Source organism: Papio anubis, chromosome 10 (assembly GCF_008728515.1).
Source record: "Papio anubis isolate 15944 chromosome 10, Panubis1.0, whole genome shotgun sequence".
Taxonomy (NCBI): Eukaryota; Metazoa; Chordata; class Mammalia; order Primates; family Cercopithecidae; genus Papio; species Papio anubis.
The window spans coordinates 115,176,051-115,242,473 of NC_044985.1; the positions used below are offsets into that span (position 1 = coordinate 115,176,051).

The 66,423-nt window shown below is 47.0% G+C and overlaps 1 protein-coding gene and 3 non-coding genes across 4 annotated transcripts; all 4 read right to left on the bottom strand.

Annotated features, from left to right (window-relative positions):
- Positions 1–43,558: 43,558 nt before the first annotated feature.
- On the bottom strand, positions 43,559–53,821 carry NCL (nucleolin). The gene is made up of 14 exons (XM_009183298.2): positions 53,558–53,821; positions 52,585–52,701; positions 50,914–51,394; positions 50,056–50,250; positions 49,868–49,954; positions 49,540–49,681; positions 48,367–48,491; positions 47,614–47,737; positions 46,997–47,154; positions 45,800–45,923; positions 45,435–45,568; positions 44,819–44,945; positions 44,213–44,436; positions 43,559–44,064 (listed from the first exon to the last, which is right to left on the bottom strand). Exons 1-14 carry the CDS (start codon positions 53,573–53,575, stop codon positions 43,988–43,990), a joined length of 2,133 nt encoding a protein of 710 aa, XP_009181562.2. The 5' UTR covers positions 53,576–53,821; the 3' UTR covers positions 43,559–43,987.
- Positions 44,609–44,745, bottom strand: LOC116269287. Its single transcript, XR_004176766.1, has one exon. It is a non-coding gene; the product is annotated as a small nucleolar RNA SNORA75 (small nucleolar RNA).
- Positions 45,244–45,323, bottom strand: LOC116269293. Its single transcript, XR_004176772.1, has one exon. It is a non-coding gene; the product is annotated as a small nucleolar RNA SNORD20 (small nucleolar RNA).
- LOC116269292 lies at positions 49,761–49,830 on the bottom strand. The gene has a single exon (XR_004176771.1). It is a non-coding gene; the product is annotated as a small nucleolar RNA SNORD82 (small nucleolar RNA).
- Positions 53,822–66,423: the final 12,602 nt, after the last annotated feature.

The window sequence follows — 66,423 nt, forward strand, 5'->3', positions numbered from 1 at the left end:
AGCTGCCCCCAGGAGAAGAGTCACTCGGGCAGCAGTGTGAGCAAGCCAGCCAGCAGCTCCCTGCCTGTACCCAGCTCAGGGGAATCCCAGGGCGCTCAGATACCCAGGAAGGAAAAGGGGACAGTGCTGCTGCTGTTTCTCCCTCAGCCCAGGTCTTCCCACAGTTCCCTCTTGGCCAGCTGGCTGCATAATTTGCAGAGCCCAGTACAAAATGAAATGACAGGACCCTGGTTCTAAAAAGGTATTAAGAATTTTAAAGGCCAGGCTCATGCCTGTAATCGCAACACTTTGGGAGGCTGAGGTGGGAGGATGGCTTGAGCCCAGGAATTTGGGACCAGCCTGGGCAGCATAGTGAGACCCCTGCCTCTATGAAAAAAATTATTATTGTTATTATTTTTGAGATGGAGTCTCACTCTGTCGCCCAGGATGGAGTGCAGTGGTGTGAGCTCAGCTCACTACAAACTCCACCTCCCGGGTTCACACCATTCTCCTGCCTCAGCCTCCCGAGTAGCTGGGACTACAGGCACCCGCCACCATGCCTGGCTAATTTTTCTGTACAAAAAAATTTAAAATGACCTCAGAGTCATGGCATACACCTGTCTGGGGCCAAAGTTGCCAGATATTGCCTTGAGAAACTGAGGTGGGAGGATCCCTTGAGCTCAGGAGGTCAAAGCTACAGTGAGCTGTGATCGCATCACTGCACTCCAGCCTGGGTGACAGAGCGAGACACTGTCTCAAAAAAAAAAAAAAAAAAAAAAAAAGAATTTAAGATTGCCACAGCAGAGCATTGAGCATTAAACCAAGTGCTAGAAGCTTCTGAGGGAGGCCTGCGACCGTGATGCCAGCCCTGTTTGTCCCTCCTCACCCTCAGAAGCCAGGTCCTGCTCTGGGCTGTAGAGAAGGGATTGGGGCTCACAGTTCAGCATGGGAAAGGGCAGCCCAGGGACACCCAGAAAACGGAGATGGACGGGTCACAGGATCCAGGCCCAGGTGGAGGCCCAGAGGCGGTTATGGGTTCAGCTGCCCCGAAGGATCAGGCAGAGGGAACCATGTATACCAAGGGCTGCTGGGAGCAGAGTGGATGCATTCTGCAGCAGAAAGGAGCTCCTCTTGGGGCTGGACCTGCGGTGAGAGAAGGGATGGGAGGCTGGGAGGCAGGCAGGATAGGTTCTCAGGTCTTCTAGGTTCAGGAGTACTTTAACTTTATCCTGAGCACAGAGGGACAAGGAGCAGGGGTTCCTGGCAGCCTGAGGGAGCAGAGGGCAGTTTTGAGGCACCTCCACCCCTCCCTCTGGCTCACTCTGGCCCATTGTAAATCAGGCATTTAGTCTTGTTTCCTGGTAATAACAACTGACATTTTATGGAGCACATTTCATATGCCTGGCACCCTGGTAAACAGTTAACGTGTAGTCAATATGATTTTAACTCAGGGTACAAATACAGTTACTTTTTAATTTTTCTCATTGATTGCTCAAATCCCTCATGGATCATTATTGGCAGAAAAATCCAATATCACCCTCTTGGAACCCACTCTCAAATTGTCCAAGAACCTCGTAGGTTTCCCTCCTCCAAAGAGAGGGTTCTGTGGAAAGTCTGAGCAATCATCTCCAGTTGTTCCCTCTCTCTCCACACAGTGGCGCTGTGGAACAGCGGGCCTGCACAGTCCTGTGGCTTCTGAGGCTTGGCTACCTTCACTGCACAGGCTGTGGTGGGGACTATGCTTCCAAAACAAAGTTACCCTTCTCTCAATCACCCTCACAAGCTCAACGACCTTTCCCCAAAGAGCAGCAGCATGCCGGGGTGCTGGGTCCTGTGGCTCCCAGTCAGCTACACAGTCTGTGGGGGAATCCCACAGACTCACTCAGGTTCTCTCTGGCCTGGTGAAGCAACTTTTTAGACAGTAGATTTTAGTTAAGTTAGTCCCTTAACTCTTTCCTCCTCAAAGGCCCTGGCTTTGCAAAGTGGTTCCCTCCTCCCCTGCAACCGGCTCTGCATTCCAAGGGGCCTTGAAAAGGGGCAGCTTTTGTCAGGCCTCAAAAAGTCCAGTTCCACTCTTCCCCCAGGGTAATGGGTGCCTACTCAGCTACATTTACATAACTAAAGGAGACCACTCAAAGAATCCTACTCTTAACAAAGAAAGCCTGTTCCTAGGTGACTTATTCTGTGCACCTAAACTGAGAAGGAGCAGGGGGAAGCTTCTGGAATCCTGTTATACACCATGTAAACCAGTAAAATGGAGGGCCCTAAGAGAAGGATCCCACAGCTATTGTGTGACAGGCACAATTTGAACTCTCTGCCCTGCACACCTAACCCCCATACCCTACTGTCTCCCAAGAGCCTCCAGCCTCCCCTCCTTTTTACTTAGTAGTAACTTAGTCATAAATCTGTTTGTTGTTTCTGTCTAAAAGGAGGAAAATGTTATGTCCAATGAGCGATTGAATTTGTGGTGTTTGGGGGAGCCCAGAGTTATTAGGGCTGTAAGAAATAAATGTTTCCAGATAGTTATTTAAGCTATTGTGAAGAAAAACTTTTTTGTTCCGATGAAACACTATACATTATCTAAAGCACAGCCGGACCTGTCTGCTTCCAGCCCCATTCACGGTCTTTGAGCTATTTTGCACCTCTTTTTAAGTTGCAGGTACTGAGGGCTTTGCAAACTGTCTTGTCAGGTGAAGTTTCCATTGACTTCTCTTCCACACACACCCCCCCACACCCCCACGGTGGAAAAACCAGTTTGCCTCTGTTTGCAATTCAATTCCTTCACTCCATATAAATTTGTGCTTTTTGATGTCTCCTTTGAACCAGTTATAACATCTGCCTTGCCCTTCTTATGAGTAAAATAAATCTTTAACACATGCTCATTTTTTATTTCTGAACAAGGGTCATGAATTTATCTTTTTCTGAAAATTGCCTTTTACCAATTGCCTTTACGTGAAAATGAACACAGATACGTTATCGAACAGAATGCAATTTTTGCTTGTATTTCTAAAACAAAACTTGAATCTTGTAATACATTGTATACTCGCTATAGACCCTTCCAAAGTGAGCCAAAGCTTAGAGCTCAATCCTTTTAGAGGCTTTTGCCCCCCGGGGATTTGAGAAAATATCTAGTCCAGATCGCAACCAGACAGAATGAATCCGAACGAGTGAGTGGATGGGGCGGGAGCCCAGGCACTTTTTAAATCGCTCCCAGGTAACTCTGGCGAGCACCCGGGTTGGGAACTACTGGCCCGGGCTGGGATTGACTGACCTTGCCGTGCAGCCTGTGACCTATCACCAATCACCTTGGCTTTGTTTTTCCTCGGTGCGACCGAATCCCACAGGAATGCACGGAATCCTTGCCTTCACCCCTGGCGAAGCTTACCCCCTCGGGCTCCGACTGCCCCCCGCGGCTCCTCGTCGCCGGGCAGCCAGGAGCTGCCGGGTAGGCGCGGGCGTCCCGGGGCGCTGTGCGACCCAGAGCCCCTCGCGGAACCCGCCTGAGCTGTGCAGGGGACAACGCGTTCGGCCGTCGAGGGTGGGGTGAGCCCTGTGTGTGTGGTGGGGGTGGCATCCGCTGGATCCCGGGGGCCTGCGGAGGAGGTGGGGATCTCGGCGCCACCCGGTGCGCGACCCGAGCGAGGGCATCTCCTCTCGGGACTAGCCGGCGGGGTTGGGCGAGGCGTGGGGTACAAGGCGGCCTAGACACCCCCCAGTGCCGGCTGCAGGGCCGCGGGTCGGGACGGGACCCCGCGGGGAGCAAGGGGCTGGCCGGGCTGGAGGGCTGGGTGAGTCCCGGCCCTGGCAATCCCAGGAGAGGGGAGGGAGCGCCCCCAACTGACCGCCGGGGGCATAGTAACGCTGAGGTGGATGGGGTTGTGTGAAATTTGGAACTCCATTACTTGTACCCCAAGGCATCCTTTTTATGCGGATTTATGCTGGAAAGCGCCACACCAAGCTGTTAACAGGAATTGCTTGCTGGCACTGAGATTCCAGGGGCTGATCGTTCCTTTCCCTGGCTCATCTGTGTAAGGAAGACTTTCCTCCATGAGCCCTTTTTTTTTTTTTTTTTTTGAGAGACAGAGTCTCGCTCTGTCGCCCAGGCTGGAGCGCAGTGGCCGGATCTCGGCTCACTGCAAACTCCGCCTCCCGGGTTTACGCCATTCTCCTGCCTCAGGAGACTCTGTCTCAAAAAAAAAAAAGAAAAAACCTAAACACTCAGAAAAAAAGAAAAATGTTGGCAGTACAAAGAGATATTGCCAGAAACACAAATACAGTGAGTCTTTAACATACTATTTAACAACCTAGAAGAGATTTAACTTACCAAAATCAAAGACATCGGCCCAGGCAGGTGGCTCACGCCTGTAATCCCAGCACTTTGGGAAGCCAAGGTGGGTGGATCACTTAAGGCCAGGAGTTCAAGACAAACCTGACCAATATGGTGAAACCCCATCTCTACTGAAAATACAAAAGTTATCCGGGTGTGGTGGCATGCACCTGTAATCCCAGCTACTTGGGAAGCTAAGGCAGAAGAATCTCTTGAACTCAGGAGGCAGAGGTTGCAGTGAGCCGAGATTCCACCACTGCACTCAGGCGTGGCCTGGACAACAGAGCAAGACTCCATCTCAAAAAATAAAAATAAATCAAAGACATCAAAGACCCAAACAATACCATGAGTAGTTTGAATCAAAGATCTGTATCAAATTCTGTACCACACACAGCTTGTATCTTCTTTTCACATATGAAACCTTTACCATGTATGTGTATTCGAAGGAAAGACAACATCAAGTATCCCCAAGGCAGAAATTAAACAGGCCAAACGCTATGTCCACAATATACGATAAATCATAAAATACCCACAAAAGTAAACCAAACAAGAACAATGACAAAAATCCTAGCCTGTTTCTTAAATAACTGTTGAGTCAAAGAGAAAGTAAAAACTATCATGGTTCATTGTTTTGAAATCGGGAACACCACATAATTTTAATGTCAGTTTACATCATTTTGACTTCAAGGGGTGTTACATGTCAGGCCTTGGGCTTAAGGCTGTAGCTGCTGAACATTGCCCAACTTAACAACTTTAAATGCATTTATTATTGTAAAAAATAAAATAAAAACAAGTGAACTAATGTTTCAACTCAACATTGCAGGAAAATAACTTTATTTTTATTTACTTTTTTGAAACAAGGTCTCACTCTTCACCCAGGCTGGAGTGCGGTGGTGCCATCTTGGCTCACTGCAACCTCTGCCTTCCAGGTTCAAGCGATCCTCCCACCTCAGCCTCCCAAATAGCTGGGACTATAGGCATGCCCTCCAGGCGCAGCTAATTTTTGTATTTTCGGTAGAGATAGGGTTTCTTGATGTTGCCCAGGCTGGTCTCAATCTCCTGGGCTCAATTCATCCATCCACCTCAGCCTCCCAAAGTTCTGAGACTACAGGCACGAGCCAGCATGCTGGGCCAGAAAATAACTTTATTTATTTATTTATTTTTTTGAGATGGAGTCTTGCTCTGTCGCGCAGGCTGGAGTGCAGTGGTATGATCTTGGCTCACTGCAACGTCCTCCACCTCCTGGGTTCAAGTGATTCTCCTGTCTCAGCCTCCTGAGTAGCTGGGATTACAGGCACCCGCCACCACACCCAGCTAATTTTTGTATTTTTAGTAGAGACGGGGTTTCGCCATGTTGGCCAGGCTGGTCTCAAACTCCTGACCTCAGGTAATCTGCCCTCCTCAGCCTCCCAAAGTGCTGGGATTACAGGCGTGAGCCACCACACCCAGGCCAGAAAAGAACTTTAAAACAGACTAAAACAAAACCAGAAAAAGGAAATAATGAAGACATAAGAGAGATGTGAGTCAAATTTAATGAATTTGAAAGCAGTAGATAAATAAATCCAAGTCAATTATTTTTTAAAAAGCATTAAAAGAGCTAAACCTATGCCAAATTCAATGATAGACAAATGTAATTAACAAGTTAATTAAATGCAGTTTAAAGTGTGAAAGTATAAGAATTATTCATATATGAATAGATTTTTAATTTTTTATTTTTAAAATTAATTTTTTTTTTACAGACAGAGTTCTGCTCTGTCAACCAGGCTGGAGGGCAGTGGAGTGATCATAGCACACTGCAGCCTTGACCTCCTGGGCTCAAGTGATCCTCTTGCCTTAGCCTCCTGAGGAGCTAGGACTACAGGCACCTGATACCACACCCTGCCATGAGTAGATTTTAAATCTTATTGAAACGTATGAAACCTGGGCAACATGGAAAAACCCCATCTCTACCAAAAATACAAAGATCATCTGGGCCTGGAGGGCACGCCTATAGTCCCAGCTACTTGGGAGGCTGAGGTGGGAGGATCGCTTGAGCCTGGAAGGCAGAGGTTGCAGTGAGCCAAGATGGCGCCACCACACTCCAGCCTGAGTGACAGAGTGAGACCCTGTTTCAAAAAACTAAATAAATAAAAATAAAGTTATTTTCCTGCAATGTTGAGTTGAAACATTAACTCACTTGTTTTTATTATTATTTTTTTTTTACAATAATGAACGTATTTAAAGTTGTTAAGTCCATGGACAGCAGAGCTACAAGAGCACTCTAACGTGGCCTCTGGGGCCCCAGGAGCCGCAGGCACCCTGCCTGGACACTGTCGTGGGGCCCGAACGAAGTTCACTGCTGCCGGTGCCCAAAAGCGCTCGCTCCAGCTCCTGCACCTGCTCACCTGTGTGCTCCCTTTCATGAGGGGTGGAATGCGGTGGATCTGAGAGAGTGGAGTCTGATCCCGCCCGCACTGAAACAGCTGGCCGGTTCCAGCACTCGGGCACTCCAGTTCTCGCCTCGTTTGCTCCTGTGCTCCCTCCCACGAGGAGTTGAGAGCAGTGGGCTGAGTAAATGAGGCACCCCTGTCACAAGTCCTGAGAAGGGGTCGAGGAAATACCCTGCTTCACTATTGATCAGTGGTCTCCCTGTCAGGGGCAGATCCGGCCTTCTCTTCTCAAATTATCCTGGGTGATAATACCCATGGGGTTTGTCTCCTGGGTGATTCCCTCCACGGCTGGGCCTCACCCACTGCCTTCTCATGCAGACGTGAGTCTGCATGCAGGTTACTATTGCTCACCCACCACCGGTGCCTCTGACCCTTCTAGGACCACCTGGGTTCCCTGTGGGTAGCCCGGGGGCATTGCTGACCAACTGTGGACCAGAAGGCTCCCTTAGGGCACCTGCTGCATGGTGGGACTAACTGTGGCTGCCCCCCAAGACCTGTGGGGTCAGGCCTTTACCTCTGATGTTGGGGTTGGGACCTTGCAGCGGAGTCACAGAGAGAAGCTTCGTGTTCCCTCCACCCTAGGATCCTCCACCAAGGTAAGTAACTTGGCACAGAGGAAACCAGATGCACAAAAATTAAAAGGATAAACCATAACTCAACTGAAATGCCCAAGGGTTGAAATTGCCAAAGGCCGTGCAAAATTCAAGGAAAATAAAGATTACGAAAGTGAAATAATAAAGGAATGAGATAGCCAGGAAAAGATAAACCAACTTAAATAGGAAAGCCAGGAGGAGCCAGGTAACTCAGAATGGTAGGTGTGCTGGATTGAACAATGTGTGTCTAAAGTCACACGTAAACACAACAATTTCCACCTATGTGCTTTAAAATTAAAAAACAAGAAGTAGCTGGGCACAGTGGCTCACACCTGTAATCCCAGCACTTTGGGAGGCCCAGGTGGGAGGATGGTTTGAACCTGGGGGTTCAAGACCAGCCTGGGAGACCCATCGCTACAAAAAATTTAAAAGATTAGCCCTGCGTGGTGGTACACACCTGTGGTTCCAGCTATCAGGGAAGCTGAGGCAGGAGGATCACTTGAGCCCAGGAAGTCAAGGCTGCAGTGAGCCATGTTTGCACCACTGCACTCCAGCCTGGACGGCAGAGTAAGATCCTATCTCAAAAAGGAAAAAAGAAAAACCAAAAGGACCTCCATAAAACAAGAAGTAGCAGGCAGTTGGGTGTGGTGGCTCGCCCTGTAATCCCAGCACTTTGGGAGGCTCCCTTGATTCCAGGAGTTCCAGACAAGCCTGGGCAACATCGTGAGACCCTATCTCTACAAAAAATTCAAAAATTAGCCAGCGCAGTGGTGCATCCCTGTAGCCCTAGCTACTCAGCAGGCTGAGGCAGAAGGATCGCTTGAATCCAGGAGTTCAAAGTTACAGGGAGCTATAATCGTGCCACTGCACTCCAGCCTGAGCAATAGAGCAAGACCTTGTCTCAAAAAAAAAAAAAAAAAAAGTAGCAGACGAAGAGCATGAGCTCATAAAGGGTCGTCTGGACTGAAATCTGGGGGTGAAGGAGAGGGCAGGGCCCCAGCACCCCAGCAGCCTGGACACACTCCTACGCCAGGTACAGCACCTTTTTCAGGGGATGAATGGGGAACTTGTCTTCCTCTGCATTCCTTGACCAGCCTGAGTGCCAGCCTCACATCACTGGCGCTGGAAGAAAAGCAGTGGCCTACAGAGACCCCAGTCCCAAACTGGCTCTCGTTCTTGCTCCAGACAGAACTTTTGAAGCCTCTGGTGTTGCTGGAAGTGCTTGTTTCTTGGCCCCGCTCCTCTCACTCTGGGGACTAGGAGGGCAGATGCTGTTATCCAGGTTGACAGGGACTGCTTTCTCCTTCGCTCAGGGCTCTGTCCTCACAACCTTTCCGGGCCTTCTCAGAGTCTGTGGGCCACCCCTTTGGCCACCCGCACTGCTGAGAGTCACGGGGCAGAAAATGCAGAGTCTCTGCATTCCGTTTGAAGTTGTTTGGTGTTCCATCTGAACAAACCATGGTGTATTTAACCAGCCCCTGTGGATGGACAGTGCTTGTTAATGTAATCCTTGTTAATCCTTGTTAATGTAACATCACTCCCGTCCCCTTGTACATCTCTGTGCATTTCCAGAGCCCCTTTCCAGTATGTCCTAGGCTGAAGTCTGCCCATGAAGGAGGCAGAAGCCACTGGTCTCCAGCAGCTGCTATGTATGGGTAGGCAGCAAAATTCACACCCTGGAGAAGGGGTCACCATGAAATCCCTGGGCTCCAGCCAAGCTGGGCCCCCACCATGTGCCCAGAAACCCTTTTCCGTGCGCAGAGGTGCCCTCCAGCTTCCATGCTACCTCTTTGGTTAGGTTTGTTTGTTTCTCTTTTTTTGGTCTTTGCTTTTTAACTATTTTACTTTTTGAATGTGTACATGCACATTAATATGGTTTGGCTGTGCCCCTACCCAAATCTCATCTTGAATTGTAGCTCCCACAATTCCCACGTGTTGTGGGAGAGACCCAGTGGGAGGTAATTGAATCATGGGGGTGGGCCTTTCCCATTCTGTTCTTGTGATAGTGAATAAGTCTCACACAATCTGATGGGTTTATAAAGGGGAGTTTCCCTGCACAAGCTTTCTTGTGTTGTCTACCGCCATGTGAGATGTGCCCTTTGCCTTCCACCATGATTGTGAGGCCTCCCCAGCCACGTGGAACTGTAAGTCCATTAAACCTCTCTCTTGTGTAAATTGCCCAGTCTCAGGTACGTCTTTATCAGCAGTGTGAAAACAGACTAATACATCGTATGAAATTACAAAAGAGAACATAGTGAAGGCAAGTTTTTCTTTCCCCCAACTCCCCGCCCCACCAGCCACCATCGTGCCATCTGCTGCCACCTGTCTTTCTGGATGCTCCACAGGCTCGTCCATGGGCATGCGAGCACAGATGGAGCCGTGGCCTTCTTTTTATATTTTACACAAAATGAAGCATGCCAGGCTTGATGCATTTTGCTTTTTCACTTAAAAGTGACTCTGAAAGACCCTTCTGCACCTGCACACGTGGAGCTTCTGCATTCCCTTTGAAGCTGCTTGGTGTTCCGTCTGAACCAACCATGGTGTATTTAACCAGCCCCTGTGGTTGGACAGTACTAGATCAATCCTCGTTAATGTAACATCACTCCCGTCCCCTTCTACGTTTCCCTGCATTTCCAGAGCCCCTTTCCAGTATGTCCTAGGCTGAATTCTGTCCATGAAGGAAGCAGAAGCCATTGCTCTCCAGCAGCTGCTCTGGGTAGGCAGCAAAACCCATGGCAGACTCCTTTCGTCGGCTTCTGGTCATCACCCTGCATGACCCCCACTGCAGTGCTATAAGCAGCTGAGATCTGGCCAGGCATGGTGGCTCACACCTGTAATCCCAGCACTTTGGGAGGCCGAGGCTGGTGGATCACTTGAGGTCAGGAGTTCGAGACCAGCCTGAGATCCTTGGTGACAGCTTCCGGCAGCTCCAGGTGTCCCCCTGGGCATCATGTGCTTTGGCCCTGCCAGCACCGAGGATCACTAGTGATGACTTCCTGCCATCTCCTAACTTCTAGAACTTTCCTGGCCTTTCCTCTCCCAGCCCTTCCAATGCTTCTCTTTGTACTCGAAATACCTAGAGTCGGCTTCTGTCTTCTTGATTGAATCCTGACTGCTACAAACAATACCTTTGCATATCCTTGCACATGCCAGGAACACATGCCAGTCTATCTGTAGTACAAATTGCTAGAAGTCAAATTTCCAGCTCAGTTTCAAGGTTGATGGTGTATTAGTTTGCTAGGGCTGCCATAACAGAGAACCACAGACTGGGTGGCTTAAACAACAGAAAATTTATTTCCTCACAGTCTGAGGCTGAAATCTGAGATTAAGATGTTGGCAGAGTTAGTTTCGCTCTATGCGTGTATGTGTCCAAATTTCGTCTTCTTATATAAACGTCTGTCATATTGGATTAGGACCCCACCCTAACAGTCTCATTTTTACTTAATTCCCTCTTAAAGACCCTGTCTCCAAATACAGTCACATTCTGAGGTACTGGAGGTTAGCGCTTCAGCTTGTGAATTTTGGGGAGACGCAACTCAGTCCATAACAGATAACTAGCTATTCCCAACTCACCCTCCCTGGAAATTGTCCCAAACAGCAGGTACATGAAATGTGTCAGCAAACCTGGTGATCATCACCAATCTAATAGGTAAGAAAATGCACACAGTGTTGTTTTAATTTGCATTTCTCCTACTCTTAGTGACGTTAACATCTTTTCATGTGTTTGAGTCATTCATATTTCCTTTCTTGAAAAAGATTTGTTCAAAACGATTCTCCAGGTGACCTTAAACCACCCTGGTTCTCTCATCTTTCTTGCTTGTAGTTCTGAAAAATAACTGTAGAATGCGCTAGAAATGCAACATCTTGAGATAAGAGGGAGATGGCCAGAATTGCTCAGGCTCTGTTCCAGTTCACCCTTAGAAACAGGGTGTCTTGGCCAGGCGCAGTGGCTCACGCCTGTAATCCCAGCACTTTGGGAGGCCAAAGCAGGCAGATAACCTGAGGTCAGGAGTTCGAGACCAGCCTGGCCAACATGGTGAAAACCTGTCTCTACCAAAAATACAAAAAATTAGCCAGGCATGGGGGTGGGCACCTGTAATCCCAGCTACTCAGGAGGCTGAGGCAGGAGAATTGCTTAAACCTGGGAGGCAGAGGTTGCGGTGAGCCAAGATCGCACCACTACACTCCAGCCTGGGCAACAAGAGTGAGACTCCGTCTCAAAAAAAAAAGAAAAGAAAGAAAGAAACAGGGTGTCCTTCAACACTGCAGCTCAGCCACTTACAGAGCATAAAGCTCAGAGCAGGCTGCTTCTCAGGGTTCAGCCACGGTGCAGGTGGGACGCATGCAGTCAAATTCCATCAGCCCAGCTGGTCTGAGCCTGGGGAACTGGCTCTGAATGAATCCTAGGCCTCTGTTGCCCTTGCTGCCGATCTGTGATAAACCCTTATCATGTAACTGGGTGCATGTGAGTGTGCTCCATCTCACCAGATGCAGACACGTTGGTAAGCAGTGCACGGTGAGCCTGCTTCACGGTTGGTTCATATCCTTTGTCTATTTTTCTATTGGTTTATTTGTCTTTGTCTTCTTTTCTATTTGCTACACCTACTAAAATGGGATTGACTTTTTCTTATTGATTTGTAGGAGGGCTTCATTAAAGACGTTTATCTGATACGCATTGAAAATATTTTTCCATTTGTCGTCTATCTTTTGACTTTGTTCATAATTTTTCTAGGATACAGTGATATTTTAATGTAAAATTTCCATCTTTTCCTTAATGGCTTCTAGGTACTATGTCATTTTTCTGAGAAAGTTCTCTCCTACCCAAAGAGCACTGAAAATTAAAAAATTAAAAATAAGCCTGGACGCAATGGCTCACACCTGTAATCCCAGCACTTTGGGAGGCTAAGACAGGTGGGTCACGAGGTCAGGAGTTTGAGACCAGCCTGGCCAACATGGTGAAACCCTGTCTCTACTAAAAATACAAAAATTAGCCAGGCCTGGTGGTGCACACCTGTAATCCCAGCTCCTAGGGAGCCTGAGGCAGGAGAATTGCTTGATCCTGGGAGGCGGAGGTTGCAGTGAGCCAAGATCATGCCATTGCACTCCAGCTCTGGGCAACAGAGCAAGAGTCTGTCTCGGAAAATAAATAAATAAATAAATAAATAAAAATTAAATTAAAAAAGCTCTTTCCAACTTTGAGTTATAAATTTTCCATATTTTCTTCTAGTGCTCTCATATTTCACTTTTTATGTTAACATATTTGATCCACCTGAAATTTATTTATTTATTTATGTTTTGAGACAGAGTCTCGCTCTGTCACCCAGGCTGGAGTGCAGTGGTGCCATCTCGGCTCACTGCAACCTTCGCCTCCCAGGTTCAAGCGATTTTCCTGCCTCGGCCTCCTAAGTAGCTGGGATTACAGGCACGTGGCCACCACGCCCAGCTAATTTTTGTATTTTCAGTAGAGATGGGGTTTCACCATGCTGGCCAGGCTGGTCTCAAAGTCCTGACCTTATGTGATCCACCCCCCAAAGTGCTGGGATTGCAGGCCTGAGCCACCACGCCTAGCTCCATGGCCTTTCAAATGGGCTCAAGTCTTTCACATGTTGAAAACAAACAAAAATGAGAAACTCCTTCAACCCCATGAACCTCTTCAGCTGTGAACGCTCATCCCACAGCCACATTCCCTGAGAGAATTGTAGTCTCTGCATTCTCTGCAGTCCTGTTCCCCAGTTACTCTTCAAGGCCCTGCACCCCACTCATCTAGAGTCAGAAGGAGTGAAGAGCTCTTGGTTTTGCTTGGTGTCTGGTCTGTCCTCCCAGCTCTGAACGACCACATCCTCCGCCAACATCAAGCAGGACTTCAGCTGGACAGGATTTGGCTCATGACAGCCGTTTTCCCATGGTTCCCAGAAGGGGAGCCAAAGTGTAGGAGGTCTCAGAGGTGGCAGCCTTCAGTCTCCTGCAAGAGGGAGTGAGAGGAGCCACTGGTCTTCTCTTCTGCAAGTGACCAGTCAGGAGTCCGAGTCCCCCTACAGATGCTGCACAAAGCGACAGAGCTTGCTCCAAAAGCCTGAACATCACTGGGGTCTGGGGCTGTAAGCGGGGACCGAGGGGCTCATGAGAGGGCAGCGTGTCTTCCTGCCCATCCTCAAGCCAGGCCCTAGAGCCAGCCACCTGCCTCAGCAATTTCCCCATTGCCAGTTCCAGGCCAGGTGAGACTTGTAAGATCACTCACAAAGCAGGATGTTCAGTCAGAGCTGAGGGGCACCAGCTTGAGGGGCAGGAGGCTAAAGTCAGGAGTTGTGTACTAAGGAATTCACACCCTCCCTCTCCCCAGAGAGATCTGGCCATTGTCCCTTTGTCCTGGCTCCTGGAAGACCACACCTGATGGTTTACCCTAACCCCTAATGAGGTCACTCATGACGGGCCCCTTAGGGCAAGAGATGTCAGAGCAACCCCCAGAGCGAGGAAACAAGCTAGAGACCCAGTTCAGCTTCACAGGTGATGATTCCATCGCTCCTGCCCACAGAGGGAAACTGCAATACAAACTCTGACATTAAAGCCCAGGGAAGCTTCCGTAGTTGGAGGTACTCTGTGAATTGTCACACATCACAGCAAGGAGGAGGTGATGCCACACACGTGGCCACCAGCTCCTCATCAGCACCCTCCCTGGACTCTGCCCTGTGTCTCTTCCTTTGGGTGGTTCTAGTTAGCATCATTTCCCGATCATAAACATGGGGGCCATGGTGCTGTGCTTAAGGAAGCACCAGCAACTGGAGGTGAACCCAGACAGGAAGAATCCAGCCCCAGCCTTGTCCTGCCGTCTGAGGAGGACACCAGGAAGTCCTCACCTCCCAGGACCTGAAGCAGAAGGGCGCTTGGTATGGTGACATGGGCGGGATGGTGCCACGGGGATGACCAGCCCACCTTTGTGATCAACCTAAGTAGATTAATTTCATTTTCTGGGAGGGTATAGTGGATAGAGGGCACAGATAGGCAGCCCAAGTATCACCCCAGATCCAAAAACTCAGGGGTTCTGTTTGCTTTTTTAAATAAAAAGAGATGGGGGTAAGTTTGTTCAGACGTGAGGAGCACTTAAAATCACAGGTAGAATAATTGGAGAACAGAATTGTCTGAGTTTAGTACAAGGAGAGGGAGGGGCCTCAGAGCCACTGGGGCCAAATCCCGGCTGGCCGTTGCAAACACGCTTCCTCAACACCTGTAGGCAGCCATGGTTTTTTTGGATGGATCTAGCTTGGGACAACCACAGCTTGAAGAAGAACTAGGGGTACAGTGTCTTCAGCTGGGGAGCAGAGCCCACAGGCCTGCTGAGCCCCCAGCCTCCAGTTCCCCGGCCAGGCCTTCCAGTTTCACTGCTTCCTCAGAGCCTGTGGGAACACTGCTGCCTCCAGCCTTTGCATTATCCTCTGTTAACCTGCAGGTGGTCTTAAGCTGGGGTCCCCGAATGCCCACAGGGTCCACAGAGAGCATTCAGGGGACTCATATGCTTGGATGGGAATAAATCGACATCTTTGTTTTCACCAACCCTTAACTTTTCTTCAAAATGTGTTAAGGTAGGCAAAAACCACAATAGTATTAGCAGTTCTGTGACGTTGTCACTATATCAGAGTGCAACCAGAGGAACACAGCCAGCAGGAGGTGCGGCCCATGCTCCTGATTCGTGGTGGTTGTGTTCTATAAAATCACCACAAACCCTGGATTAGCAAATATTGAAACTTTGCTCCTAGAAGTACAGGGTTAGGTTCCTGTGAGGGTCTGGTCACAATATTTTCTTTTTTCTTTCTTTTTTTTTGAGACCAAGTCTCACTCTATTGCCCAGGCTGGAGTGCAGTGGTGCGTGGTGCCTTCTCAGCTCACTGCAACCTCCACTGCCTGGATTCAAGTGATTCTTGTGCCTCAGCCTCCCAAGTAGCTGAGATTACAGGTGTGTGCCACCATGCCAGGCTAATTTTTTTTTTATTTTTAGTGGAGATGGGGTTTCACCATGTTGACCAGGCTGGTCTCCAACTCCTGGCCTCAAGTGATCTGCTCACCTCGGCCTCCCAAAGTGCTGGGATTACAGGCATGAGCCGCCGTGCCCGGCCTAGTCACAATATTTTCATCAGTTGACCAACACATAACCTTTTCTCATGTTTGTTCTGTTTAAAGGCACCTAAGTTAATATGCAGTTGATTCATTAATTTTTTTTTTTTTTTTTTAGATGCAGTTTTACTCTTGTTGCCCAGGTTGGAGTACAATGACACAATCTCAGCTCACTGCAACCTCTGCCTCCCAGGTTCAAGCCATTCTCCTGCCTCAGCCTACCGAGTAGCTGGGATTACTCGTGCCACCATGCCCAGCTAAGTTTTTGTAGTTTTTAGTAGAGATGGGGTTTCACCATGTTGGCCAGGCTGGTCTAAATCCTCACCTCAGGTGATCCTCCCACCTCGGCCTCCTAAAATGCTAGAATTACAGGCGTGAGTCACCACGCCCAGCCTGATTCATTAATATTGAACTCACGGCACCATAGCTCACACCTGAATGAAGCTTCTCTAGCACACGGATTTTCTCCCCATAGCACATCACAGCTTTCTTGCTCTCAGGAGCACCAGAAAGCTCATCAGCAGTTCACTTGGGGGCCACATGAAACAGGAAAACCAGCAACAAAAAGCACAAAATACAAAATAAGTAGCACTAAATAGACCACCAAAAGGACACGTGTTTACAGTGTGAGAACTGAAACAAGAAGGCAGGCTCGGCCAGGCATAGTGGCTCACATCTGTAACCCCAGCACTTTGGGAGGCCAAGGCAGGTGGATCACGAGGTCAGGAGTTCCAAACCAGCCTGGCCAAGATGGTGAAACTTGGTCTCTACTAAAAATACAAAAATTAGCTGGGCGTGGTGGCATATGCCTATAATCCCAGCTACTCAGGAGGCTGAGGCAGGAGAATCGCTTGAGCCAGGGAGGCGGAGGTTGCAGTGAGTCGAGATCCCGCCATTGCACTCTAGCCTGAGCAACAGAGCGAGACTCCATCTCAAAAAAAAAAAAAAAAAAAAAAAAGAATGGCATGGACACACATGGAGTAGTTTTAAGGAGCGGAGAGTTTAACAGGCAAGAAGGAAGGGAGAGGACAGAAGGAAAAAGCTCCCCCATATAGAGACAGAGGGAGGGGAGCTCCAAAGTCCAAAGAGGGAAGCCCAAGTGCGGTGGATACCAGCCGGGTATATGTAGAGGCTGGAGGAGGCAGTGTTTGATTTGCATAGGACTCAGGGGATTGGTTTGACCAGGCGTGTCATTCACGCAGCCCGTGAAAAAGCTGGCCCTCCCACCCTAGCCTTTTAGTATGCAAATGCAGGGTGCCATGCTGTTCTACACACATGGGGATATGTGGGGGTACCCATGTTGCCAGGAACATGTGGGGCAAGGGCAAGAAGGTCACAGGAATCGCCATGTTTGGGTGGACCCAGTTTCTAATGGCCTTCATTTGCACATCAAAGGTTGCCGGCCTGGATCTAAGAGCTGCTTTAAAAACGAAAACTTCCCAGGGACCCCTTTTCCTCTCTTATCTGCCTGCAATAATTTCTTAACAACTCCTACAACACTGTCATACCACATTACAGTTGTAGAAATGAAGAAAGAGACATATGATAAATATGTATTATCCAGTTTCATTTTTGGCAATGAACATGACAGTCCACAAAAGTCACCATATTTTTTATGCTGAAAAATTATTGTGAATGGAAGAATGAAACCAGCAAAACAAAAAGGATCCCTTCTGAAGATGCATTTAAAGATGCAGGGGTTTTTTGTGTAAGGAAAGCTCAATTCAAAAAGAGCTGGGGCCAGGTGTGGGGGCTCATGCCTGTAATCACAACATTCTGGGGTGCCAAGGTGGGAGGATCGCTTGAGGCCAGGAGTTCAAGACCAACCTGGGCAACATAGCAAGACCTTATCTCTTTAAAAGAGAGAGAGAGCTGGAGGACTTTATTTTTGTCAAACGCGTCCATGTGAAGTGCCCACCAGACAGGCTTTGTGTGAGCAATAAAGCTTTTTAATCACCGGGGTGCAGGCAGACTGAGTCCAGAAAAGGAGTCAGCGAAGGGAGATAGGAGAGGGGCAGCTTTATAGGGTTTGGGTAGGCAGTGGAAAGTTACAGTTAAAGGTGGTTATCTATTGTTAGCAGGGGAGGGGGTCACAAGGTGCATGGTGGAGAGATCATGGGACTCATTGTCCAGGAGAAGAATGTCACGGGGTCGATTGATCAGTTGGGGCAGGACAGGAACAAGTCATAATGGTAGAATGTCATAAGGTGGGTTAATTAGTTAAGGCAGGAACTGGCTATTTCACTTCTTTGTGGTTTTTCGTCTGCTCCAGACTTCCTGGCTCCCGCAGGCCATCTGGACGTATATGTACAGGTCACAGCAGTTATAATGGCTAAGTGTCAGGCCTCTGATAAGCCATCATATCCCATGTGACCTGCACGTGTACATCCAGATGGTCTGAAGCAACTAAGATCCACAAAAGATGACATTCCACCATTGTGATCTGTTCCTGCCCCACCCTAACTGATCAATTGACCCTATGACAATACACCCTCCCCACCCTTGCAATAATGTACTTTGTGATATTCCCCCACCCTTAATAAGGTACTTTGTGATATTCTCTCGCACTTGAGAATGTACTTTGTGAGATCCACTCTCTGCCCACAAAAAAACTGCTCCTAACTCCACCACCTATCCCAAACCTATAAAAACTAATGATAATCCCATCACTCTTTACTGACTCCTTTTTCAGACTCAGTCCGCCTGCACCCAGGTGAAATAAACAGCCTTGGTGCTCACACAAAGCCTGTTGGTGGACTCTCTTCACATGGCCACACGTGACATTTGGTGCCGAAATCCAGGACAGGGAGACTTCTTCGGCAGACCAGTCCCCTGTCCTCACCCTCACTCCGTGAGGAGATCCACTTCCACCTCAGGTCCTCAGACCAACCGGCCCAAGGAACATGTTATTAATTTTAAATTGGGTAAGCAGCCTCTTTTTACTCTCTTCTCCAACCTCTCTCACTATCACTCAACATCCTTCTCCTTTCAATTTTGGCAACACCCTTCAATCTCTCCCTTCCCTTAATTTTAGTTCCTTTCCCTTTCTGGTAGAAACAGAGGAGATGCATTTTATCTGTGAACCCAAAACTCTGGCTCTGGTCACGGACTCAGGAAGACAGTCTTCCCTTGGTGTTTAATCATTGCGGGGATGCCTGCCTGATTATTCACCCACATTTCAGAGATGTCTGATCACCTCGGGGATGCCTGCCTTGATCCTTCACCTTGGTGGCAAGCACCACCTCCCCAGGGTGGCAAGTACCCCCCACCCCTTCTCTCCGTGTCTCTACCCTCTCTTTTCTCTGGGTTTGCCTCCTTCAGTATAGGCAAACTTCCACCCTCCATTCCTCCTCCTTCTCCCTTAGCCTGTGTTCTCAAGAATTTAAAACCTCTTCAACTCACACCTGACCTAAAACCTAAATGCTTTATTTTCTTTTTTTTTTTTTTTTTTTTTTTTTTTTTTTGAGATGGAATCTCGCTCTCTCGCCCAGGCTGGAGTGCAGTGGCCGGATCCCAGCTCACTGCCTCCCGGGTTTACACCATTCTCCTGCCTCAGCCTCCCGAGTAGCTGGGACTATGGGTGCCTGCCACCTCACCTGGCTAGTTTTTTGTATTTTTTTAGTAGAGACGGGGTTTCACCATGTTAGCCAGGATGGTCTCAATCTCCTGACCTTGTGATCCACCCGTCTTGGCCTCCCAAAGTGCTGGGATTACAGGCTTGAGCCACCATGCCCAGCCAATGCCTTGTTTTCTTCTGCAATACTGCCAGGCCCCAATACAAACTCGACAATGGTTCCAAATAGCCAGAAAATGGCACTTTCAATTTCTCCATCCTACAAGATCTAGATAATTCTTGTCATAAAATGGGCAAATGGTCTGAGATGCCTGACGTCCAGGCATTCTTTTACACATTGGTCCCTTCCTAATCTCTGCTTCTGATGCAACTCATCCCAAATCTTTCTTCTTTCCTCCTGTCTGTTACTTCAGTCTCCACCCCAACCTCTAAGTCCTTTAAATCCTCTTTTCTACAGACGCATCTGACCTCTCCCCTCCTCCCCAGGCTGCTCCTCGCCAGGCCAAGCCAGGTCCCAATTCTTCCTCAGCCTCTGCTCCCCAATACTATAATCCTTCTATCACCTGCTGTCCTCACATCCGGTCTGGCTTACAGTTTCATTCCATGACTAGCTCTGCTCCATCTGCCCAACAATTTCCTCTTAAAGAGGTGGCTGGAGCTGAAGCCATAGTCAAGGTTAATACTCCTTTTTCTTTATCCGACCTCTCCCAGATCAGTTAGCATTTAGGCTCTTTTTCATCAAATGTAAAAACCCAGCCCAGTTCATGGCCCATTTGGCAACAACCCTTAGATGCTTTACTGCCCTAGACCCAGAGGGGCCAGAAGGCAGTCTTATTCTCAATATGCATTTTGAGAATAAGCAGATTGGGTACAATTCACTCCTGACATTTGAAAAAGCTCCAAAAATTAGATTCCAGCCCTCAAATCCCACAACAGGACTTAATTAACCTCACCTTCAAGGTGTACAATAATAGAGAAGAGTTGCAGTTACTTGCCTCTGCTGTGAGAGAAACCCCAGCCACATCTCCAGCACACAAGAACTTCAATCGCCTAAACCGCAGCGGCCAGGCACTCCTCCAGGGCCTCTTCCCTCAGGATCTTGCTTCAAGTGCTGGAAATCTGTCCACTGGGCCAAGGAATGTCAGCAGCCTGGGATTCCTCCTAAGCTGTGTCCCATCTGTGCAGGATCCCACTGGAAATGGGACTGTCCAACTCACCCAGCAGCCACTCCCAGAGGCCCTAGAACTCTAGCCCAAAGCTCTCTGACTGACTCCTTCCCCGATCTTCTCGGCTTAGCAGCTGAAGACTGATGCTGCCTGATTGCCTTGGAAGCCTCTTGGACCATCACAGACTCTTTGAGTAACTCTTACAGTGGAAGGTAAGTCCGTCTCCTTCTTAATCAATACAGAGACTACCCACTCCACATTACCTTCTTTTCAAGGAACTGTTTCCTTTGCCTCCGTAACTGTTGTGGGTATTGACGGCCAAGCTTCACAACCCTTTAAAACTCCCCTACTCTGGTGCCAACTTGGACAACATTCTTTTATGCACTCTTTTTTAGTTATCCCCACCTGTCCAGCTCCCTTATTAGGTCAAGACATTTTAACCAAATAATCTGCTTCCTTGACTATTCCTGGGCTACAGTCACACCTCATTGCCACCCTTTTCCCCAGTTCAAAGCCTTCTTCACATCCTCTCCTTGTATCTCCCAACCTTAATCCACAAGTATGGGACACCTCTACTCCCTCCTTGGTGACCAATTGTGTATCCCTTACCATCCCATTAAAACCCAATCACCCTTACCGCGCTCAGCGCCAATATCCCATCCCACAGCACACTTTAAAAGGATTAAAGCCTGTTATCTCTCGCCTGTTACAGCATGGTCTTTTAAAGCCTATAAATTCTCCTTACAATTCCCCCATCCTACCTGTCCAAAAACCAGACAAGTCTTACAGGCCGGTCCAAGATCTTCGCCTTATCAACTAAATTGTCTTGCCTATCCACCCTGTGATGCCAAACCCATATACTCTCCTATCCTCAATACCTCCCTCCACAACCCATTATTCTGTTCTGGATCTCAAACATGCTTTCTTTATTATTCCTTTACGCCCTTCATCCCAGCTTCTGTTCGCTTTCACTTGGACTGACCCTGACACCCATCAGTCTCAGCAACTTACCTGGGCTGTACTGCCACAAGGCTTCAGGGACAGGCCCCATTACTTCAGTCAAGCCCTTTATCATGATTTGTTTTCTTTTTGTCCATCTGTTTCTCACCTTATTCAATATTTTGATGACCTTCTACTTTATAGCCCTCCTACAAATCTTCCCAACAGGACACCCTCCTGCTCCTCCGACATCCATTCTTAAAAGGATATCACGTATCCCCGTCCAAAGCCCAAATTTCTTCCTCGTCCATTACCTATCTTGGCATAATTCTTCACAAAAACACCCATGCTCTCCCTGCTGATCGTGTCTGGCTAATCTCCCAAACCCCAACCCCTTCTACAAAACAAGAACTCCTTTCCTTCCTAGGCACAGTTAGGTACTTTCGCCTTTGGATACCTGATTTTGCCATCCTGACTAAACCATTATATAAACTCACAAAAGGAAACCTAGCTGACCCTATAAATCCTAAATCCTTTCCCCACTCCCCTTTCCATTCCTTAAAAAACAGCCCTGGCCGGGCGTGGTACTCACACCTGTAATCCCAGCACTTTGGGAGGCTCAGGCAGGTGGATCATGAGGTCAGGAGTTCAAGACCAGCCTGGCCAAGATGGTGAAACCCTGTCTCTACTAAAAATACAAAAATTAGCCAGACATGGTGGTGCACGCCTGTAGTCCCAGCTACTTGGGAAGCTGAGGCAGGAGAATTGCTTGAACCTGGGAGGTAGAGGCTGCAGTGAGCCAAGATCAAGCCACTGCACTGTACTCCAGCCCGGGCGACAAGAGTGAAACTCTGTCTCAAAAACAAAACAAAACAAAAAAAAACCAGCCCTAAAACTGCTCTCACCCTAGCTCTCCCTAACTCATCCCAACCCTTTTCATTACACACAGCCGAAGTACAGGGCTGTACGGTGAGAATTCTTACACAAGAGACAGAAAGGCCCTGTGGTCTTTCTGTCCAAGCAACTTGACCCTACTGTTTTAGTCTAGCCCTCATGTCTGTGTGCAGTGGCTGCCGCTGCTTTAATACTTTTAGAGGCCCTCAAAATCACAACCTCTGCTCCACTTACTCTCTACAGTTCCCATAACTTTCAAAATCTATTTTCCTCCTCACACATGATGCTTATACTTTCTGCCCCCCAGCTCCTTCAACTGTATTCACTATTTGTTGAGTCTCCCACAATTACCATTGTTCCTGGCCTGGACTTCAATCTGGCCTCCCACATTATTCCTGATACCACACCTGACCCCCATGACTGTATCTCTCTGATCCACATGACATTGACTTCATTTCCCCATATTTCCTTCTTTCCTGTTCCTCACCCTGATCACACTTGGTTTATTGATGGCAGTTCCACCAGGCCTAATCACCACTCACCAGCAAAGGCAGGCTGTGCTATAGTATCTCCCACATCTATCATTAAGGCTGCCACTCTGCCCCCCTCCACTACCTCTCAGCAAGCTGAACTCATTGCCTTAACTTGGGCCCTCACTCTTGCAATGGGACTGTGTGTCAATATTTATACTGACTCTAAATATGCCTTCCATATCTGCACCACCATGCTGTTATATGGGCAAAAAGAGGTTTCTTCACTATGCAAGGGTCCTCCATCATTAATGCCTCTTTAATAAAGACTCTTCTCAAGTCTGCTTTACTTCCAAAGGAAGCTGGAGTCATTCACTGCAAGGGCCATCAAAAGGCATCAGATCCCATCGCTCAGGGCAATGCTTATGCTGATAAGGTAGCTAAAGAAGCAGCTAGAGTTCCAACTTCTGTCCCACATGGTCAGTTTTTCTCCTTCTCATCAGTCACTCCCATCTACTCTCCCACTGAAACTTCCACCTATCAATCTCTTCCCACACAAGGCAAATGGCTCTTGGACCGAGGGAAAGATCTTTCAGCCTCACAGGCCCATTCTATTCTGTCATCATTTCATAACCTCTTCCATATAGGTTACAAGCTGCTAGCCTGCCTCTTAGAACCTCTCATTTCCTTTCCATCATGGAAATCTATCCTCAAGGAAATCACTTCTCAGTGTTCCATCTGCTATTCTACTACTACTCAGGAATTGTTCAGGCCTCCTCCCTTCCCTACACATCAAGCTCAAGGATTTGAGCAGTAATAACCCATATGAACCTAGTACATCCCTTCATTCTATTAGGTCTATTCACCCTTACCCTACTTTTTGTAACAGGGCTTTATGCAGTCACCCCCACTACTTGGACTGTGCCCTCAAAATCTGTCATCCCTACTATATTCTGTCTAGTCATACGCCTATTCACCATTCTCAACTACTTGTAAATGCCCTGCCCCTGTTTACACTGCTGGTTTACACTTTTCCTCCAAACCATTGTAGCGGATATCTCCTGGTACTATCCCCAATCCACCACTCTTGGCTCCCTTTTGGAGTGGATAGATGATCTTTGCTGACAGGGCACCCTCCAATACTTTCACCCTGATGAAGTCCTATTCTTTACTTTTATATTCACTCTTATTCTCCCCCCCCAACACCCCCCACTGCTATCTCAACCACACTATCAATCTCACTCACTCTCTCCTAGCCGTTTCTAATCCTTCTTTAGCAAACAATTGCTGACTTTGTATTTCTCTTTCCTCCAAAATTGCCAAGGCCTCGACTTACTCACTGTCAAAAAAAAAAAAAAGAGAGGGGGACTCTGTATATTTTTTAATGAAGAGTGTTGTTTTTACCTAAATCAATCTGGCCTAGTATATGAGAGCATAAAAAAACTCAAGGATAGAGCCCAAAAACTCTCCAACCAAGCAAATAATTATGCCAAACCCCCTTGGGCACTCTCTAATTGGATGTCTTGGGACCTCCCAATTCTTAGTCCTTTAATACCTGTTTTTCTTCTTCTCTTATTCGGACCTTGTGTCTTCTGGTTAGTTTCTCAATTCATACAAAACTGCATCCAGGCCATCACCAATCATTCTATACAACAAATGCTCTAACAAGCCCACAAAATCACCCCTCGCCCCAAAATCGTTCATCAGTTTAATCTCTCCCACTGTAGGTTCCCACGCCGCTCCTAATCCTGCTTGAAGCAGCCCTGAGAAACATCGCCCATTATCTCTCCATACCACCGCCAAAAATTTTTGCCACCCCAACAGTTCACCACCATTTTGTTTTGTTTTTTTTTATTAATATAAGAAGACAGGAATGTCAGGCCTCTGAGCCCAAGCTAAGCCATCATATCCTCTGTGACCTGCACATATACATCCAAATGGTCTGAAGCAACTGAAGATCCACAAAAGATGACATTCCACCATTGTGATCTGTTCCTGCCCCACCCTAACTGATCAATTGACCTTATGACAATACACCCTCCCCGCCCTTGCGATAATGTGCTTTGTGATATTCCCCCACCCTTAAGAAGGTGCTTTGTGATATTCTCCCCCCTCTTGAGAATGTACTTTGTGAGATCCAGCCCCTGCCCACAAAAAAATTGCTCCTAACTCCACCGCCTATCCCAAATCTATAAGAACTAATGAAAATCCCACCACCCTTTGCTGACTCCTTTTTCAGATTCAGCCCACCCAGGCTGAATCTGTACCCAGGTAAAATAAACAGCCTTATTGCTCACACAAAGCCTGTTGGTGGACTCTCTTCACGTGGACATGCGTGACACTGAGCTTTGGCTCAGAGGCCTGACATTCCTGTCTTTTTATTTATAAAATATACAGTTATAAGAAAAGATAAAGAAAATGTAAGTTTCTTCTGGGATTATTGGCATAGGGGCGATGTTTCTCAGGACTGCTTCAAGTGTTACCAGGACTGCACGAACGCCTTAAAGAAAATGTAAGGGTAGAGGGCAGCATAAGAACGGGAATGAGGTTAAAAGTGAGTATAAAAGTAAAGAATAGGACTTCATCAGGATGAAAGTATTGGAGTGTGCCCTGCCAGCAAAGACCATCTATCCACTCCAAGAGGGAGTCAAGAGTGGCTCCAAACTCCAAAGGAAATCTCCAAACTGCTTTCCACAGTGGCTGAACTTTCATTCCCACCAACAGCATATAAGTATTATCTTTTCTCTGCAGCCTTGACAGCATCTGTTGTTTTTTGACTTTTTAGGAATAACCGTTTTGACTGGTGTGAGATGGAATCTCATTGTGGTTTGTTTTTGTTTTTGTTTTGAGAGCGTCTCTCTTTGTTGTCCAGGCTGGAGTGCAGTGGTGCCATCTCAGCTCACTGCAACCTCCGCCTCCCAGGTTCAAGTGATTGTCATGCCTCAGCCTCCCGTGTAGCTGGGATTACAGGTGTGCACCACCACACCTGGCTAATTTTGTATTTTTAGTAGAGATGGCGTTTCACCATGTTGGCCAGGCTGGTCTCAAACTCCTGACCTCAAGTGATCCACCCACCTCGGCCTCCCAAAGTGCTGGGATTACAGGTGCGACCCACTGTGCCTGGCGCAGCCCCTGATTGTGGTTTTGATGTGCATTTCTCTGATGATTAGTGATGTTGAGAATTTCTTCATGTTTTTTGGCCACTCTTGTCTTATTTTATTTATTTATTTATTTATTTATTTATTTGAGACAGAGTTATGCTCTTGTTGCTTAGGTTGGAGTGCAATGGCGTGGTCTCGGCTCACCAAAACCTCTGCCTCCCAGGTTCAAGCAATTCTCCTGCCTCAGCCTCCCAAGTAGCTGGGATTACAGGCATGTGCCACCACAACTGGCTAATTTTTGTATTTTTAGTAGAGATGGGTTTCTCCATGTTGCTCAGGCTGGTCTCGAACTCCCAACCTCAGGTGATTCACTGCCTCGGCCTCCCAAAGTGCTTGGATTACAGGCATGAGCCTCTGCGCCAGCCACTCTTGTCTTATTTTGAGAAGTGTCTGTTCAAGTATTTGCCTACTTTTTAATAGAGTTATTTATTTTTCGTTTGTTGAATTAAGTTCCTTATAGATTCCAGATATTAGACCTTTGTTGAGTGCATGGTTTGCAAATATTTTCTCCCATTCTGTATGTTGTCTGTTTACTGACAACCACTTTTCTGATTTCTGTGACCAGTGATTGTTAATTCTAGCTTCTGTCACTCTACATAAGATTTTTGAGTAATCCGTGTTGTTGGGTGAATAAGTAGGTTTTTAAAAATTGTTAAGTAGGCTGGGTGCAGGGGCTCATGCCTGTAATTCCAGCACTTTGGAAGGCCAAAGTGGGAGGATCGCTTGAGCACCAGGAGTTTGAAACTAGCCTGGGCAACATAGGGAGACTCTGTCTCTAAAAAAATTTTTTAAATAGCCGGGTGTGGTGGCATGCACCTGTGTTTCCGACTACTTGGGAGGCTGAGGTGGGAGTATTGCTTGAGCCCAGGAGGCAGATGCTGCAGTGAGCTGATATCACACCACTGCACTCCAGCCTTGGCAACAGAGGGAGACCCTGTCTCAAAAAAAAAAAAAAGTGCTAGGTGGTATTCCATTGCCTTAATACTTAATCTACTACAGCTTGTTTATCCATTCTCCTCTTGATGGACATTTGAGTTCTTTCCAGTTTTGGGCTATTATGAATAAAGCTGCTACAAACATTGTTATACAAGTCTTTTTGTGGACATATGTTTTCATTTCTCTTGAGAAAATAAGAGTGGAATTGAGTCATAAGAGTAGGTATACATTTAACTTTATGCTCTTATAAACTGTCAGAGTTGGTGTGTGTTTAACTTTATAACAAATAGTCAAACACTTTTCCAAAATGGCTGTGCTGCTACAGTAGGTGGCTGGTCAGGTATGAGCAGGCCAGGAGAAGGCTCCCCCCACACACACTAGGAGTGTTGGGCGACCATCAGGTGATGGTCAGGTGGTTGTTAACTGTGTCTCTAAAGTAATAATTGATCACAGCCAGTGCAGGGAAAGGCAGGCTCTTAATAGATAGAAAACACCTGAAATTGGTGGTCGGCAGCTTTCCAATAAGATCCGAGGAGTGGGGAGAAATAACTCAAGGCCCCGGAAGTATATGCCAATGTGCAAAACGCCAAGTCAAGAGGTCAAGCTGTGCACGAGGTCTCTCGAGTCGCCCGCTTGGCCCTCTTCCAAGTGAACTTTCCTTCCTTTCCTTACTGCTCTAAAGCTTTTTAATAACTTTCACTCCTGTTCTAAAACCTGCCTTGATCTCTCTCCTTATGCCTTACGGCCCTCAGTCGAATTCTTTCTTCTGAGGAGGCAAGAATGGAGGTTGCCGCAGACTCATACAGGTAACTACCACCACTAACTGCCATTTTTTATTCTAACAGTAACATATGAGAGTTCTCGTTGTTTACACCCTTGTCAACATTCGGCATTATCAGTGTTGTTGATTTGAGCTATTTGGTGGGTGCATATTGGTATCTCATTGTGGCTTTAATTTGTATTTCTCTGGTGACTAATGATGTTGAATGCCTTTTTTTCTTTTTTGAGACGGAGTCTCACTCTGTCACTGAGGCTGGAGTGCAGTGGCACCATCTCGGCTCCCTGCAACCTCCACCTTCTTTTTTTTTTTTTTTTTGAGACAGTCTGTCTGTCGCCAGGCTGGAGTGCAGTGACGGATCTCCAGCTCACTGCAAGCTCCGCCTCCCGGAGTTTACACCATTCTCCTGCCTCAGCCTCCAGTAGCAGGTTTGCAGCCATGCCTTTAGCTAGTTTTTGTAGTATTTTTAGTAGAGGCGGGGTTTCACCGTGTTAGCCAGGATGGTCTCAATCTCTGACCTCGTGATCCACCCATGGCTGCAAGTGCTGGGATTACAGGCTTGAAGACCCACTCGCCCGACCCTCCACCTTCTTGGTTCAACAATTCCCCTGCCTCAGCCTCCCCAAGTAGCTGGGATTGCACGCCACCACGCCCGCTAATTGTTTGTGTGCACCTAGTACAGGCGGTTTCACCATGTTAGCCAGACCAGTCTCAAACTCCTGACCTCAGGCAATCTGCCCGCCTTGTCCTCCCAGAATGCTGGGATTACAGGCATGTGCCACCAAACCTGGCTTATTTTGTATTTTTAGTAGAGATGGGGTTTTACTGTGTTGGTCAGGCTGATCTCGAACTCCCAACCTCAGGTGATCTGCCCACCTAGGCCTCCCATTACAGGCATGAGCCACTGTGCCCAGTCTAATTTTTGTATTTTTAGTAGAGACAGGGTTTCACTATGTTGGCTGGGTTGGTCTCAAACTCCTGACCTCCTGTTCCATCTGCCTTGGCCTCCCAAAGTGCTGAGATTACAGGTGTGAGCCACTGCACCTGGCCTCTTTTTTAATTGATTAATTAATTGTTTAAAAAGAGATGAAGTCTTGCTCTGTTGTCCAAGCTGGTCTTGAACTCCTGGGCTCAAGCTATCCTCCTGCCTCAGCCTCCTCCCCAAGTACTGGGATTACAGGGGTGGGCCACTGTACCTGGCCTTCTGTGCTTTTTTTTTTTGCTGTCCAGATATCTTCTTTTGTAAAGTATCTGTTCAAGCCTTTAGTTCATTTTGTTATCGATTGTCTTTTTATTATGGATTTGTAATTCTTTATATATTATGATACAAATGCTTTGTCAAAAATAGGTATTGGGCCGGCCGAGGTGACTCATGCCTGTAATCCCAGCACTTTGGGAGGCTGAGGCAGGCAGATTACTTGAGGTCAGGAGTTTGAGACCAGCCTGGCCAACACAGTAAAACCCCATCTCTACTAAAAATACAAAAAATTAGCCAGGCGTGGTGGCACGCGCCTGTAACCCTGGCTACTGGGTAGGCTGAGGCAGGAGAATCGCTTGAACCCGGGAGGCGGAGGTTGTAGTGAGATCGTGCCACTGCACTCTGGCCTGAGAGAGAGAGTGAGACTCTCTCAAAAGAAAAAAAAAAGTATTGTATTGCATTGTAAAGATTTTCTCCCAACCTGTGGCTTGTCTCTTCATTTTCTCAACAGTGTCTTTTCATGAGCAGACATTTTAGTTCTGATGAGTCCAATTTATCTTTTTTGTCCCATTTATGGTTAATGCCTTTTGTATCTTCTCTAAGACATCTTTCCCTACCCTTAATCATAAAGATATTCTTCTTTGCTTCAAAAGCTTTATGATTTTAGGCTTTGTATTTATATCTATGACCTATCTCAAATTAATTTTTGGATATAATATGAAGTAAAAGACAAAGTTCTTTTTTTCCCTTTCTTTTTTTTTTTTTTTTTTTTTTTTTTGGTCTCCCTCTGTCTGTTTCCCAGGCTGGAGTGCAGTGGTGTGATCCTAGCTCACTGCAGCCTCAACTTCCTGGGCTCAAGCAGTCCTCCTGCCTCAGCTTCCTGAGTAGCTAGGACTTTAGGTGCATGCCACTATGCCCCACTAATTTTATTTTTTGTAGAGATGGGGTCTCCCTATGTTGCCCAGGCTGGTCTCAAACCCCTGGGCTCAAACCTAACAAAGTGCCAGGATTATAGGTGTGAGCCACTGCACTCAGCCCATATGAATATTCAGTTTTCAAAACATTGTTTGATGAAAACACTCTTTTCCCATTGAATACCTGGGTACGTTTATCAAAAATATATATATGAGGAATGATTTCTGGACTTTCTTTTTTTGTTTTTGTTTCTGTTTTTTTGAGGCTGCGTCTCATTCTATCACCCAGGCTGGAGCGCAGTGGCCGGATCTCAGCTCACTGAAAGCTCTGCCTCCCGGGTTCACGCCATTCTCCTGCCTCAGCCTCCAAGTAGCTGGGACTACAGGCGCCCGCCACCACGCCCGGCTAATTTTTTTTGTATTTTAGTGGAGATGGGTTTCACCGTGTTAGCCAGGATGGTCTCGATCTCCTGACCTCATGATCCGCCTGTCTCAGCCTCCCAAAGTGCTAGGATTACAGGCGTGAGCCACCGCGCCCGGCGATTTCTGGACTTTCTAGTCTGTGTCACTGATGTATATATTTTTCCTATAACAATACTACACTATTTATTATTATTGTAGCTTTATACTAAACTTTAAAATCATTTAGTATAAGTCCTCCAACTTTGTTTCTTTAACTTTTCAAGATTGTTTTGAGCCAGACACAGTGGCTCACACCTGTAATCCCAGCACTTTGGGAGGCCGAGGCAGGCAGATCACTTGAGCCCAGGAGTTTGAGACCAGCCGGGGCAACTTGGCAAAACCCTGTCTTTACAAAAAAAATACAAAAAGTAGCCAGGTGTGGTGGTGCGTGCTGCATTCCCAGCTACTTGGGAGGCTGAGGCAGAAGGATCACTTGAGTCTAAAGAGGTCGAGGCTGCAGTGAGCCAAGATCATGCTACTGCACTCCAGCCTGGGCAATCAAGCGAGGCCCTGTCTCAAAAAAAAAAAGTTGTTTTGGCTATTCTAGTGTTTTGCATTTCTATATAAGTTTTCAAATCATCTTGTCAATTTGTTTTTGTTGTTTTTGAGACAGAGTCTCGCTCTGTTGCCCAGGCTGGAGTAAGGTGGCACGATCTCAGCTCACTGCAAGCTCTGCCTCTCGGGTTCACGCCATTCTCCTGCCTCAGCCTCCTGAGTAGCTGGGATTACAGGTGCCTGCCACCAGGCCCGGATAATTTTGTTTGTATTTTTAGTAGAGACGGGGTTTCACCGTGTTAGCCAGGATGGTCTCGATCTCCTGACCTTGTGATCCGCCCACCTCGGCCTCCCAAAGTGCTGGGATTACAGGCGTGAGCCACTGCGCCCCACCTGTTTTTGTTTTTTTGAGGCGGGTCTCATCTGTCACCCAGACTGGAGTGCAGTGGCAAATCTCTGCTCACTGCCAACCCCCCCTCCGGGTTCAAGCGGTTCTCCTGACTCAGCTCGCGAGTAGCTGGGACTACAGACACCCACCACCATGCCTGGCTAATTTTTGTATTTTTAGTGAAGACAGGGTTTCACCATATTAGCCAGGCTGGTCTCGAATTCCAGACCTTGTGATCCGCCCACCTCGGCCTCCCAAAGTGCTGGGATTACAGGTGGGAGCCACCGTGCCAGGCCCATCTTGTCAATTTCTATTCAAAAATTTTCTGAGATTATGATGATCGGGTTGAATCTGTAAATAATCTTGGAGAGAACTGACATGTTAACAATATTAAGTCTCTTAATTTACAAACATGATGTATCTCTCCAGATATTTAGTCAATTTCCCTCGACAATGCCCTGCTCACCTTGTATTAAATCTATTCCTCAGTATTTTTTCTTAATGAAATTATAATAATTTAAACATTTTCTGCTTTCCAGTCGTTTGCTGTTTGGTATATATGTGAAACCAATTTTTACATATATATTTTATGTCTTTGAAACCTTGGTACTTTTGCTTATTGTGACAGGTTTTTGTACATTCCCAATGATTTTTCTAAATATGTAATCATATTATCTATGAATAATGACTGTTTTAGTTCTTTCTTTCAAATCTTTATGCTTTTTATTTCTTTTCCTTGCCTTATTGTACTGGACTTCCAATAGAGTGTTACGTGGAAATAGTGAGAACAGACACCCTTGCTTTGTTCATGATCTTAGGGGGAGAATGTTCAGCATTTTACTACCAAGTGGGATATAAGCCTTAGGTTTTTTGTAGGTGTTCTTTATCAGTCTGTTAAAATTTTGTTGAGTTTTGTTTATCACAACTGTTAATTGTTGAAGTTTGACAAATGCTTTATCTACTTTTATTTGGACAATTGTATTATTTTTCTCCTTTAATTCTATAATATGGTAAATTATTAGGTTGGTGCAAAAGTAATTGCTGTTTTGCCAATGAAAATAATGGCAAAAACTGCAATTACTTTTGCGTCAACATAATACATTGATTTTTCAAATGTTAACCAAACTTGAATTGAGACTATACCCCTACTTGATCATGATGAATCATCATTTTTACATATTCCTTGATTCAGTTTAAATTTTTTTTTTTTTTTGAGACAAAGTCTTGCTCTTGTCCCCCAGGCTGGAGTGCAATGGCACAATCTTGGTTCACTGCAACCTCCACCTCCCAGGTTCAAGCAATTCTCCTGCCTCAGCCTTCCAAGTAGCTGGGATTAACAGGTGCCTGCCACCACACCCGGCTAATTTTTGTTTTTAGTAGAGACAGGGTTTCATCATGTTGGCCAGGCTGGTCTTGAACTCCTGACCTTAGGTGCCCTGCCCACCTTAGCCTCCCAAAGTGCTGGGATTACAGGCATGAGCCACTGTGCCTGGCCGTTAATTTTTTTTTTTTTGAGACGGAGTCTTGCTCTGTCGCCCGGGCTGGAGTGCAGTGGCGGGATCTTAGCTCACTGCAAGCTCCGCCTCCCGGGTTCATGCCATTCTCCTGCCTCAGCCTCCCAAGTAGCTAGAACTATAGGCGCCCGCCACTGCGCCTGGCTAGTTTTTTGTATTTTTTAGTGGAGACGGGGTTTCACTGTGTTAGCCAGGATGGTCTCGATCTCCTGACCTCGTGATCCGCCCGTCTCGGCCTCCCAAAGTGCTGGGATTACAGGCTTGAGCCACCGCGCCCGGCCCGTTAATTTTTTTTTAGAGTTGGGGTTTTGCTCTGTTGCCCAGGCTGCAGTGCAGTGGCGCTAAGGGAGGAGACCACCCCTCATATCGTCTTATGCCCAATTTCTGCCTCCAAAGAAAGAAGAAGTAAAAACTAAAAGGCAGAAATGAAATCCACAGGCAGACAACCTGGCGACGCACCCTGGGCCTGGTAGTTAAAGATCGACCCCTGACCTAATTGGTTCTGTTATCTATAGATTACAGATATTGTATAGAAATGCACTGTGAAAATCCCTATCTTGTTTTGTTCTGATCTAATTACCGGTGCATGCAGCCCCCAGTCACATACCCCCTGCTTGCTCAATCACGACCCTCTCACGTGCACCCCCTTAGAGTTGTGAGCCCTTAAAAGGGACAGGAATTGCTCATTTGAGGGGCTCGGCTCTTGAGAAAGAAGTCTTGCCAATGCCCCCAGCCAGGTGTCTGAGGAGTTTTGTCTGTGGCGCGTCCTGCTACAGCCCGACCATCACTTACTGCAGCCTCAACCTGCTGGGCTCAAACAGTCCTCCCACCTCAGCCTCCAGAGTAGCCTTGGGACTACAGGTGCATCACCACATCTGGCTTTTTTTTTTTTTTTTTTTAGTGTAGATGAAGTCTCGCTCTTGTCCCCCAGGCTGGAGTGCAATGGCGCAATCTCGGTTCACTGCAACCTCCGCCTCCCAGGTTCAAGCAATTCTCCTGCCTCAGCCTCCCAAGTAGTTGGGATTACAGGTGCCCACCACCACGCATGGCTAATTTTTGTATTTTAAGTAGAGATGAGGTTTCTCCATGTTGGCCAGGCTGGTCTCAAACTCCTGACCTCAGGTGATCCGCTCACCTCAGCCTCCCAAAGTGCTGGGATTACAGGCATGAGCCACCACGCCCGGCCACATCTGACTAATTTTTTAAAAATCTTTTGTAGAGACGGGGATCTTGCTATGTCGCCAAGGCTGGTCTCAAACTCCTAGACTTAAGCAATCCTCCTGCTTCAGCCTCCTAAAGTGCTAGGATTACAGGTGTGAGCCACCACGCCCAGCCTGCTAATATTTTATTTTATTTTATTTTATTTTATTTATTTCAGGTGTAAGCCACCATGCCCAGCCTGCTAATTATTTTATTTTATTTTATTTTATTTACTTTTTGAGATAGAGTCTCGCTCTATGGCCCAGGCTAGAGTGCGGTGGCATGATCTTGGTTCACTGCAACCTCTGCCTCCCGGGTTCAAGCAATTCTCCTGCCTCAGCCTCCTGAGTAGCTGGGATTACAGGTGTGTACCGCCATACCCGACTAATTTTTGTATATTTAGTAGGAACGGGGTTTTACCATACCATATTGGTCAGGCTGGTCTCAAACTCCTAGCTCCATAATCCGCCCACCTCAGCCTCCCAAAGTACTGGGATTACAGGCGTGAGCCACTGCGCCCGGCCCTAGCTTGCTAATGTATTTTTAGAATTTTTATGTTTCATGAGGAATATTGGCCTTTTTTATTGTAATGTCCTTGTCATATTTTGGTATCGGCACTCATAAAACAAATTGGAAAAAGTTTTCTTCTGCTTTCTGAAATATAGTTTGTGTAAGATTGGTATTATTTCTTCTTTAAACATTTTATAGAATTTACTCATAAAGCCATCTGGGCCTGGAGTTTTCTCTGTGGAAAGTTTAAATGATTAATTCAATTTCATCAGTACATGTAGGATTATTCATATTTTCCATTTCTTCTTATGCCGAGACCAGCTCGGCTGGGGAGACCCTAACCTAGTGGCACTAGAGGAACTGAGCACTGAGAGAAATACAGAAGAGGTGTGAAGTGATGGGAAATCGGGGGTCTGACAGCCTTCAGGCTGAGAGCCCTGAACAGAAGACTACCCACATGTTTATTAACAGCAAACCAGTCATTAGCGTTGTTTCTATAGATATTAAATTAACTAAAAGTATTCCTTATGGGAAATGAAGGGATGGGTCGAATTAAATGAATAGGTTGGGCTAGTTAACTGCAGCAGGAACACGCCTTTAAGGCATAAATCCCTCATGCTATTGTTTCTGGCTTAAGAATTCCTTTAGCCAGTGGCTCCGCCTGTAATCCCAGCACTTTGGGAGGTGAGGCGGGCGGATCACGAGGTCAGAGATCAAGACCATTCTGACTAACGGTGAAACCCGTCTCTACTAAAAGAATACAAAAAACTAGCCCGAGGCGACCTGGCGAGCGCCTGTAGTCCCAGCTACTCGGGAGGCCAGAGGCAGGAGAATGGCGTAAGCCCAGGGCCCGGAGGAGCTTGCAGTAGAGAGCTGAGATCACGGCCACTGCTGCACACTCCAGCCTGGCGACGATGAACTCCGTCTCAAAAAAAAAAAAAAAAAATACCTTTAACAGGTTTTCCGCCCTGGAAATTAGGTGTTCCTTGCCCTCATTCCCGTAAACCCACAAGCTTCCAGCTTGGGCGTGAGGACCATTATGGACATGTCATAGTGCTGCAGAGATTTTGTTAATGGCCAGTTTTGGGGCCAGTTTTTGGCCAGATTTTGGGGGGCTTGCTCCCAACATTCTTGTGTCCGTTTGGAAAGTTATGTTTTCAAAGAATTTGCTCATTTTATCTAAGTTGTTGAATTTTGTGAAGTAAAGCTATTCACAATACTCCTTCATTATATTGAATATCTGGATGGGGCATGGTGGTTCACACCTGTAATCCCAGTACTTTGAGAGGATAAGGAGGGAGGATTACTTGAGGCTAGAAGTTCAAGACCAGCCTGGGCAACATAATAAGACTCCATTTCTACAAAAAAAGAAAAAAAGAATTTTTTTTTTTTTAATTAGCCAGGCATGGTGGCATGCACCTGTGGTTTCAGCCACTTGAGAGGCTGAGGCAGGAGGATCGCTTGAGCCCTGGAGTTCCAGGCTGCAGTGAGCTACAGTCATGCTATTGCACTCCAGCCTGGCAATGGACAGCAGAGCAAGACTGTCTCTTAAAAAAATAAAAATAAATAAAAAATAAAAAAATCTGTACAATCTGTAATGTGATGATACACCCCTTCTTTCATTCCCAGTAATGGCTATTTGTGTTTTGTCTTTTTTCTTTATCAGTCTTGCTAAAGGACTATCAATTTTATCTTATTTATCCTTTCAGTGAACCAATTTTTGTCTTGATTTTTCTACATCATTAATTGTTATTCTTATTTTTATTATTTCCTTTTCTTACATATTTCTTCTTTCTTTTTTACATGCTTAAGCTGAAACAGACAGTTAACTTTAAAACTCTTTCTTTTCTAAAGTATTTTAAGTTATAAATTTCCATCTAAACACTACTTTAGCTGCATCCCAAAATGTGTTTTTATTGTCATTCATTTTGAAATAGTATCTAATTTCTCTTGTGATTTCTACTTTGATCCATTCAGAAATGTTTTTCAGAAATGTACTTAATATACAAATGTTTAGAAGTATTCTAGGTATCTTATTGTTTTTCATTTCTAATTTATTTCTGTCATGTCAAATTGTATATTTTCCAATCCTTTGAAATTTCTTGAGATTTGTTTGGAGCCTAGAATGCTTTATGTGCACTTAAAAAGAACATGTGGCCGGGTGCGATGGCTCAAGCCTGTAATCCCAGCACTTTGGGAGGCCGAGACGGGCAGATCACGAGGTCAGGAGCTGAGACCATCCCTGGCTGTATGGTGAAACCCGTCTCTACTAAAAAATACAAAAAAACTAGCGAGTGGTGGCAGGCACCTGTAGTCCCAGCTACTTGGAGGCTGAGGCAGGAGGAGATGGGGCGTGAACTCAGGAGGTGGGGCTTGCAGTGAGCTGAGATCCGGCCACTGCACTCCAGCCTGGGCGACAGAGGGAGACTCCGTCTCTAAAAAAAAAAAAAAAAAAGAACATGTGTTTTTCGGTAGTTAGGCCTAAATGACCGTTTTCAATTTTTCTATATCATTATTATTTGTCTATTTACTTTATCTCTTACTAAATGAGGGGTGTTAAAATCTCCAATTGTGATTGAAAATTTGTCCATTTCTCTCTTTATCGCTATCAATTTTTTGCTTCACAGGTTATAAAACTCTGTTATGATTTGCACGTACATTCAAGATTACTATGTCTTGCCGGGCGCGGTGGCTCACGCCTGTAATCCCAGCACTTTGGGAGGCTGAGGCGGGTGGATCATGAGGTCAGGAGAGATCAAGACCATCCTGGCTAACACGGTGAAACCCCGTATCTACTAAAAATACAAAATATTAGCCGGGCATGGCGGCGGGTGCCTGTAGTCCCAGCTACTCGGGAGGCTGAGGCAGGAGAATGGTGTGAATCCGGGAGGCGGAGCTTGCAGTGAGCTGAGATCACGCCACTGCACTTCAGCCTGGGCAACTGAGTGAGACTCCGTCTCAAAAAAAAAAAAAAAAAAAGATTACTATGTCTTTCTAGTAAATTTACCTTTTTTTTCCAATATGAAATGTTGCTCTGGGCCGGGCGTGGTGGCTCACACCTGTAATCCTAGCACTTTGGGAGGCAGAGGCAGGCGGATCATGAGGTCAGGAGATTGAAACCATCCTAGCTAACACGGTGAAAACTTGTCTGTACTAAAAATACAAAAAATTAGCTGGATGTGTGATGGCGGGCGCATGTAGTCCCAGCTACTGGGGAGGCTGAGGCGGGAAAATCGCTTGAGTCTGGAAGACAGAGGTTGCAATGAGCCTAGATTAAGCCACTGCACTCGTCTGGGTGACAGAGCGAGACTCTGTCTCAAAAAGAAAAGTTGCTCTGGCCAGTTGTGGTGGCTCACACCTATAATCCCAGCACTTTGGGAGGCTGAGGCACAGGATCATTTGAGACCAGCCTGGGCAATACAGCAAGACCCTGTCTCTATGAAAGAAAAAAAATTAAAAGAAAAAAGGAATTTGAAGGCAATTTGTATGCAGATTTTATGGTTTCTTCCTCTGTGTCTCCCTCATTTTCATTATTTCCCAAAATTTCCAGACTCATACTCTAACCTGATTCCTCAGCACAGTAAGACATCCACTTTCTGCTCTATTCCCTTAGAGTCAAGAAAGTTGGGTGATGCCCTCAGGGGAAAAGCTGGTTAAACATGGGTCTTATCCAGTGTGCTTCCCTTCTTTCCAGGATCGGTACCATCTTCCCTGGATTGCTCCAGTTTTCTATCTGGTATTATTGGAAGACAAATCAACTTTAGACATTGATCTTTAAATATTTTGCCCAGGGCCTGGTGCGATAGCTCATGCCTGTAATCCTAGCACTTTGGGAGGCTGAGGCAGATGAATCACCTGAGGTCAGGAGTTTGAGACAGCCTCACCAACATGATGAGACCCTGTCTCTACTAAAAGTACAAAAAATAACCGGCCGTGGTGGCACATGCCTATAGTCCCAGCTACTCAGGAGGCTGAGGCAGGAGAATCACTTGAACCTGGGCGGTAGAGGTTGCAGTGAGCTGAGATTGTGCCACTGCACTTCAGCCTGGGTGACAGAGAGAGACTCCATCTTCAAAAATAAAAATTAAAAAATAAAAAACTAAAAATAAAAAATACATATTTTACCAGAGTTTTTTTTTGGTTTTTTGAGACGGGCCTCCCTCTGTTGCCCAGGCTGAAGTACAGTGGTGCAATCACAGCTCACTGCAGCCTCAACCTCCCCAGTGGCTCAAGTGATCCTCGCATCTTCGTCTCCCTAGTAGCTGGGACTACAAGTATGCGACACCATGCCTGGCTAATTTTTTTTGAGACAAGGTCTTTCTCTGTTGCCCAGGCTGGAGTGCAGTGGTGCAATCTAGGCTCACTGTAACCTCTGCCTCCCGGGTTCAAGCGATTCTCCTGCCTCAGCCTCCCAAGTAACTGGGCCTACGAGCATACGCCACCACGCCTGGTTAATTTTTGTATTTTTAGTAGAGACGAGGTTTCACCATGTTGACCAGGTTCTTCTTGAACTCCTGACCTCAGGTGATCCACCTGCCTCAGCCTCCCGAAGTACTGGGATTACAGGCGTGAGCCACTGCACCCGGCCCGCCTGGCTGATTTTTGTATTTTTTGTAGAGACAGAGTTTCACCATGTTACCCAGGCTAGTATCAAACTCAGGGGCTCAAGCAATCCACAGATCTTGGCCTCCCAAAGTGCTAGGATTAGAGGTGTGAGCCACCTGCCTGGTCTGACCAGAGTTTATAATTGTCATCAACAGAAGTATTAGTCTGTCACAAGCCACTTTATCACTACCAGAACCAAACTACCTGTGTTTTCAATGTAAATAAATCTTACCTAATCTATTAATGAACATATCTATAATTCTATCACGTAAGTTGTGCTCAAATATTTTAATAACTAATTTCAATATAATTGGTCTCCCTTGTATTCCTTTTATATTTTAAAGTGATTTAGAAAACATTATTCTGAAAAGGATTCAAAGGCTTCACCAGACTCCCAAAATAATCCTTGGTACAAAAACATTAATTTAAAGTGGATGTGGTGGTATGTGCCTGTAGTCAGCTACTGGGGAGGCTAAAGTGGGATCACTTGAGCCCAGGAGTTTGAGGCTGTAGTGTGCTATCATAACACCTTTATATTCTAGCCTGGGCAACAAAGTGAGACCTCATCTCATTTTAAAAAATCATAAAATAAAGTAAAAATAACTTTAAAAATATGTTGGCCAGGTGCAGTGGCTCACACCTGTAATCCTAACACTTGGGGAGGCCAAGATGAGAGGACTGCTTGGGCCCAGAAGTTTGAGACCAGCCTAGGCAATGCAGTTAGGCAATGCAGTGAGGCACTGTCTCGATAAAAACATGTTTTTCTTTTTTAATTAGCCAGTGGTGGTGCACACATGTAATCCCCACAACTAAGCTACTCGAGAGACTGAGGTAGGAGGATTGCTTGAGCTCGGGAGGTCAAGGCTGCAGTGAGCCATGATTGTGCCACTGCACTCCAGCCTGGGCCAGAGTGAGACCTTATATGTAAAAAAAAAAAAAAATTTTAAATAACAAAAATATGTTCAGAACTCCTGGCCTAATGATCCTTTCCTGTTGCTACCTGACCCTACGTTAAGTTGGGGGGAAGGTGTTTCCCCTGGGAAACTTGCTGAGCACCTACTGTGTTAGCCTCTCTTCTAAGCTCGGAACAGCACAGTGAACAAAACCAAGTCCCCTCTGTCAGAGGGAGCATGCATTTCTTTTCATGTTTCCATGTACAGGGATCAGAAATAGGGTAACCCTCTTGGCCTCCTACTCCCCCCATTACTGGGTTGGTGACCTGATCAGTGGAGACAGCCATTGGCTCCCATCTGTGAATTGGATGAACCTGGGCTTTTGAATGGCTGCAGTCCTTGAGGATTTGTTCTTTTCCTTCCTAACCACTTCCACCCTTAGTGTGCCTAAGTTCTTTTTTACTTTTTCTTTTTTTGGTAGAGATATGTGTCCCACTATGTTGCTCAGACTGGTCTCTAACTCCTGAGCTCATGCTGTCTTCCCACCTCAGCCTCCCACAGTGCTAGGCCACGACCTACATTCCTTCTTCTTTTTTTTTTTTTTTTTTTTGAGACGGAGTTTCACTCTTGTTGCCCAGGCTGGAGTGCAATGGCGCGATCTCTGCTCACTGCAACCTCCACCTCCCAAGTTCAAGTGATTCTCCTGCCTCAGCCTCCTGAGTAGCTGGAATTATAGGCGCCTGCCACCACACCCAGCTAATTTTTGTATTTTTAGTAGAGACAGGGTTTTGCCATGTTGGTCAGGCTCGTCTCAAACTCCTGACTTCAGGTCATCCACCCGCCTTGGCCTCCCAAAGTGCTGGGATTATAGGCGTGAGCCACCGTGCCTGGCCCTACTGCCTAAATTCTTAATGGTGGAGGAGGAGTTTCAGCAGGAAGGAGGGAGAGTCTGTCAGATGCTGCAGGGAAGAAGGTGAACTGAGGGAAGACTGACCCCTGGCTTTGGCACCTTAATGATCACGATGGAGGAAGGGGGACAGAAGCCACACTTCGAGGAGGCTAGAGTATGCTCATCCTGAAAGTTTGGCAATGAAGAGAAGAGGAGACAACTGTGTGAGGTGGCAGGGTCGGGGGACAGTCTTTTGGAGTGAGAAAAGCTTTAGTTTTTCTTTTTAGGCTGAGGGGAGACAGTGAGACACAAAGATAACAGAGTGACTCTCAGAGAAAGGGCACAGGCCATGCCTCCAAAAAATCTTAGCTGTAGGATCCAATTGGAAACTCCTTTTGCAGGGGTTGTGCAGCATCACTCGAGGTGGGGGACTCTCTGGGCCTGTCCACTGGTCCGAAATCTGACGGTGAGTTTGGAGTTAGAGATGCACAGGCCTGCAGCCAGGTCATCACCAGGCCTCCCTCCGGCAGGAGTTTCCAGATCCTTGTGGACTTATGCTGCCACCTGCTGGAAGCATGACAAATGTGGTGACAACCATTTGCAGAAGAAAACTATCACTTTTCTAAAATGGCTCCAAACACCACCGAATCAGAAACTAGAGACAGGCACCAGGGAAGACTGAATTTGACTTCAGTCCCTAATCACAAGCCCCAGTGTCTCTTTCTGGCCCTGCAGGGTAATCTACCTTCCATCCTCTTTTTTTTTTTTTTTTTTTTTTGAGATAGTGTTTCGCTTTTGTCGAGGGCAGAGGCTCACTGCAGCCTCCACTCTCCAGGTTCAAGCAATTCTCCTGCCTCAGCCTCTCAAGTAGCTGGAATTACAGGTGCCCCCCCCTTGCCACGCCCAGCTAATTTTTGTATTTTTAGTAGAGACGGCGTTTCACCATGTTGGCCCGGCTGGTCTCAAACTCCTGACCTCAGCTGATCCGCCCACCTCAGTCTCCCAAAGTGCTGGGATTACAGGCCTGAGCCACCACACCCGGCCCTCATCTTCATTCTATAGGAAATCAGCGCACATGATTAGAACAAGCACTGACAAATCACAGGACTGGACCATCTCTACTTGCCTTAAGGAATAGGAAAGAAAAAGAATCAGGAGATAGGAACCTTAGTGTCCTGCCCTTGTCTTGCCTCACAGCAGGTTAGTAGAGGGGCTGAGGAAAACGCCCAGCTGCTGAGCACACGAACAGCAACTGTCCCATTATTAACAGCAACTTGATAGCAATGCAAGCCCCACCTTGGGAGCCATGAGCTCTTCCTGCAATTCAAGCCCTCCCTTGCACACAGCAAGGGAACCTACCAAAATCCCACTCCCATAGGCTCTCCAAGTGTTGAAAAAGCAGTGGCTGTGCTGCACCAGAGCCACCAGCAATCCCAACAGATGGCCACACAGCATATAGACTATCACTTACTTTAACCCATGAGCCTCCCAAAGATTGCACAAAGAAACCAGCTGCAGCACATTCTCAACTGGGTGAAGGCTGCAGGGAACCAAGGGGAACCCTGGAGGCATTTCATAGATTCCAGAAGACCTAGACACCAACTTCACAAGGTTTTTCAAACTGTTTCTGTCACCCAGACTGGAGGAATGCAGTGTCGGGATCAAGCAATCCTCCCACCTCAGCTTCCCGAGAACTGCAGGCTTATGCCATCACGACCATCTCTTGTAGAGATGGGAGTCTCACTGTTGTCTAGGCTGGTCTGAAACTTCTGGGCTCAAGCCATCTCCACACCCAAGGTTCCCAAGGTGTTGGGGTTACAGGTATGACTCACGGTGTGGTGCCCGGCCTCACAGGATCTTTCTTGAAAACCACTGTAGATAGATTCTTATGTTCATACTATTTCCCTTGCTGCAATCTGAGATTTAATCCACAACACCCCTGATGGGCTTGTTATCTAAAAGCCTTCAATTCTAGAATACAGACTGCAAGGCCTTCCTTTTTTTGTCCTTGGGCTTGCCTCATGGGAGACCCTCCCACTGCTTTTTATCATAGCTACAACCCTCACTGGCCGCCTTCCTCTCTAGAGCGTGAGTCTTGTAACTGGATTGTCACCACCCCCGTCCCCTGGACATGGAACAGGGCTGACAAGCAGTAGGTGATAAGCACAAGGATGTTAACATTTCAGCAGCCCAACTCAACCAGGGTAAACTTAAACCAGCTAAGGTTCTGCATGTTTCCTTCTAAGCTTATCAAAGTATCATAGTTTGATTTCGCTAGTCTGACTAAAACAGGGTTTTGCACTTGGCTACCTATGTTGATTTTGGGCACTGGGTTTCATCTAAATTCATCACGTTGTTGATAGTCCCACCTCTCATGTGGCCTTCATCTTTTACTAAAAGTGAAGGTTGAGGCAAGTACTTAAGACCAGAAAGAATAAACAACATACATAGTACAGAACAAATGGCTTTTTAGGGGTTTACTGGATGTGGTTTCCTCCCCAGCCGCATGGTCCCTGAGTGTCCACTGGTCTATCCATCTAGCATGAGTTCTTTTCCAGAACTGTTTTGGAGACTCGCCGTTACCCAGCCTGTAGTATAGTGGTGCGTGCTTAGCTCACTGCAACCTCTGCTTCTCAGGTTCACGTGACTTTCCTGCTTCAGCTTCCTGAGTAGCTGGGACTACAGCAGTGCATCACCACGCCCAGTTAATTTTTCTTTTAGTAGAGATGTGGTTTTACCACATTGGCAACGCTGGTCTTCAACTCCTGACCTCAGGTGATCTGCCCACCTCGGCCTCCCCAAGTGTTGGGATTACAGGTGTGAGCCACTGCTCTTCCCAGATGCCCTTCCTTGGCCTAGGAGACCTGACTAATGTGTTCCTGCGCCTCTTTCCAGAGTCTTCTACAGGACATAATCCTCAGACCTGCTAAAACTGGGAGAAGCTGCAGCAGCCTTCATCAGCATCAGGGCTGCAGGAGCGGGTCCCCTCACCAGCATTTCAACCAAGTTGGGGGCTGGGATACTGGAAACGCACGCACTACGCCATTTCCATTGGGATGGGTGAAGTGAGTGGCAGAGCTGGCTTTGCCATGCTCTCCAGTGACATTCCAGTGGAAACACTCTTTAGGAAGTAACACGTCTGGCACCAGAGTTGACTTTTAATTTGTCCTAAAGCCGCTGAAGCAAAAACCATAAAACATTCTGCTTTCTTTTCTTTTACAACCCCACGAACGCAAAAAAAAAAAATAATAACAAAAGAAACAACAACAAAACCCAAACTATTTGTAGGAAAAAATGGTTTTGTACATGGGATGAAACAATATAAATTCAAAACTTACAGATAAGGGTTAGCTCTATCACTCAACTCTTTAAAAAGTTTATATGAATATCCAGTCAAAACCAACAAGGGATTGCCCTTGAAATGTTAACTAGACGGATTTCCAAGGAGACCACAGGACTGTATACTGTCTTGGAATGTCCTCAGAAGGCTCTGTCATTGATCAGGTAACAGTAAAAACCCCAGAGTCCTTTCTTTCAAATGGAAAAGGGAAAGCAGAGGGACAGAAGCTATTCAAACTTCGTCTTCTTTCCTTGTGGCTTGTGGTCACCTCCTCCTCCTCTGCCTCCTCGGAAGCCGCCTCGCCCTACAGGGGGAAGGCAAGACACTGTTAAAAGAATAGGTACAAAAGTTCCTCCTCCCAGTGATTAGGAACCGTGACAAGGCACGGTCTGAAGAGCATATGCTACGTGGTGTCCAGTAGACATTGAAGTCATCATCCCTGTGTGCCTTACCTCCAAAGCCTCCCCGGCCTCTGCCACCAAATCCTCCTCGGCCTCCTCTGCCACCACCTCGTCCTCCAAAGCCGCCTCTGCCTCCACCACGACCCCCAAAGCCACCTTCACCCTTAGGTTTGGCCCAGTCCAAGGTAACTTTATTTCCATCAATTTCACCATCTTCCATGGCCTCCTTGGCAGCTTTGGCATCCTCCTCACTGTTGAAGTCTACAAAACCAAACCTAGAACACCAAATGAAATTGCCCATTATAAAAAGCACCTACTGCACATGTCCCAAGTTAACTGCACACGCTGGGGAGCCATCCCACAGAAAGTAGCCTTTAGTTGGGAAAAGATACCAGTGACAGAGTAGCTCTCTATGGAAAACTAACTGGTGTGACAGCTTGAACCCCAGAATGTCTCACAAAACAGCTAAATATACCTCTGTAAAGACAGAAGGTAAAATAATGCTAGTGCTGTGAATTCTCTCTTCTTCTCGTGCGAATCCATAAACTGCCACTGATAGACAGAAAGGAGCTCAATGAGAAGACACCTTAGACTCAAGGTCTCCACCGAACAAAAACCCCTTCAAGTGAAAGCAGCACTCATGCTTTCTTCCCTTACCCTTTGGAGGACCCAGTTTCCCGGTCAGTGACTATCCTTGCCCGAACAGAGCCGTCAAATGACTCCTTTAATGTCTCTTCAGTGGTATCCTCAGACAGGCCTTTGACAAACAGAGTTTTGGATGGCTCTGGGGAAGAAAAAAAATTGTGACTTTATGTGAAGTCACAGTTCGTAGTAACACTGAATTTGCACAATGCCTGGTATGACTACTGGCCAAGAATGCTTGTCTTAGTGGAAAAGCAGTGAAAAGCAACTAAGCCAACTAGTCCTTAATTAAAGTAAGGCTATTCTGAGTTTACATTTTTTAAATTGCCACTGCATAGTTGATATTCTGCTATGGAAAGTGGGAGAAGAACCCAAGCAGGTGCTGCCCACTGGATGGGGCAGGAAATCATGGGCAAACTTGCTGCTCTGAGTTGACACAGCTGGATCAGAACTTGACTATCTAGAGGAATCTTCTTGAGATTTCATCAATTATTTCTCAGGTAATCAGTCATCATATCCAGTTATTGTTCACTCAGTAGCAACAGGAAACACAGAATTTGTGCAAAAAATAAACACCAAAAGCACTGAGAGTGCTACCCCCAACCACAGCATCCTATCCAGGTGAACTTACGGCTTCTGGCATTAGGTGATCCCCTGGGTCCTTGCAACTCCAGCCTGATTGCTCTGCCCTCAATTTCCCTTTTATTACAGGAATTTAAAGCTTCTTTAGCATCTTCGAATGAAGCAAACTCTATAAATGCATACCTGAGGATGAACAGTTAATGCTTAGAGTAAGTTACCAAGCACGTGCTCCTTCACTGTCACAAGATGCTGCCAAGCCTTCTCTCAAGTTGGTACCTAAATGACGCTCTTTTACACTCATTTACGTAGCTAAAATTATTTGGCTTTTCTGACAGGATCACATGACCTTACGTTCCTTTAGACCTGTAAGACATATATAGCCTGTAACTGATATAAAGGTATTAATTATCTTACCCTTTAGATTTGCCATTTTGGTTCTGGGGTACTTTGATAAAAGTTGCTTTCTCAAATACTTCCTGAAGAGTTTCTTCTGTTGCACTGTAGGAGAGATTGCTTAAAACCAGAGTTTTTGATTCACCTGCAAATAGAGATGCCACATTCCTAAGACTCTGAAACAGTGGTTCCCAGCTTCGGTCAGAGCAGTAATATTTTATTCCTAAGCATTTCAGTGCTTGAAAGAGTTAACACACAAATACTGATGATGTAAGTGAAATCCACTTTTGTTACTCAACATATTAAGTACTTAGTACATGTTGCAATGTTCTGGTGGTGGTTCTTTATGTATAGGCTGACTACTGGCCTGTTTTCCTAGAACAATAATCTGAGTTCAAAACACACATAGTCGGCCGGGCGCGGTGGCTCAAGCCTGTAATCCCAGCACTTTGGGAGGCCGAGATGGGCGGATCACGAGGTCAGGAGATCGAGACATCCTGGCTGGGGTGAAACCCCATCTCCTACTAAAAAATACAAAACTGCCAAGTGATTGGCTCAAGCCTGTAATCCCAGCACTGGGAGGCGAGGCCGGAGGTCACGAGGTCAGGAGATCCAGAGACCATCCTGGCTAACGGTGAAACCCGTCACAAAAATACAAAGCGAGGCGAAGTGGCTGACCTGTAGTCCCCAGCCTTCGGGGAGGAGGCTGAGGAGACAGGCGTGAACCAGGCCGGGGGCTTACGCAGTGAGCAGAGATCGACCCACAAACAGAGCCAGACTGAATCTCGCTCAAAGCTCACGCCGGAGGCCCGGCGGGCTGTAGTCAGCCATCAGGAGAATAAAGAGGCAGGAAGAAGTCTTGCTCGTAGAATGAGCTACAGTAAGCTGAGATCCGGCCACTGCACATTCAACCAGACCACGAGACTGTTCAAAAAAAAAAAAAAAACACACACATAGTCAAAGTCATTTAAAGTATAAAACATACCTACAAAGGAAGCTTGATTTGCCTACTGTATTCCAATGCAAAATGATTTTAGAGCTCTCATTCAAGATCGGAAATTACTATTCCAAATAAGAGTATAACTTGGGGTATAATGTCCTTGATCTTCACCTACATTTAAGTAACTTTGATTAAAAAGTATAAACTTATGAAGTACAAAGACACAAAGGAGTTCCCTCCATCAATTCTGGAACCCCGTAACAAGCCTAATTTCTTACCACTCCAAGTGCTATTCTTTCCACCTCTATAGTCTTGATTTTGACCTTTCTCTCCGGTATAGTACAGGGAAATAGATCGCCCATCAATCTCTGTTCCCTGCTTTTCCTCAAAGGTTTTCTCTGCATCAGCTTCTGTCTTAAATTCAATATAAGCAATCCTGCAATGGAGGGAGAAGAACTCATGGTTTTTAAAACCACATTAACACAAATGCTTTTACCTCAGCAACACAGAACTTGCTTCAGATCTGAATACAATAAATGCCCTTAGTTTTATGCTACTTCTCAATCAAACTTGAGCTTCCCTCTTACTTCCCACTACAGTTTTACAAATACTCAAAATTTTTTCACAGTAACCTCACCTCACTGAACTACTACTCACAAAGTATTTGTTGTAAGCTAGGCACATTTCTTGCTCCTTTATATGTATTACCTTGTCTTTTAAAATCACCCTATGAGTACGTTATCCCCATGGTACAGATGGGTAATTGAGGCACAAATTTACAGGTTAAACTGCCCAAAATTACACACCTAAGAAAATCAAACCAACATTTATTTTATAAAGCAGGAATGTGTATTCATGTTAAGAAAACCCTTACATTTCAATAGACAGAACATACCCTTTACTTTTCCCATCCTTGCTGACTAATCTGATCTCCGCAGCATCTTCAAACACTTCTTTCAATTCATCCTGAGTAACTTTGTAAGGGAGATTTTTAGCCAAAAGCGTTCTCGCATCTCGCTCTAGATTAAAAAAACAAAAATGAGCTCCATGGCCTGAAAAACCAAAGGTGGGGGGCAACAACAAAGAGGGGGAAAAAAAAAGACATAGCTCTATTCAACAAATAATTTGAGATCCTATAATGTACAAGGCTCTGTGCCCTGGAGATATAGCAGTGTCAACACACAAGTGGTCCCTCCATGTTGTCACAGCTGATGTCAAACTATCCGCTGGGTACACTAGAGTTCAACCTGGAGTAGATGCATATTATTTTTAGAAACAAAAAAGGTGAACATACCAATTTAAAACATTACAACTGTATATAGAGAAATAAAGTAAAAGATGCAAACAGTAATTAGGGACCTAATCTAGTTTCAGTGAAGACCCCTTTACATTAATTTAGGTGCATCTAATAATTCGTGTTCCGTATAAAAGTGCTCTTGCTTGCCTAACTCAAGAATTTACACTGTAACACTAGCAAGCAGTGCCAAGTACTCTTGTAAACACCAGCTCATTTAATTCCCACATTAAGAGGAAACCAAGGGGAAAAAAAAATTTAAAAAGAGGAAACCAAGGGAAATGGGTTACAAAGCATTTTCCCTAGCAGTCTAGCTCCTGAATTTATTGCATAATCTCCTAAAGCCTTACATACCCTTCTTACTGTCTTTTCCTTTTGGCTTCTCTAGTTTAATTTCATTGCCAAAGACTTTCAAACCAGTGAGTTCCAAGGCTTTCTCCAGGTCTTCAGCAGATTCAAAATCCACATAACCAAATTTCCTTCAAGGTGGAGAGAAGGGCAAAATTACAACAGATGAAAACACAAATTGAAATCCACAATATGTATTCTAGACAAATGTGATGATCACATTTTAAAAAGCACCCCTAATATTAGCAAAACAAAGTCAAGGCTCTGCAAATTGTAGCTATAGAACAAGGTCTCAGTACGGAGATATGACATGCACATTCACGTTTGAGGTCATCATCATTAGCTAAATTGCTTATAACAATTCACAGTAGCAGCTGACAAAAGAACACCTGTAAGCACTAATACAGGAGAATCCTGCCTGGATAAAAGCATTCACTATGATGACTAGTCAGGTCTAATAGTTTCAGGTACTTCCAAGAAAATAACCATCAAATTATTATTATTTTAAACTGAGACAGAGTCTCAATCTGTTGCCCAGGCTGGAGTACAGTGGTGCGAACTTGGCTCACTGCAACCTTCGTCACCCAGGTTCAAGCGATTCTCCTGCCTAACACCAACACTGGTGCCTCAAGACCCCAATTTAGGCTGGGCACAGTGGCTCACGCCTGTAATCCCAGCACTTCGAGAGGCCGAGTTGGGTGGATCACTTGAGGTCAGGAGTTCGAAACCAGCCTGGCCAACATGGTGAAACCCTGTCTCAACTAAAACTACAAAGATTCCCCAGGCGTGGTGACGTGCACCTGTAATCCCAGCTACTCAGGGGGCTTAGGAAGGAGAATCACTTGAACCCGGGACGCAGAGGTTGCAGTGAGCCAAGATTGCGCCACTGTACTGCAGCCTGAGCGAAAGCCAGAGTCCGTCTCAATAAAAAACGAAACAAAACAAAAAAGACAAAAAAACTTACTAAGGTTATTCTGTGCTATACCAAGTTACAACTTGACTGTGAAAATTGCAATCCAGGGACTCTATGGTTTAATTCTAACTTAGTTCACTAATGCTAATCCTTGAAGATGTTTACACTATTCATGTTTAAGAGTGGCAGGCTAAAGTAACTGTGCTAATAGGGGAAGGAAAAGTATTAACAGACCCATGTGTATGTAATGTGCATGAAGCACTTACCTAGTCATACCAATTCTGACATCCACAACAGCAAGATCATTTTTAGCAAAAACATCGCTGATACCAGTTTTTAACTCAGGAGCAGATTTGTTAAAGTTTAGGTTTCCAACAAAGAGATTGAAAGCCGTAGTCGGTTCTGTGCCTATACAAAAAAAGCTGAACTCAGTCTACTTGTGAAGTGTGGTAAAAAGTTAGTTTCCAAAGCAAAATTTCTATACACAGCACATCAGCACACTGCAATGTAACATCATGTTTCAGTATTAAGTCCCTTTGTCATTCATCATTTGTGCTGTTTATCTCCCCCACATCCCCTAATTCTGCAAGTTACCTTCCACTTTCTGTTTCTTGGCTTCAGGAGCTGCTTTCTGTTTGGCCATTTCCTTCTTTCGTTTTCCAGGTGCTTCTTTGACAGGCTCTGGACAAGATGTCAATGTATTACCCATCAATAGCCACAAACACTTAAGTGCCTTCTTTAAACAACTCATGTCAATGTATGTCAGAATCTAATTTAATTACCTTCCTCCTCCTCCTCTTCCTCCTCATCTTCATCATCATCTTCATCCTCATCATCTTCATCGTCGTCGTCATCCTCGTCCTCATCATCCTCTTCTTCATCTTCATCCTCAGCCACGTTCTTGGCTTTCACAGGAACAACTTTTGCAGCTTTCTTTCCTTTGGCTGGTGTAGTCTCCATAGCTTCTTCTTCAGAGTCTGAAAGATAAGCCACCTAAAAATTGCAGCAATCTCCCAAAACCAACATCGGTTTTAAAATCTAATGCAATCCTGTCACCATGTTTAGTTAATAGTCATGGCAAGAATAGATTACTTGGGGCCAGGCAGTGGCTCACGCCTGTAATCCTAGCACTTTGGGAGGCCAAGGTGGGTGGATCACCGGAGGTCAAGAGTTCGAGACCAGCCTGGCCAACATGGTGAAACCTCGTTTCTACTAAAAATACAAAAATTAGTAGGGCATAGTAGTGGTCGCCTGTAATCACAGCTACTTGGGAGGCTGAGGCAGAACTGCTTGAACCCTGGAGATGGAGGTTGCAGTGAGCCGAGATAGCGCGCCACTGCACTCCAGCCTGGGAAACAGCAAAAACTCCCGTCAAAAAAATTAAAAAACAAAAACAAAACAAAAAAGATCACTAAGAAACAAAATCCTACATTATGAAAAACACTCACAGAATGTGCTGTTGAAATTTTCTCAGGAGGGACAAAAATCATTCATGGGTAATTAAGTCTCACACACAACAGCCCAGAGAATTCCCACAAGGACTCTACTCTCATCTCCAGGTTGTTGTGGAATATGTTGATCCCAGAATCTCAAGATATCTTGCAATCAGAAGCCCAGTAACTACCAAAACAACAACTTACCATCTTCCTCATCGTCATCATCCTCATCCTCATCATCTTCATCATCCTCATCATCCTCATCCTCTGAGGCAGGGGCAGCAGCTGCTGCTTTCATCACTGCTGGTTCAATTTCATCTTCATCCTCATCTTCGTCCTCATCATCCTCATCATCTTCCTCACTGTCATCCTCCTCCTCTTCATCACTGTCTTCCTTCTTGGCATTCTTACCATTCTTTGCCCCCTTGGCTGGGATGGCAGCACCCTTCTTACCAGGGGTTGCTACCAATGCTTTGCCTGGTGTGGCTCCCTTCTTGCCAGGTGTGGCAACTGCTTTGGCTGGTGTAACTGTCTTCTTGGCAGGTGTTGCTGCTGCCTTTTTGCCTGGAGTGACAGCTGCTTTCTTGGCTGGTGTGGCAACTGCAACCTTTTTTGTTGGGGAAACTACCACCTTCTTTGCTGAGGTTGCAGCAGCCTTCTTGCCTTTCTTCTGAGGTATGACAACCTTGAGAATAAATGAAAACCAAACCAGTAAGTCCAGCCCCACACCCAAAAAGATAACCATGGTCCCAGTGAGTGTTAGATTCTGGCAATGCCTCTGGTTCAAGACCACATGCGCTAGACACATGTTAGCATGTTAAACTCCAGGCTTCTGTTATGTTTCTTAGGTCAGAGCCCTTATTATCAGGTGAATACCCAGCCATAAGGAACCCTTTTGAACACTTAAAATACCTCTGAACCAGACCTCTGAATTCTTGCACCTCATACTTTCCCAAACCCCAACTTTCTCATCTGAAAATGGTAATAGTATCATATTACATGTATAACAATAATGAATTGCTATGCGTAAATTATTCAGAACCTTACACCTAGGAGGCTCCAAGCATTAACGTATTAAATCATTTGGGGCTCCTATGGTGGGTGGCAGTACTGAGTCCAGTGAAGCTCAATTCTTAGGACCTGAGATAAAATGAAGATCAAATAGGCTAAACATAATTATCCCTTACAAAACTATCACACATCAAAGAGTGAGCATGTTAGTTTGATAAAAGCCATCGTTTAGCTACATGAAAATCCCATAGTTTTATTAGGCAATGTGTGGAAGAATAAAACTTTTATTCAATTCTCAACGAGAAACCTGAGCACAATTCAGTGCTCAGATGTCTTTACAGGGAGCAAATCAAAGGCCAGGACTGCCAAAGAGTAAAGAGGGTCAATGTTAACACAAAGAGGTGGCAGCCCTCAGTCTACACCAAAGATAACTATAACGCAGTGAGTAGTATTACAAAGTTTATATATAATGGAATGGAGACCAATTAATCTTAATTGGAGGCTAGGAAAGGAATCTGGGAAGGTTATCCTCAGATCTGAATACAATGCCCAGCTCTACATGTCGGGGTGAGGCTAACATGTTGAAACTGGAAAAATGTAATGATTTAACACAACAAATCACACTCCTTGCCCTGCAGAGGCACATGGAAAGGAGATCCCCAGACCTCTTGTCTCAAACTCACATTCAAATACTTAGCCAAATGACACCTTGACATGTCAGTGAAGAGCTTGTGAAACAACCACTACAATAGGACATACCTGGATGAGTAAAATCTTATTTTAGCCACAGACATCCAATTTCATGTCTTAACTCTCCATTGTTGTAGTTTTAACACAATTCTGCATTAAGCTGGATAAAATTACCTCTTCTCCACTGCTATCATCTTCTTCATCTTCTGACATTTCTTCATCTTCACTGTCTTCTTCTACCTCCTTTGGAGGAGGAGCCATTTTCTTGGGGTCACCTTGATTTTTACCTGCCTAAAATGGACACAAGTAGGTCATTACACCTCCACCTCAACATTTCAGGCCATTCATATTTTGCCATTACTGTTCATATTAAAACGCCATCATCTCTCCTTCCTCAGATCCATTTCTCATAGTGCCAAACAGCACAACATCAAAACGAGTCCTGATGGCAATGCAAGATGAACTACTTTCAACCGCCCACAATTTTCCTCCCGGGCTTCACAAACAGAAAACCCGCCCGAAGGTAAGAAGTAACTACCTTGGTTTTCTCATGAACATTATGCCTTTCCCAGCAAGACAACCCCGCCCCTTAAAGAGGAGGCGCGGCCACGTGGGGGTACCTGGTAGGCCACCACGTGCCCGAAACACGGCGCAAAAGGCACGCGGCAGAGCCACCTTCCGGGGCCCACCACGTGTCGGCTCGCCAGGCCGGGACTCCGAATAGGGCCGATACCGCCATTTCCTGGCGCTAGGCACCGGTGCCTCTGGAGATTCCAGGACCCACGCGGCGCGGCCCACGTGGCAGGCCGCGCTCCCGGGCACGTGCGTCAGGAGTCGGGTCCCGACTCGTATGCGTCGCAGGAGTTTGGTCTCATCTCCCCACCCCGGGGCCCAGCGCCCCCTCCCCGCGCTCAGTGACTCCGTCTTTCCCGCCGCGTTCGCCGCCCCCAGCACCTGCAGAAGCTCTTCACCTCGCCACCAACTAGCCAGAAGCCGCGAGACCTCCCCACTAATCGCGCGAGACTTCCCGCAGCATGGCGCCCTAGAACGCGCCCGGGACTGCGCGCAGGCCCTCCTCCCCGCGCCGCCGCGCTCGCCCCTCGGAGAGCAGGCCTAGACGTCTGCGCTCGCGCTCAAGGCCGTTTACCTTCGCGAGCTTCACCATGATGGCGGCTTATGGCGGCGGAGTGTGCAGCGGAGAAGTGGCGCAGATGAGTCCAGAGGAAGCCAAGCGACGGCGATGGCGGCCGCGGGTGCTGAAGATCCCGGAGCACGTACACTCGAAGGCCAGCGACAGCTCGAGACTGAGGCGAAAGACTGAGCCTGCCCAGTAATCGCCTGTGGAAAGGCGACGACGGCGCCCTCGTGACTCCGTGCCGACCAACCAGAGCTCGCGGCAGTCCCCCTGAGCCAATCGCGAGCCTCTAACCAAGAACGGCGCGGGGCGGGGAGTGGGCGGGCCGAGGCGGCCACGGGAGGGGGAGGGGCTGGCAGCCGTGCCGTGGGGGCGGGGCTCGCTTTGTGCAAGGCCGGCGCTGATTGGGCCGTGGGCGCGCGGGTCCCGGCCTGCGCCGTGGGACTGGCGTTTTTGGCGCCGGCTGTGAGGGGACCGCGGGGGTGGTGGAATCGGGCGGTCTAGGGATCTCCAATGTGGCTGGCTCCCTAGGCTCGGGCAGCCTTGGAGTTCCTCAAAGACCCCGCGCGCGGCCCCGGCACGCACTCACGCCAGGGCTCCAGGTGGCCCTGGAGAAAGAAGCCCGCCAGCCCCGGAAGTTCAGGGACCGCGGAGTTCCCGTTGGCCCTTTCGGAGGCACAGCTCAGCCCTGCTTGCCCGCGAGCATGGGACTGGAGACACCCCCGGCTGCAGGCAGCCTCCTGAGAGCCGTTAATAAAGGCAGTCGCGGGTCTGTGCGAGGTTTTCTGTGAGAAATGCACGAACCTCCCCTACCCCACAGAACCTCAGGCGGGAGATATTTCTCATCATGGGGAACGGCCTCGGAGAAGTAACTTTCTGGCCTCACAGGGCAAGGAGAGGGGCCTGGGCGGGCCGACCGCAAAGCCGGGCCTTTGACCGCCCACAGGTTCCCTGGTTGTTATTTGCGTGGAATGCGCCAATTAAGGTGGTGGCTGCTAAGTCAGTGTCACCAGATGGCTCGGGAGCAGGTCGAGAGCCACCGGCAGGGTTCCCCGGCGGCAGGGCGAAGGAGGCCCCAGTGACTTCCACGGTTAGCTTTGTGGGTGGACCTCCCTCGATGCTGGGCTTAGCAAACCAGAGCATTTCCCTCCGTCCAGGGCCTGCCTGGGATCCATCCAATCCATGGGTCCAGGTATGGATCCATCCATACCTCATTGTTCCTACAGAACCAGGATACCTGCAGCTACGGCTGTACTTGTTAAAAATCACCTCAGGCGGGGCGCGGTGACTCAGGCCCGCAGTCCCAGCACTTTGGGAGGCCGAGGCGCATGAACCGGGGAGTCGGAGATTGCAGTGAGCCGACATCGCGCCACTGCACTCTAGCCTGGGCGACAGAGCGAGACTCCGTCTCAGAAAGAAAGAAAGAAAAGTGTTTGTTAAGGCCAGGCGCGATAGCTCATGCCTGTAATCCCAGTGCTTTGGGAGGCTGATGCAGGAGGATCGCTTGAGTCCAGGAACTTGAGACCGGCCTGGGTAATATAATGCGACCCTGTCTCTACAAAAAAATAATAATTAGCGGGTGTAGTGGCACTCGCCTGGAGCCCCAGCTACTCGGGAGGCTGAGGTGGGAGGATCGCTTGAGCCCAGGAGGCGGAGGTTGCAGTGAACCGAGATGGCGCCATTGCACTCCAGCCTGAGCAACAAGAGCAAAACCCCATCTCAAAAAAAAAAAAAAGAAAGAAATGAAAATTATTTGTTAAATGAGGAAGTATTTAGGTAGAAGCAGCAGCAGGGAGAGCCGGCATGGCTCAAGTGGCGTTGCTTTGGAGTTAGTCTGGGGCAGCAAAATAGCAATATCTAACACTTTATAATGCTGATTCAGTGCCAGGCGCTCTTGCAGCTCTTCATATATTCATTCACTTACTCTTCAAAATAACTTTTCCAAAAAGTTATCACTGTTTTATAGAAACTGGGGCATAAAGGTAAATTAACTTGGCCAGGGTCACATAGCTAGCAGTGGAGGTGTAGGATATAAGTGAAGACACTGCTGTGTCATCCCAGTTTCTTTTTTTTTTTTTTTTGAGACAGAATCTTACTCTGTCACTCAGGCTAGAGGGCAGTGGCAGGATCATGGCTCACTGCAGCCTTGACATCCCCAGTTTTATCAATCCTCCTGCCTCAGCCTCTCAAAGCACTGGGATTATAGATGTGAGCCACGTCTGGCCTGTTTGTTTCTAAATGCTTTTTTGTTTTGTTTTGTTTTGAAAACACGAGTTAGTTATTTATTGAATTGTAAAGTACACACATAGTACAAAATTCAAAAGATTCAAACAGATGCACAGTAAAAAGTCTCCCTCCCCTCCCTGTCCCCTAGGCCTCCCAGTCTCAAGGCAGTGCCAGTCTCTTGTATGTCCTTCCAGATTCAGTTGTATGTGCAAATAGACAAGTCTATTTATTATATTTAATACAAACGCTATCATATACACTGTTCTGAACTCTCCTTCTTTTGTGTTAACTATATGTGTCTTGTAACTCATCCTACATCAGCACATGTAGAGCTGCCACATTCTTTTTAATAGCTACATGGCGTTCCTTGTGTGGAAGGATCACAATTTATCTAGTCACCATTGCTGGACATTTAGGGTTGTTTGCTATGTTTGGCCATTACAAACTGCTATAGCAAATATTCTCACTTGCTTTATTTTACACAAATCATATCTGTAGAACAGCTGGGTCAAGGGTATGGTCTTTTACATTTTCATAGATGTTCTCCCAAGTGCTGTCTTTGGTTGGGGTTTTCCATGGCGGTTCCAGCCAAGAGCGATACCACCTCCTCCAGCCAGCTCAGGTTATCTGTTGCCCCTGAGCTCCAAGGCTGGGAGACAGTGCTCCACGTTTTAGCAGAGGAGGAACTAGATGGTGGGGAGAGGTTTGAGCATGGCTGTAATTCTTGTGGGGAGTGTGACTAGTCTCACATACCAGCCCAGATGCTCCAGGGGTACCACTGCCTTGAGTGGCTACTGGCTGCTTCTTCAGGCCTGCATGGACCCAGCCCAACTCTGCCTGCTGCTGTGGCCTGGCTGCTCCCCACGATACCTGTGTAGTGAGGCACCCACTTGGGGCACCCATGGGCACTTCTGGCCCCTGAGACCCATTTGGCCATAGTGGGCCTCATACTTGTGCTAGAGTCTGACAGCCCACTGGAGGGGGTCTGCAGGCTTCCAAGGATTACCTCCACTTCCCAGGACTGGGCTTCTAGGAACTAAGTGTCTCAGTTAGGCTCCAGCTAGCCAAGAAGAATCACATTGGGTATTTTAAAAAGAGGGAGCTTAGCGCAGGGACGTGGTGACATGAGGGATAGAAGTGCTGAGAAGTTGAGGGGACTGAGCAGGAAGCGGCTGCCCCCTACTCCAGGCTCTTCCACTGAAGGCTATGATAAGGGCCAGGGCTGATGCCAAGGAAGCTTCAGAAGGTCAGGAGGTGGGGTCATCCTGTGTCTCCCCTGCTTCTCCCCCTGAGTTGCAGGTGAGGCTGGCCTGACCCAGCCAGCATCCAGCTCACAAAGCCTGCAGGGTGAGTCCCTGCCATGGAGGCCGAGCAGGGCAGGGCTGGACACCCCAGCTGGCCGGGAGGGAGTTCACAGCCTCAGCTTCCAGAGCTTCAGGTCTGCCTGAGTGCGGAGGCCTGGGGTGTCTGCTGTGAAGTTCCTTTTACCAGCCCAGCCTTCTTCTGTCTTTTGGGTTCACTGAGGCCTTTGGATACTGCCCAGAACTTCCCCAGCACTTTCCCCCAGATGTCAAAGGGGGACCCTAAGTTCTTCCTCCCTTGCCAGGCCTTGCTTGGTGTGTCAGCAAGTCTTCCCCTGCAGGAGGTACCTGTGCCTTGGGGTCCCAGGGGCCAGAGCCAGAGAACCCAGTCTTGTCTTCCTGAGGCAGCCCGAGAAGCTTCACCTGTTCACCCACTGGTAGAGTCAGCCCCTCGCCAACAACCGCAGGCCCCTGAGTCCGCTGGAGGAGGCTGTTACGGGCCCCAGATCATCACCATTCCAACTTCCCTGCTGCACCTACCAGGCCTCTCCATCCAGGAGGTTGGGCCCTGCTGGAGATAAATCTGTGATGATGCAGATTTGGGGCCTCCAAATGCCCGGCCCTCCCAGCAGCTGCCCTGGTAGCAGCCCCAGCTGCTAGTCCAGATCATCTTCCAGGAGCTCCTGACCGCTCTCATTTCCCTCTCCCCAGCCTCTATGCCAAGCCTCTTCCCTCAGGCACTTCATCTCTCCTTCTCTGCCCTCTCTGTCAACAGAGTTACCCTATCTTCTCCTTCACAGGGAAGGACAGACCTCCCAGAGGGATTCCCACCCTCTGATTTACATACATTCGCAGACAGCCTGAGCTCTCCTGGCCACCACAAGGCCCCAGGGAAACCAGAGTCTTTCTCTGTATCACCCTTTCCCATGTGCCAGCAAGCCCCTCCTCACCCCCTCCTGGGGGTCCCACTGCAGTGATCTCCTCGACTGCCACCCGCCTTTTTTTTGTTGTTGTGTATTGGGGGGTGTGTGTGTGTGTATGTGTTTAGACTCACTCTGTTGCCCAGGCTGGAGTGCAGTGGTGTTAACACAGGCTCAAGTGATCCTCCCATCTCAGCCACCCAAGTAGCTAAGACTACAGGCATTTGCTGCCACGCCCAGCTACTTTTTGTATTTTTTGTTTATTTGTTTGTTTTTGAGACAGAGTCTCGCGCTGTCGCCCAGGCTGGAGTGTAGTGGCATGATCTCGGCTCACTGCAACCTCCACCTCCTGGGTTCAAGCGATTCTCCTGCCTCAGCCTCCCGAGTAGCTGGGACTACAGGCGCCCGCCACCTCGCCTGGCTAGTTTTTTGTATTTTTTAGTAGAGACGGGGTTTCACCGTGTTAGCCAGATAGTCTCAATCTCCTGATCTCGTGATCTCCTGTCTCGGCTTCCCGAAGTGCTGGGATTACAGGTGTGAGCCACCACGCCTGGCCTGCCACCTGCCATTCCAATACCTCCTTCCCTTCCATTGCCTTTTGCAGGAACAAGCTCCTGGGAAGAGTTGACAACAGTTGCTCCCAGCTCCACCAGGGACCCCCAGGCTCCCAGCCCCTGCAGGTGCCCTCCAACCCTGCCTCCTGCAGACACGCTGTTTGTCGCTAGCCAGAAGGACGCCTTGCAGACCTTATCTTTCATCTCTCTTGACCCTTCTGCAGCTTCTGTCTCTTGACCGCATCCTCCCTTGGAGCTTCCCCTCTGCCTCCCTGACGCTTCTCTCTCCTGACCTCTTTCCTCTTTGCCTACCTTCTTCCTTTCTCAAAGAGTGTTTCCACCTTTCTCTTCCCTCGACATTCTCTCACTGGTAACACCCTTATCCAGTGGCCTCAGCTACCATATGTGTGTACCCCCCCCACTTGGGGCCGCTCCTCCACAGCGGCTCCACCTTCCCATGGACAACGCCATCTGAAGGTGCCCAAATCAGGGTCTCTTCAGGAGCAACTTTCTTCCTCATTAACCCAGTGGCTTGGCAGACATCTCCCTTTGGTGCCCTATAAAACTTCAGACTCCAAGTAGAGTGTCCCACTCTGAATTCAGCCTCTTCCTCCACCCCTGAACTGCTGTCTTTCCTACCTCAAAAAAGGAGAGACAGCTCCCAGCTTGCCTAGCCAAAAGCCAGGACGTCTTAGTCTGCTGGAACTGCTATAACTTTAGACGGGGTCCTTTATAAACAACAGAAATGTGTTACAGTTCTGGAGGCTGGATGTCCAAGATCAAAGCACTGGCAGATCTGGTGTCCGTGAGGGCCTCTCTCCTAGACGGTGCCCTTTTCGCTGCTTCTTCGAAGGCAGAAGGAGCCCACAGGCTCCTGTGAGCCCTTTTTATAAGGACATTAATCCCATTCTCAAGGGCGGAGCCCTCAGGAGCTAATCACTTCCCATAGGCACCACCTCTTCACCTTGTCTTGGGGATTAGCTTTCAACATATGAATTTGTAGAGGAGACCAGCATTCAGATCGTAGCATTGTCTAGACCCTGACCTCTCCCTCAGCTCCCAGACACCCCGGCCTGGGCTTTGAGTGTCTTCAGAGTGGGTCCACTCTGCTTTCCACCACCCCTCTCTTACTGCCCCTGCTCAACTTCCCGCCTGGATTAATCCAGCCGTTCCCAGTCAGCCACCCTGACCTGTCTTGCTCTATATCTTAACCTACCATGTAGCAGTCACATCAGTTTTCCTCAGCAGCAGATACAAACACGTTCTTTTAATGAAGAGATTTCGGTGACTTCTGACAGCCAGCAGGAGAAAATCCAAGTGCCTCAACCCACACTGAAAACTCCTTCCTGAGGCCGGTGGCTCACTCCTGTAATCCCAGCACTTTGGGAGGCTGAGGCAGGTGGATCACGAGGTCAGGAGTTCCAGGTCAGCCTGGTCAACATAGTGAACCTCCGTCTGTACTAAATATACAAAAATTAGCCAGGTCTGGTGGCAGGTGCCTATAATCCCAGCTACTTGGGAGGCCAAGGCAGGAGAATCGTTTGAACCTGGGAGGCGGAGGTTGCAGTGAGCCGAAATCGTACCACTGCACACCAGCCCGGATGACAGAACAAGATTCTGTCTCGAAGAAAACCCCTTCCTGCTGCAGAGAGGGGTCTAGGGTGAGGTAAGGCACTTGCCTCAGGCACAACACTTAAGGGACACCACAAAAATCATCAAAAATAATATTTCAGTGCAATATTATTTAATTACTGGGGAAAATCCATGATGAACAAAAAAGTCAAATTGTATTTATTTTATTATTTTTGAGGCAGAATCTCACTGTGTGGCCCAGGCTGGAGTGCAGTGGTGCCACTTTGGCTCACTGCAATCTCTGCCTCCCGAACTCAAGGGATCCTCCAACCTCAGCCCCGCAAGTAGCTGGGACTACAGGTATGTCCCACCATGCCAGGCTAATCGTTTAATTTTTTGTAGAGATGGGGTCTTGCCATGTTGCTCAGGCTGGTTTCAAACTCCTGGGCTCAAGTCATCCTCCCTCCTCAGCCTCCCAAAGTGCTAGGATTACAGGTGTGAGCCTCCATGCCCAGTCAAAATCGGAATTTTATTTTATATGTTTTCCCCCCCTCCGAGACAGAGTCTCACTCTGTTACCCAGGCTGGAGTGCAGTGGCGTGATCTCAGCTCACTGCAACCTCCGCCTTCCTGGCTCAAGCGACTACCCTGCCTCAGCTTCCCAAGTAGCTGGGACTACAGGCGCCCACCACCATGCCCGGCTAATTTTTTTTTTTTGAGATGGAATCTCACTCCGTCACCCAGGTTGGAGTGCAATGGTGCAATCACGGCTTACTGCAACCTCCGCCTCCCAGGTTGAAGCGATTCTCCTGCCTCAGCTTCCTGAGTAACTGGGATTACAGGCACCCACCACTGTGCCCGCCACCACGCTCGGCTAATTTTTGTATTTTTAATAGAGACAGGGTTTCACCATGTTGTCCAGGCTGGTCTTGAATTCCTGACCTCAGGTGATCCACCCACCTCGGCCTCCCAAAGTGCTGGGATTACAGGCATGAACCACCGTGCCCAGCCTAAAGTCAGATTTTTAAATGAACACAGATCACTATCACTGACATTTCTTTTGCCTCAGGATGCGCTGTGGCTTGCACAGCACTGTCACTGATTGTGTCATTTAAAATTTGATATTTTGTTCATCATGGATTTTCTTGCATTAATTTTTATTTTTAAATATTGCACTAAATATTGATCACTGACTTTTGGGACCTTAAACTCTGTATGCAAGACAACTGCCTCACTTGTCTCACCCTAGCCCTGGTCCTGTGCCCAGACTCCAAGCCAACTGGACTATCCGTCTTCTTCCAGGGGGCCCTCTGGCCTCTGTCCCGCCTCCACCTCTTCTTGTACTCCTTCCCCTGCCCGATATGACCCCCTCCATCTCTGGCCTCCTGGTTGTCCTTCAGGACTAAACCACCTTCCTGGGGTCCTCCCTGTAATCCCCAGGCTGGGTCAGGTCCTCCTCTTTGTGCTACTGCACCAGCTGCACAACACTCATGGGTAAGCATGCTCATGGGTGTCTCCCCACTCCACTGTGAGCTGCTGCTTTTTTTTTTTTTTTTTCAAGAGAGGTGGGGCCAGGTGCAGTGGCTCATGCCTGTAATCCCAGCACTTTGGGAGGCCGAGGTGGGTGTATCACCTGAGGTCAGGAGTTCGAAACCAGCCTGACCAACATGGTGAAACCCTGTCTCTACCAAAAATACAAAAATTAGGTGGGTGTTGTGGCATGCACCTGTAATCCCAGCTACTCAGGAAGCTGAGGCAGGAGAATCACTTGAACCCAGAAGGCGGAGGTTGAGGTGAGCCGAGATCGTACCATTGCACTCCAGCCTGGGCAACAAGAGTGAAAGTCTGTCTCAAAAAAAAAAAAAGAAGAAGGAGAAGGAAGAAAAGAGAAGAGGAGGAAGAAGAAGAGGAAGAAGAAGAAGAAGAAAGAAGAAAGAAGAAAGAAGAAAGAAGAAAGAAGAAAGAAGAAAGAAGAAAGAAGAAAGAAAGAAGAAAGAAGAAAGAAGAAGACAGAAAATAACAGTTGTTGGTGAAGATGTGGAGAAATTGGAATCCTTATGCATTGCTGGTAGGACTGTAAAATGGTGCAGCTGCCAGAGAAAACAGTAAGGCAGTTCCTCAAAAAATAGAAGGCCAGGCGCAGTGGCTTATGCCTGTAATCCCAGCACTTTGGGAGGCCGATGTGGGTGGATCACTTGAGGTCAGGAGTTTGAGACCAGCCTGGCCAACATGGTGAAACCCCATCTGTACTAAAAATGCAAAAATTAGCTGTGGATGGTGGCGATTGCCTGTAATCCCAGCTACTCTGGAGGCTGAGGCAGGAGAATCGCTTGAACCCAGGAGGTGGAGGTTGCTGTGAATCGAGATTGTGCCACTGCACTCCAGCCTGGGTGATAGAACGAGACTCAGAAAGAAAGAGATAGAGAGAGAAAGAGAGAGACAAAATAAAGGAAATCCAATCCAACACACACTACAATGTGGATGAACTTTGAAGACATTGTGCTAAGTGAAATAAGATAGTCACACACACAAAAAAAATACTGTATGATCTCACTTAAAGAAGATATCTAGAGTAGTGAAACTCAAAGAAACAGAAAGTAGAATAGTAGTTGCCAAGGGCTGGGGAGATGGGAGGTGTTTAATGGGTACACACTTTTAGGGGTGTGTTTTTTTTTTTTTTTTTTTTTTGAGACAGTGTCTCACTCTGTCACCCAGGCTGGAGTGCAGTGGTGCAGTCCTGGCTCACTACAGCCTTTATCTCCCAGGCTCAAGTGATCCTCCCACCTCAGCCTCCCAAGTAGCTGGGACTACAGGTCTGCACCACTACGCTTATCTAATTTTTTCTTTCTTTCTTTCTTTCTTTTTTCTTTTTTTTTGGTAGAGACAAGGTCTCTGTATGTTGCCTAGGCTGGTCTTGAACCCCTGGCGACTCAAGAAATACTCCCAGGCTGGGCATAGTAGCTCACGCTTGTAATCCCAACACTTTAGGAGGCCAAGGCGGATGGATCACTTGAGCTCAGGAGTTTGAGACCAGCCTAGGTAACATAGCAAAACCCCTTCTCTACAAAAATTACAAAAATGTTGCCGGGTGCAGTAGCTCACGCCTGTAATCCCAGCACTTTGGGAGGCGGAGGCGGGTGGATCACCTGAGGTCAGGAGTTCGCGACAAGCCTAACATGGTGAAACCCCATCTCTACTAAAAACACAAAACTTAGCCGGGCGTGGTGGCAGGCACCTGTAATCCCAGCTACCGGGAAGCTGAGGCAGGAGAATCGCTTGCACGTGGGAGGCAGAGATTGCAGTGAGCTGAGATTGCGCCATTGCACTCTAGCCTGGGCAACAAGAGCAAAACTCCACCTCAAAAAACAAACAAATACAAACATTAGCCAGGTATGGTGGCGCATTCCTGTAGTCCCAGCTACTTGGGAGGCTGAGGTGGGAGGATGGCTTGAGCCCAGGAGACGGAGGTTGCAGTGAACTGAGATGGGGCCACTGCACTCCAGCCTGGGCAACAGAAGGAAAAAAAAAAAAGAAAGAAATCCTCTCACCTTGGCATCCCAAAATGCTGAGATTACAGGCATAAGCCACTGTGCCCAGCCCGAGAGTTGCAGTTTTGCAAGATGAAAAAGTTCTAGAAATAGGTTACACAACAATGTGACTATACTTAACACTACTGAACTATACGCTTAAAAATGGTTAAGATAGTACATTTTATTTAATTTTATCAAAATATTTATTTCATGGATACATATAATACCATATATAAAATTTTTTAAAGATAATTTAGTGAAGTAGGCCCGAGTAGCAGTGGCTCAAGCCTGTAATCCCAGCACTTTGGGAGGCCGAACAGAGAATGGATCTGAGGTCAGGAGATCGAGACCATCCTAGCTAACACAATGAAACCCGTCTCTACTAAAAATACACAAAAAATTAGCCCAGGCCCAGTGCATTGGCGCCTGTAAGTCCCAGCTACTTGGGAGGCTAAGAGGGGCAGGAGAATGCAGGAACCAGGGAGGCAGAACTTACAGTGAGAGCGAAGAGATCAGCGCCACCTCCAACCTAGAGCAGGCGAGACTCCATACCTCAAAAAAAAAATAATTTTGGGAGACCATTTGGCTGGCTTTCTGGGAAATCCCAGGACTTTGAGAGGCCAAGGTGGGCAGATCACTTGAGGTCAGGAGTTCAAGACCAGCCTGACCAACATGGTGAAACCCCATCTCTACTAAAAATACAAAAATTAGCTGTGTGTGGTGGCTGTAATCCTAGCTACTCAGGAGGCTGAGGCAGGAGAATTGCTTCAACCTAGGAGGCAGAGGTTGTAGTGAGCTGAGATGGCACCACTACACTCCAGCCCGGGTGACAGAGCGAGATTCCATCTCAAAAACAAAACAAAACAAAAATAATAGTAATTTATTTTTTTGCATAATAAATACATTCAAGAAACCAAAAAGTATAAAAGGTGCCAGGTGCTGTGGTGTGCCTATAGTCCCAGCTACTCAGGATGCTGAGGCAGGAGACTAGCTTGAGACCAGGATTTCAAGGCTGTAGTGAGCTAGATCATTCTTTTTTTTTTTTTGAGACAGAGTCTTGCTCTGTCATCTAGGCTGGAGTGCACTGGTGTGATCTCGGCTCACTGCAACCTCCGCCTCTCAGGTTCAAGCAATTCTCCTGTCTCAGGCTCCCAAGTAGCTGGGATTACAGGCATGCACCACCACACCTGGCTAATTTTTGTATTTTTAGTAGAGACGAGGTTTCACCATGTTGGCCAGGCTGGTCTCGAACTCCTGAGCTCACGTGATTTGCCTGCCTTAGCCTCCGAAAGTGCTGGGATTACAGGTGTGAGCTACCATGCCCTGTCAAGCTAGATCATGCCTGTGAATAGCCACTGCATATAGAGATAACTCATCTCAAACTAAAATAAAATAAAATTTTAAAAGACAGTTAAAAGTCTCTCTTGCACTTGTCTCTTCGATTTTCCTGGTTCCTACTCCTCTACCCTGTCCAGGTAACTGCTTTTAAAAATGTGTTAATCAGCTGGGCATGCTGGCTCATGCCTGTAATCTCAGCATTTTGGGAGGCCGAGGTGGGCGGATCACTTGAGGTCAGGAGTTCGAGACCAGCCTGGTCAACATGGTGAAACCCCATTTCCATCCAAAATACAAAAATTAGCCAGGCACAGTGGCATGCAACTGTAGTCCCAGCTCTGTAGGAGGCTGAGGCAGGAGACTCACTTGAACCTGGGAGATGGAGGTTGTAGTGAGCTGAGATTGTGCCACTGCACTCCAGCCTGGGTGACGGAATAAGACTCTGTGTCAAAATAAATAAATAAATAAAAATGTGTTAACCATAAAGGACAAAAGGCATATAATTATCTCAATAGATGCAGGAAGAGCTCACAAAAACTGACACCCTTTCATGTTTAATAAAAAGCAAAACACTGGGCCGGGTGCGGTGGCTCACACCTATAATCCCAGCACTTTGGGAGGCCGAGGTGGGCGGATCACAAGGTCGGGAGATCAAGACCACGGTGAAACCCCATTTCTACTAAAAATACAAAAAATTAGCCGGGCGCGGTGGCGGGTGCCTGTAGTCCCAGCTACTCAGGAGGCTGAGGCAGGAGAATGGCGTGAACCCGGGAGGCGGAGCTTGCAGTGAGCCGAGAGTGAGTGAGTGAGCCCGCTGCACTCCAGCCTGGGCAACAGAGCGAGACTCTGTCTCAAAAAAAAAAAAAAAAAAAGCAAAACACTGAACAAAACAGTAGACAGGTACTTCCTCAATCTGATAAAGGGCATCTACAAAAACGTGGAACCCAGTATGAAAGACTGAAAGCTTTAAGATCAGAAACAATGCAAAGGTGTCTGCTCTCATACCTTCTATTCAGATTGTACTGGGGGTGCCATCCAGGGCAATTAGGCAAGAAAAAAAACAAAGAAATAAAACTATCTGTATTTGTAGATAACATGATCTTGTGTATAGAAAATCCAACGGGATACACACACCCACACAAAACTATTAGAGCTAATAAAAAGTTCAGCAAGATACAAAAGATACAAAATCAATATGTAAAAATCAAGGATGTTTCCATCAATAGCAATGAACAATCAAAACTTGAATTTAAAAAAACAATTCAATTTAGAACTGCATCAAAAAGAAACGTTACTTATAAATAAAGTTAACAAAAGAAGTGCAAGACAAACATTGAAAACTGCAAAACAACATAGAAATAAAGACCTAATAAATGGAAACACTTCCCATGTTCATGGATCAGAAGATTTAATTTTCTTAGGATGGCAATACTCCCCAAAT

Bases quoted from the DNA above. Each gene is read 5' to 3' on its own strand.
- NCL (XM_009183298.2), bottom strand. The intron at 45,924-46,996 runs GTAAGAAATTAG...CTCTATTTGCAG, and splicing joins AAAGAATAGCACTTGGAGTG to GTGAATCAAAAACTCTGGTT. The intron at 44,065-44,212 runs GTAAGGCACACA...TTCCCCCTGTAG, and splicing joins AGGCCGGGGAGGCTTTGGAG to GGCGAGGCGGCTTCCGAGGA.